Below are 72,089 nucleotides of genomic sequence, written 5' to 3'. Positions count from 1 at the left end.
TTGCTGCCACCCCCTCCCCCCCAAAAAACAAAGAAAGAAAACGCTCTACATATTATTAAGTACACATTATTAAGTTTGTACAATTTTGGGGAAAAACAAAGAACTTGTGGAGCAAATCGATAGTCTAAAATAGAGAATATAACATTAAATGACGAATTTAACTTATGAGCATATTAAATGTAGAACATTCCTTAAGTGCATATGTACTCAATTTTCGTACAGAACAATTTTCCCATTGTTTTTAATTCATTCGTTGAAAATAAATTTAATGATTTAATTCGTATCTGCAAGTGATTATTTTCCGTCTTTTCGATCTCTGATTTGTTTACGCGGGCTACTGGATCAGAGGCTTTTTTCCGAAGAAGTGTTCGGATTTTCAAAAATCTTTTTTATTTTTTAACGTTTCAAAAAGCGGTTCGTCGGAGGGACAGAGGTGTATGCCAGTCCCACGTAGGAAGGTTAGGCGAGCCAAAAGAAAAGTAAAGTGGCTGAGACAGCCGCTGTAGGCTGCTACTCTTATGTATTAAAATCCTACAAATATTTATCAATTTATCTACCTTTGTATGTCTCTCGAAATCCTCGTGAACGGCAGCGAGTTAAGGGTCGAACCAGTTATCAAAAAAATCGAAATTTTTACCAGAATCCTGGATAGCTCGATCTCAACTTTATAGAGCGATAATTATCAGAAATATTAATTAAAAACGCGTGTTCAAGCGCGGCTGGAGCTGGAATTAGGTACCAAAAGATTCAATGCTTTCTGGCGAACCCATTACGCCCATTTTCATGTTTTTGCGACCTCAATTAGTAGGCATATTAATTATTGTGTCAATTGACATTATTTTGATAACTTAAGACGCCAAAGGGGGCAAGAAAGGGCGAAGCCCTCGAAGTACAGTGCCAAGAGAGATGTACTCCTTGGGAACGGCTTGGTAGTACATCAACCCGTCATAGGCAGCAAATCTAGCAGCCTAGCCCCGGATAGTCCTACGAATACAATCCCATACAAGATTTTTAATTGAATAAAAACATTGGACCATAGAAATGATGGTAAATTAAATATATAGAACATAGAATGGAATCAAGAACAAACTTTTTTTTAATAAAATATTTAGAGTCATTTCATGGCTCCTATGTTGCGTCGGCCCCTCGCAGTTGCGACATGGTAAAACCGCCACTGATGCACGCACAAATATCAGAGTGGATTACAGTAAGATATTACTGATTTTGATAGATTAAATACCATTTAAAATATTGGGGAAATGTTTCAGGACTGAATTAGATATGTATTTTATAAGCTTACAAATTCATTTCGGGTGTCACATCCAGAAATATGTCACTTGCTGTACTGGGCACCTTTCTACATCACAGGGATGCTACAAGGTTTGATAGATTACACATAAGTTAAAATTTTGCTTGAAATTTCAAAAATGAAATATTTATGCATTTCATAAACTCTTTTATTCATTTTGAGTGTCAACTCCCCAGAAAGGTATCTCCAGGGGCTGATCAATGCATTCTAGTTCTAAAGGGTACAATTCTAAGAAGTAAGGGAAATAGAAATCCTAACGATTAAAGCGAAAATCCTATTAACAAAATGTGAGATCCTAAAATTTCGAGAATATATTAAAATACCAGAAGGAATCTTTTTTTCTTTTTTAAACCCTTCAAGGACTATAAGCTTTGAGGTAGAGTATGAACATTTCGTATGCATATAACTGTTAAATGGTGACGTAAATAGCGTAAATAGCTCGCACGTCCAGTTTCGTGAAAGTTGGCTCCAAGGGCATATATAAGGAAGAGGCTGAGGGGTCCCAGGCCCCCTCCAAAATCTGGAAAAAAATTAAAGAAAGGTAATTAATTTTAGTTTCTCACAAATAATTTCTAAACTTTTAGGTATCAAAAAGAAAAAATAATTATAATGAATAAATAACTATGATAGTGGTAATAATAATTATGACTATAAGCATGACTATTATTCAAGGACTATAATCTTTGAGGTAGAGTATGAACATTTCGTCTGCATATAACTGTTAAATGGTGATGTAAATAGCGTAAATAGCTCGCACGTCCAGTTTCGTGAAAGTTGGCTCCAAGGGCATATATAAGGAAGAGGCTGAGGGGTCCCAGGCTCCCTCCAAAATCTGGAAAAAAATTAAAGAAAGGTAATTAATTTTAGTTTTAGTTTCTCACAAATAATTTCTAAACTTTTAGGTATCAAAAAGAAAAAATAATTATAATGAATAAATAACTATGATAGTGGTAATAATAATTATGACTATAAGCATGACTATTATTCAAGGACTATAATCTTTGAGGTAGAGTATGAACATTTCGTATGCATATAACTGTTAAATGGTGATGTAAATAGCGTAAATAGCTCGCACGTCCAGTTTCGTGAAAGTTGGCTCCAAGGGCATATATAAGGAAGAGGCTGAGGGGACCCAGGCTCCCTCCAAAATCTGGAAAAAAATTAAAGAAAGGTAATTAATTTTAGTTTTAGTTTCTCACAAATAATTTCTAAACTTTTAGGTATCAAAAAGAAAAAATAATTATAATGAATAAATAACTATGATAGTGGTAATAATAATTATGACTATAAGCATGACTATTATTCAAGGACTATAATCTTTGAGGTAGAGTATGAACATTTCGTATGCATATAACTGTTAAATGGTGATGTAAATAGCGTAAATAGCTCGCACGTCCAGTTTCGTGAAAGTTGGCTCCAAGGGCATATATAAGGAAGAGGCTGAGGGGACCCAGGCTCCCTCCAAAATCTGGAAAAAAATTAAAGAAAGGTAATTAATTTTGGTTTTAGTTTCTCACAAATAATTTCTAAACTTTTAGTAATCAAAAAGAAAAAATAATTATAATGAATAAATAACTATTATAGTGGTAATAATAATTATGATACGCATTAGATCAGAGGTTTCTTAACTGGGTGCCGCAGGAAGAGGTGAGGGGTGCCGCGAAGTATCCTTGGTAACAATGTAATTAGACGAGGATGCCGTGAGAAAATTTCAGTTCTTCAAAGGGTGCCGCGAATCGTTAAAGTTTGGGAACCCTGCATTTGATGGCAGCAGGCAATGGTGTTCAAAAAGGGTCAGGGGATCCGTACCCCTTACTCACGAAAAGAACATGTCTTGGGGAAGTGAAGTTATTTTAATAACAAGTCAGTTTGAAAAGAAGGGTCCTCAAAATGTTTCTCTCGTTAACTCTCGTCCCCTGCAAGAAATTTAAAATAAGTTTTAGTTGGGTTGAGTGACAATGGAAATAGATGTCCTAAAAACGCATTTATTTAGGCCTTTTTGGACATCAATTTCAAAACATTTCTGGAAGAAGGTCCCCGAACCAACACCCTTTAACTAAGGTTACTACCAAAAATAGTCTGAAATTGTGCCTTTAAGATTTCAATTTTGAAAAGTTTTGGAGGAAGATTCCTAAAACCGTTTATTCCGTTTAAACGATTCCAAAGATGACCTGAAATTGCGTTTTACCTTTCAGGGGAGGATTCTTGAACTCCTCCTTTCTGAAAATTGCCTGATGTTGGGAAAAAAATCTGAATAGATTTTTAAAATAACATTAAAATAAAAAAAATCAAAAGGTACTGACTATTGATCTGGTAATTACGTCCAACTACCCCTATTTCTTTCACCGGCCTCCGTCCCATTTTTTTCCCCTTTTTCCCTATCGGTCTAAAAAAATTAGAAAGTCTTTAAAATGCTAGGGTCTGGTGGGGTAAAGTGGTCATAAAATCGTAGTGATTAGTAGTGTAAAATTTTCAACTTAGGTGACTTATAAATACAATAAATTCTTTAAACACTTAAAGTTTTATTATTTTTATTTTACATTGCATTATTAAAGAACACTTTACATTGAGTTTTAGAAAAATAAATATTGATTTAAGTAGTTTTATAACACTTGCTTTTCCCTTTGTATTTATGACCACTTTACCCCATGGGGTGGGGGAAAGTGGTCATAGCACGGGGTAAAGTGGTCATAGTTAAAAATAGATGCAAAACCATTATAAACAACCCTAATAATTGTACATTTCGGTTATTTTTATAGTTACAAGTATATGCACAAGCATATGTGTGTATACTACATGAGTATATACGTGTCGTGTAAACATTAGTAAATATATGAGTAGATACATGTATGCATCAGATACATGCGTGCAGGTGCCTACTCAGATATATACGTGTATACAAGAGTATATAAGCATGTATACGTGATTGCCTATAGGAGTGTATACGAGTCTACACGAATATATACGTGTCACGTGTATATACGTGACACATGTATGTACGGGTATATACGCGTGTAAACGAATATCATATGCGTGTATGCACTTGTATCTCGAGTATATACGTACATACCCGAGTATATACTTGTACAGTAGACGTATACACGCATATATAAGTGTACATACACACATATACGGGTATACACGAATTAATTCGTGGATACACCCAGTGCGTGTTTAATACGTGTCTACTCACACATATATATATATATATTGTGAAGCACGAGTATATACGTAGGTATACGTACAAACACGATTATATACCTGTATAGACGTATATACGTATATTTACGTGTATACACTAGTACATGTATTTATACACGGGTATGTAAGCTTATATGCATGTGTCTACAGAGTGAATTCAAGCTCTTGGGAAAAATCTGAGGGGTGTGAGAGGGGAGGATAAGAAGCAAAAAATTATAAGGAACTTGCGTTCGCTGACGCACTACATGCACACAAAGCCAGAAACTGATGGATGCAAAACAAATAACAAATTTATTACCCAAAGATAATTTTACCCAACCGTTTAGTTTTTAAGAAATATTTAGAGCAGTAGTTAAAAGTTATGGCCTGTAGTAGCTCTAATACAAACATAGCAACAAAGGCGCAGGGACTGATGAAAGTTTTTCAAAAGTCTCGTTATTGCAACAGAAAGTGCTTTGTGATTGCGAAGCACATATATTACAGTTACGGGCCGCACATTTCATCAATCGCTTTAAAACTTTCTTGAGACCTAAAATGTTATGTAAAATTGTCTTTGTGTAATAAAATTGTGACCTGTTTTGTATTTATTAGTTTGTCTTTGCGTGCATGTAGCGCGTCAGCATTGTGTTTGGGACCATATGTTCTTTATGATTCTGGCTTCTTATCCTCCTCTCAAAAACCTTTTAATAATTTGCAAAAAATTTTAAACTCACCCTGTATACTTGTATATCATATGCTTGTATGTAAGTGTGTACTCGAATACGTACGCGTATATACGTGTCTACCTGAGTATATAAGTGTTTATATATATATACGAGTATAAGCGAGTATATACATGTATAGTCGAATGTATATCTGTATAGATTTTAAATGCTTGCAGATACCCATATACGTATTTATTGGTACATTTATGTGAATACGTGTATGTACGTGCCTACGAGTATATGCATATGCATATGCATATACTCGTATATTTAACCCCGTTTACTTTAAAAACAATACATATTAAGTGAAATTAATATTTAGTTTATATCTGACTTATACTTAACGATTAAGTGACATTAGAAGAACAATATTCGTTAAGCCTAATATTATGACCACTTTACCCCATCTTACTTAAATTGTTCTAAAAAATTATCTAAAATAGATTCAGCTAACTGCTAATGAGTAAGAGTTCTTGAGACATGTAGGAAGCTTCCTATGCAGTCAATCTGTTCATAATTCTAACAAACAAAATTTCCCAAGGAAGTTAAAATAGGTGTTTAGATTTTAAAACTTTTCATATTCACACAAAATATTTTTGTTTACCAAATTAAATTTTGCCAGTTGTAAAATTTTGTATTCAAAATGCAGTTTCTAACTGCCCTACTCTATAATAAAATTTTCACATTCATTTGAACATTTATTTCCAAGCTATAGCCATTTGTTCGACGAATGACCACTTTACCCCATTGACCACTTTCCCCCACCAGACCCTATACTTCGAAAGCCCCATCCAACCACTAAAACCATTAAAGAGCTTCTCAAACCTCGTTTTCAGGGTTTCAATGTCGAAAATTTTCTAACGGACAATCTAACGCCTTGCCTTCTGAAAGCATCGAAAATCGTTTAAGATTGCTTTTATGGTGCTTCAATTTTGAAAAACGGCTGAACTCCTAACGTTACCAAATTTGGTCCACAGTCGCGCTTTTAAGATTTCAATTACGAAAAAATTTCGTATTAGGGTCCGACTGCTCCCGTATGAAAACGAAAAAGGAAAAACTACAATTTCGAAAAAAATTTAAGGTGAAAAGCGTTTACATTCCTCCACCTAATATTATTATATATCTCTTTAAAACTGCGGCTTTTAGGACTTTAATTTCAAAAAAGTTTTTGGGGAGAGTCCCAGAACTTCCCTGCCCGTAACATCATCGAAGTTAGTCTGAAACTGCGTTTTTAGAGCTTCAATTTCAAAAAATTGGGCGGAGGGGTGACGGATTTCGCTCTAATTTTTAAAAAAAGCCATCGGGGGCAACTTCAAAAGGCCCTTTCCTTTCATTACACTAACGTCAACAAATATAGCTTATAATGGCGTTTTTAAGATTTAAATTTCTAAACATTTCCGCAGAAGGCCTTCCGTAGTTTTCCCCGTAGGATCACCAGAGACCGCCTAAAACTGCGTTCTTTCGACTACAATTGAAAAAATTTTCGGGGAGAACCCCCGTACCCCTCCCCCTCTTTCACCAACCAGAAGTGAGAACATTTTGAGTGCCCTCCTAAAACTATTTTTTGGTTGGGTCACTGGGTGACAGTATGAAATCCTTGCACCACCTCGAAAAAAAAAAAAATGAAAAGGTCAAGGCACTGTTGCTTCCCCCCCCCCCCAAAAAAAAGCGGCGGGAGGAGGCTAATCTTGGTTATATGGGCCCCATCCAAAATAAAAACATACATACGACACTGGTTGGCTCAGTAGATTTAGTGTAATTTGGTATTACATCATGTATTTATACGACCCATTAGAGATGTAAAACTACAGCTATTTAACACTATTTTTCAAAATTTTTGCTTATTTATTGTTAGACCCAAAAATATTTGAATAATTAATGACATTACTTGCATTTAATCTTCAATTAAAAGGCAATATCGAATAAAAGTAAAGGCACGACATTTTAAATATGATACTTTTAATCACTGTATTTCATTAGCGATGTTTCCAAAATAAAATTACATTCTATTTGTAAATAACAGTTAGTTTCTTTTGCTCATGTTCTGATGTATGGGGTTTTGGACAAAAAATAATTTATGAATTATTTGTATTCGCTAATTTATAATTTAAAAAATCAAACTAAAAGGTATATATGTCCCATCGCCTTTAATGGGTTAATTGAAAAGAAATAAAATCTGAGCGGGAAAAATATAATTTATGAATTATTTGTATTCGCAAATTTATAAAAAAGAAAAATCTAACTTACGGGACATATATGTCCCATGTTGCTCAAAGGGTTAATTGTAAAGAAAAACTTTTGAGCTGGAACGGATGCGGAGCTATTAATGTTAGAAGAAAAAATCCTAAAGACTAATAAGAAATCCCAATGACCTTTAAAAATATGACCCTTCAACAATATATGAATAATGTTGACCCTACAACATATTTTTGATAACGTAAGTTAAAATTCTAATTTTGAGAAAATCTGGAAGAATGTATCAGGAAGAAAATTTGGAAGAAAGCTTATGACTAACGAAAAAGGTAATATCTGAGAAGAACTAACTGATCACCGAATATAAAAGTCTAAAAATTAAGCAAAAGAATTTCATTTGTAACTAAGCAAAACATTAGAATGATTATGGGGAAATTCCAAGAAATAAAGAGGGAAACTTACAGTTCAAGAAATATATCCTATGACTGATGGAAAATTTTAATGACAAATCAAATTCGAGCGAAACGGGGAGATTTTTCAACTGAATGCGAGCCCACACCCAGGGGGCGTTACTTATGAAATGATTGCATCCCCCATGACGGCGCCCACCTGAGGAAATGTTTGATCTTTAATCTGGCAATGAGTGTGGACGCAAAAGCGCAACTGTTTCTGCGTTAGAAATTACTCCCCGTATGCAAAGTAGAGAGCGGCGGCGACAAAAAAGCATTTCATTGTGGAAGCAAAAAAGGCCGCGTGTGAAAGGGTTAGCTCAGTGGACATTCGAAAGTTTTTGTCAATCTCTCCATAACCAAGTTTTATGGCCCAGTTCCCACGTGACGCAGATGTTCCCTCGCGCGGGTTATCAGCTGCTATTGTGCTCCACGCGGACTTTGGAAAAAAAATTTAAATAATTTTTTTCCCTTTTTTTTAAACCCCTACTTCCTGGCGTGGTTGGGAAAACGACGTAACCCTTTCTATCCCCACTTAACCCATTGCTGCCAACTCTCTCTCTCTCTCTCTCTTCCCCCTTCGAAAAGTCCCGGATGGGCATAAGGCTCTACCTATACACTACCGAGTACACGTACTCGAAAAGTAAAACTTTCAGTAAATACTCCGAGAAACACACCCACTGGGGGTTGTAATGATGTTACACTTCTAGGCTTCTCATTGCACTTGATTCCGACCGTGACTCTGCTCCAACGTTCGATTTCGAACCGTCTAGTCACGTTCTGTGACAGCTGTGACATACGCACGCGTCAGAAGAAAAATTGGGAAGTTTGATGTAACAGATAATTTTTGTACTTTTCGATACTTTACATTCTAAGGTGACCTTCAACCGACCATCAATGTCCTAGATCAGCGTTTCTTAAATTGTGTCCCGTGGAACCCCAGGGTTCCACGGAGCACTTTCGGGATTCCATGAGACCTGCGTGTTTTCTTTTCACTCCTTTCAAATTTGTTCTTTAAAAAAATTGATAAAACTGACACTTTTTCAAAATTAAAAATAACTTTACTTCTACTTTCGTATACCGTAAACGCGAGCTATTTTGGCCCTAGCGTCCTTCTTTGGCCCAAATGGAGAAAAAGATACAACGTCTTCTGTCAACCTTCAGGGCGTAATTTTTTCACATATTTTGACAGATTCCACTAGAGAGCATCCTCAAGCACTCTGTTATGTATACCAAGCAGTTCTATAGCTCTGCTGAAGAAGCAACACCATAGTGTTTCAAAGTTCCTTGTGCTAACAGGTGCCTTCATAACCTCTCTAACTTCTCCATGCCGAAGTAGTTGTACATCAGCTAAAAGTTTTTCAAGTACCAATTTAGGAGCCCTATTTAATACTCTATGCCAGCGGTTCCCAATCCATGGGCCGTAGCATATAAGTGAGCCGCGAATAACGTGTTACTGGGCCGTGGATACTGGTCAAGATTCTGAAACATCAAAATATTTTTTAAGAACTTTCCCCTATAATTGGAGAAGAAATCTGATGAATCAGAAACTTCTTTAAAGAAAATTGTCAAAGAAACTACTATTAGCTTCAAGCTTCAAGTTAGAAATGCTCCTCCTTTGGTGAACTGTCATGATCAACCAGAGATTTGAGACTGTTTGAGGGGTATTTTCGACAACCTACCCGTTTGAGTGAGACTTTTCTTTCTTTTTTTTTCAAATAACGTAGAAATACATTGAATGTTGCGAGTTATTTGAGACTAAAACGATCCATTTTCAATCCAGATATCAACTCCCTCGTAGAGAAAAAACAGCGTCAAAAATCCTGTGCAATTTTAACTTTCATGACTTTTACACTTAATGACAGTTATATGAGCAGATACCCCCCCCCTAAAAAAAAAGTAAATTTTGGCTGTGAAAGTAATATAATAGTAGATAGTGGGCCTTAATGGTGTTTTCTACTAAACTGGTGGGCCGCACAACTAAAAAGGTTGGGAACCGCTGTTCTGTGCCTTAGTATAGTTATACTTCTCATTTCTATTAGGATTTTTTTTTAAACAAAGTGACAATGACAACATATCTCTAAAACTAAAAATTACGACCTACTTTGGTCCAGCATAAAAACGTGAAAAAATGCGCCAGAGAGATTTGGAAAAGTAAAGAATAGCTGAAACTAAGGCTCTAAACAGGAAAAACACAAGAAAAAAACCTCGAATTCTTGGCAACGGATGGAGAGAGAGAGAGAGAGAGAGAGAGAGAGAGAGAGAGAGATACTCGACTCAATTCATCAGGGCTCAGTTGCATGGCTTTCATTGTGGAAGATGAAGAAGAATTAAAAATTGCAGGAGTTTAGAAAAAGGTTTACCCAGCTGCATCTACTTTCTACAAATATTTTTTTAATTTGTGGGAAAGTTTACGGAATTTTATTATTGTAGAATAGAATGAGCTCAGGTTTCCAAAGATAGCTGTTCATGCGAGAGAAGGAGTGAATATTGGGAGCATGGAATGCCTCAAAAAGTTTTGGAAGTGACCAAAAATTTAAGATCCTTTGTTTTAAGAATGGTGTTTTATTAATAAAATTATTCAACCTCCAAAACTGATAAAAAAAATGACTTTTCTCCGTTGGTAGTTTCTGAGACAATAACTAGGTATGCACTCACATTTGGAGAAAAAAAAATAATTTTTCTTAAAACAACTATGTGTGACTCAAACTTCTTGCAAAATGTATTTTCCTTTCAAATAAATATGTTTTGCTATGAGCACACTTTTTTCTTTGGCTCTAGTTAGTTCTACGGTGATTTTAAATAGTGGAAACCACTTTGGACGAAAGTAACCCAAACGCAAGTGCAACATTGGCCCAAATAAAAAACAATAATAAAGGGTAAAAATACTTGATCACTATTCAAAAATTTAATTAAGAAATCTCTAGATGTGTAAAATAAGTTTCGACAGCTTGGAAATATGAATAGTTACAAAATTATTGTGTGTGTGAGAAAAGAATGAGAAAAGTTCCAAAATCTGGTCAAAGTAGCCCGTGTTTACGGTACTAATCTCAGTGATATTACTCATTGGAGCTTGTCACTTTAGGAATAGTTTTATTTGTTGCCTAAAATAATGCAAATTTTAGATTGTCAAAAATAGCCAGAGATTGTGCCTTCAAGAATCAATCCCAAACACCTCCTTCTCATCTAATGTCTCCAAAGATAGCCTAAAATTGCGTTTTAAAAACTTCTATTTCGAAACATTCCCAGAAGAAGATTTTAATCCCCTAATATCATCAAAGATATTTTTGAAGTGATTTCGATATTTAAAAAAAAATGGGAGTGCAAATTAAACCCCTTTTCCACAACATTACCAAATATTGCCTAAAATAACGATTTTTGACGTCAATTTCAATAATTCTGCTCTAGTTACAAGTCACTTTCCCTTTATTTATGGCAGCAGTTGAAAGGACAATTTCAACATTTCACGAGTGAGGACCAATTTAAAGAGCAGTACTGGTCAAGGGCATCTAAATATCCTAACTCTGTCTGACGTCAACATATAGTAACATCTAAGTCCATGATTTATAAATAACTAAAAATTTGTCAAAAAAAAGACATTTTAATTTTCAAGGTTTCGAAACTTTTTCTGTGTAAATTTAAGTGAATTATTAATACTATTGCAGGTAAATATTTCTTTTCCTAATTGAAAAAATATTTTCATCATGAAACTCATTCACAAATTGTGAAGTTATTTGCCCCTCATACTTAGAGTTACAAGGAGGAGTGCATTGATATTTTACAACAACAAATAATAACTGGAAGTTATCAATAATGAATGAAATCAATCTAATTAGCGATTTAATGATAAATAGTTAATGTGATAGTCTGTTTCAGGTAAGAAACAGAGTCCCCTCTAAAACAGAATATTGGCTATGCAACTGCAAACTGGTTACAAAAGACCAGGGGTTACACGAAAAACGTGAGCAATAAAAGGATTCCACAAATAAAACAAATTAAGAAACGCTGTCCTAGGTAATAGTTTCTTTTTGATTAGTTCTTAGAAGCCTCATTACTCTCTCGAACAACGGACATGACTTTCTTAACTATTCTGATTCGGTTTTTTACTGTACAGCTTCTGCAGGTTCCGAAGTTCTCAATCTATACAATTGAGAACATAGCGACTCCCTAAATTTTAGCCTTAAAAGATAAAGAAGGGTGAAGGATGTGCGTTTTATGCAATTAAACTTCGACTTAAATCGCAGTTTTTCAATTAATCCTGCCATTTTTCCATTATTTCGTTTCGCAAGCAGTTGCTTATTAGAAATATATTTTGCCTTCAGCCATTAGAAAGAAAAGTCAAAGAAAAGAAAAAGAAAAACAGAAAAAGAGTTGGGTCCGAACCTTGAAACTCTGCTAGAGCATCGTGATTGCGTATAATGAAAAAAAAAAAGAAAGATACAAATTCGAACAAAAAAACATATATCTAACCAAACTCAGTGGCACTACAGCCCATGAGAGTCAAAGCCTACTGTCCCCATCTGTCTTCCTGACCAAGGGCTCTGGGGGTGCTAGGCAGGTGTTCTGGTTAGGTGGTCAGCCTACCACAGAACCCCCAGGGTTGAGTTCCCAAGCACGCATGGTACTCATTTTATCCACCCGCTGAAAGGATGAACGGCTGAGTGGACCATACCGGACCCGGTATTAGAACACGGGCATGCAGCGTGGAAGCGCTACCATTGAGCCACTGGGTTTCAAAATATGTATATATATACTTCCTAAAATCAATAAAAGCAATGCCAATTTTAATAGGTCACAGAATTACCAGAGGCAACTATACAAGCTCACACCCAGAAGGTTTGTTAATAGAGGAGTTATTGACAACTTTCTATGGAAATTTTATGCCATAAATATAGAAATTGATCAACTATTTCGTAGTATAAATTAGTGATGTTCCGGATATCCGTATCCGCGGATATACGAGGGAAAATAAAGATCTGTTTCCGTATCCGTCACTTTTTTGACGGATCTTAAACGGATCATTTCTAGTCTAAAAATTTTTAAATATTTGAATAAAAGACCCTTAAATTTCGTTTAAATTAGGTTTTATTCCGTATTCAAATTATAAGGTATCATTTCAGAAGCCAATTTGTATGCCCCCCCCCCCCGTTGCAAAAGAGAAGGGGAAATAAGTTTTAAAAGTGTGTATCAGTGTGTCTTTTTGTGGCATCGTAGCACCAAAACAGATGAACCGATTTTGATAGCTCATTATTCGTTCAAAAGTTGACTTGATCGAAAGTGTTCTTAGCTTGACCTCGTTTTTGTAGAACTTTAATTACCGGGAGATATTAATTAAAAACCGACTTAACATTTTCACAATTATGGTAGTATAAATTTACCCGTACGTTAAAAATGTTGGCCCTAATTGAAAGAAGAAGTTTTCTGCGTTTGATATTTATTTAAAACTTCTAACTTATATACAGAAGGAGCTATAATCTTGTCAAGTAAATTTTAAATGCAATTCTAAGCCTTTATACGCGTAATTGGTAGCGATTTCATAGTCGGAAGATAAGGAGAAAAAGCTCAATGATTTAAAATTTTTACTTGCTGTCAGTTCATATTTGTTAACAAATGTGTAATCTGCCCCGCGAAATTCATCTTAATATGAGGTCGGCTCTCTGGGACATATTTTGTTTTTTAATTTTTTAATTTAATATTAGTTTTATTGATTTGGGGGTTTCTGTTATTCTTCATTTTTGTTTTTCTCGGCATCCTTCAAAAAAAAAAAAAAAAAAAAAAAAGTGAGACTAAATTCTCTATTTACTGTTTGTAAAGGTGTTCCCGGCTCTGTATTTCGTTGATCGGAGTAAGTTCGGTGGAATGGGTCAGCGCTGCATTTATGCTGAAATAAAATGCGAAAAATTATTTCTAGCCTGTCCAGTAGCAGCTTTACACTCTTGCTCCTGTATCCTACATACTAAAAATAATTTTTCACATTCCATCTAAGCATTAATGCAGCGCTGGCCCATTCCTTACAACTCTGCCTCAATTTTAACGGAGATTTCTTTAAAGAGTAAATCATAGTCTTGATTATATTTTTGCCGCAGTTGACATTTTTTGAAGAAACTGCCATCATTCTAACGGGAATACCTTCCGTAACAAGTTTTACACTTGGATAGTTAATTTGGGTAAAAAAAATGAAATCCGTATCCGTATCCGCGGATCTCGACACTAATGATCCGGATCTGTATCCGTAGATCTACTTTTTTAACGATCCGGCACATCACTAGTATAAATGGAAAATGATCAAAAGCCTTTGGGTTACGATATGAATAAAAAGAAGATCCAGCGTAAATAAGGCACAAAATCTCAAGAAAATACAGAATATAGCTATTTCAAGGCTACAATGGAGTCTTCATAAGTACAAAAAACTCCGAACACAACAAGAAAGTCATGTGAGAACTGAATGTCATCACGTGGACACCGGTATTTTATACCAAATGGGTTAACCAATAGGAATTCACGACGGGATACGACAACTAACCAATCAACGAACACCCAGTCAAGGAGAGGGGCGCAGCAAGTGGGGGGGGGGGGGAGAGTTAATCATAAGTCGGGAAACAAAGAGAGTGGGAGAAAATGAACTACCAGAAGTCCTACAATGCTGAGCTATGGAAGAACGAGCAAGGTTCTTTATGTTTAACATAAGGAACAACATGTTCGTTCTGATTTGATTTTTCGACAGCCAGAATTATTTGTCAGTGTTATTTCGCCTATGATCTCGATTTTTGGGTAGCTTAACATATTTGGAAAAATTCTCATTTTCTAGTCAATGGTTTTTCCAGCAATTAATTTTTTCCTGATATTTGGAAGCAAATTTTATGATTCCTTTTTTCTGGTTGTTCAATTTCTCCCACTCTTTGTTTCCCGGCTTCTGATTGGCTGTCTGCTCCCTCCCCCCCCCCCCGGTTGCTCCCCCCCCCGGGGTTGACTGAGTGTTCATTGATTGGTTGGTTGTCGTCTCCTGTCGTGAATTCCTATTGGTTGACCCAATTTGTCTTAATACCGATGACCACGTGATGACGTTCCGTTCTCGAACGACTTTCTTGTTGTGTGATGAATTTTTTGCTCTGATGAAGAGGCTCCCTTGTTGTAATCCTGAAAAAGCTGTATGCCGTATTTTCTTGAAATGTTGTGCTTTATTTGCGTTGGTTTTTCACTTTATTCATATTAGTAGTATTCCAAGCGTGCTGCGATTTCCAATACAGAATGACCCAAACATGCTCTAGAGAGAGGAGAAAGATCTGCCGAATCGACGGGCAATGTAAAGAAACAATAAATTTGCAAACTTTGTTGCAGGAGTCATGCAGTATGTGACTGCGTCATTTTCCTAGTTAATGGCATCGGAAACCCTTGGTAGCATTGGCAGCACTGCTGCAGAAGTTGGCAAAGTACCTGTGAACCGGCAGAATAACTTGTAGCAATATTTGACATATGCGACTGTCACACCAAATGTTATGGCACTGTACCGTTTAATAACAAATGCTGCATTGAAACGCCAACTTTCCTGCTTGCACTCTGGTACCTGCAGTTGTCATCGTTACTAAGAGAAATGCGAGATTCGTCACTGAAGATCACATTTTTGAAATAAATTTCTGTCCTACTTTTTATCCTAATTCAGAAGACAGTTCTTATTTTGATCAATTGTTTTAATTGACGTGGAGGTCATAGCTCAGAGTAAGCAAGTTGTTTCATATGGTATGGCTTTATTCCAATGGATACATGGCAATTGGAAAATGTCCTTGAGTAGGGCAGTTCTCAAAAGGTGGGAACAAAAAAGTTAACTTTGAGCAATTTCAAAAATTTTCAAATTTGACATCAATTTTGCTTTTATTCTATAGTATGCATACCTAGAACACAATATATGAACATGAAAAGACAGCAGGTATTTGTAAAAATTGTTAATTAGCAAATTAAATCAGCAGTCTGTAGCTTACAGATTTTGGACATTGTTGTCCTGTAGGTAACGGATTTTGGACATCATCTTAATGTAAGTTTCACCATTTTTGACAATTGTTAATCTGATCTGACTAAATATCCTTATTACTTAGGTAAATTCTTATAGTCCAGTCATATTATACAAAAAAAGGGGGCTGAAATTTTAAGACAGGATGTAGTTCTGATTTTTACTTCCTTTTACATAAAAGAAAGTATTGTATTCACGAAAAAAATTTCACTCAAAAATCGACCTTAATTTTCATTTTACTCACCCCCAAATGAATGTTGAGTTTTCTTTTCGACTCGACCACACGTGGATAAGTGCCTAAGAACGTATCGACACGCGAAATATCCATTTTGACTATTCCCAAATTAGTTACAAGGAGTTTTCTCGTGACGTTTGTATGTACGTATGTACAGATGTGCGTATGTGTGTCGCATAACTCAAGAACTGTATGTTTTAGAAAGTTGAAATTTGCTTCGTAGACTCCTAGTGGGGTCTAGTTGTGCACCTCCCCTTTTGGTTGCATTCGGGTGTTTCTAAAGGGTCCTTTTGCCCCTTTTTTGGGGGAAATCATTGTTAATTTCGATGTAAACGCAAGTGGTGTTGTAATTTGGCGGACAGTCTTTTGGTAGTCAAGTTTTAACACCAACTTGGCGACAAATTTGGCGATTAAAATTTTTTTTTAAATCTGGTTTCAATTTGGCCACTGTTGGTGATATTTAGAGAGTAAACTATTGAATCACATTAAAAATGCCAATGATGTCGAAAAGACATTAAATTGGAGTAAAAGGAAATCATGTGATGCACACATCAGCTCGTTTAATATGTGGTTGGGTCAGTTAGTGTAGTGTAAATCTAAGTTTGCAGTTTTCAAAAACCTGTGCTCCCTGCGTAATTCGCGAAAAACTGCGAGCTTTTCGGACTTTTTTTAGTTTTTCCTTTATAAATCCTAAACTATCCACCTTTTGATGTTAAATACGCACACCCATTTTAAAGCACATTAAATTTTGAACAATTTAAGTTCAAGTGGCGTTTTGTACGACCAATAGTTTAGGACATATCGTACTTCGAAAATTCGCCATTTTTGGCAAAAAATAAAAAAAAAATATGCTTACTACTTTACTATTCAACCTCACGGTTCTGAGCTGCGGGGTTGGATAGTACATGTCAGTATTTTCAAAAACTTGTCACCTTTTGAAATACCCGTTTAATGTCAACCAATACTTAGCCTATCACGCAGTTGAAATAAGAAAGTAAATTCTTGCTAATTTGAGAAAAAGCAAATACTCGCTGACTGGTGCGTTACCGACCTCTATAGAAACCTGCAAATTAGTATAATATGTCAACTGCTCCAGCTCTTTTATAACGTAGCAGTTACTGCCCATTCTAATTGCTCATATTGTTCAACTTTTTATATTTACATGGTTTTCAATGTTTCAATTTACATTGTTAATATTTTTTGAGTTTCTTGTTGTTGTTTAGTACACTTGCCATTAAGCTACCTACGAGTGAGACTTTAAATTATATATTTATGTGTATATATATATATATATATATACATATAAATATGGCGGACACTAAGTGGGTCGCGAGATTTTTTAGTTGATGAAAAGGAGGAGCGACGTGAAAAAGTTTGGGAACCACTGTATTAAACAATGCTAATTATTTATTCAATAGTTTATTATTTGTTCTTGGGAATCGATAAAATAAAGTCAATATGTTTGACGACGTACTGGCGGGTCGGGTATGATATGAGAAAGAGGCTTTCAACCTTGGACCCTCCCCATGCGAAATTCCTGTGTGCGTCACTGCTAGAGGCACATGTTAACACCATTAGAAAATGCGGGACACGCGTCATATAGAATTTCAAAAACAAAAAAAAGAAAAACCTTTTTAATATGAAACGTATGCAAATGCACCAATAACATTGAAGGGTTTGTAACTTTTACTGTGTCAGTTTAAATTGTACTGTAATTGTATCATTAGGAAAATTTTGTATAGATTATTCTAGTTGTATATGCTTTTAAACTTCATACAATGTAATAAATGTATAGGTTCAGGCAGCTGGTTGCCAAAGTGTGTTATGCTGAGTTATACATAAAATCAAACTAATAGGCCGTCATTTAAAAAATAAATTGTAAGGAAAGTCAGTAAAAATTTAAAAAAAAAAATGCTTGCAGTTGGCCTCGACTTAATCAGTCCGACTCCAACTCTGACACCGCAGCCATGGCAGATTGCGGACTCTGAGGGAAACTGAGCGTCTCCGACTCTTGGAATCTTAAAGCCTTCCACTCCAAATCTTTTACCACAAAAGACCAACTGCAAATCCGCAGCCCTGGTTGAAACTAAGCATTTTGCTGATAACAGTAGTACTGATCTAAAAATTGGATCTGATAGAGAAAAAATAATTTCATATTTTGATTCAGCACTTCAAATAAAGCAGAAATCATAGCTCTAAAACTCTGGGCACTAAAGAAAAAAAAATGTTGCCCGTGGTAAATCGTAAATAAGTTCTTATTTACCTTCAAACAAAAAATGTTTAACTCAAAAAGCTGTTTTGATGTATATGATACACAGTGTCACTTTAAAACGAGTTGTTAATCTTTCTCCACCCTCCCCCCTTTATCAAGAAAATCTTTGATAGCATATGACGCAGCTACGTTTTTCTTTTACGTTTCTTCCAAACACAATAAAACCCTTATGCATTCATATAAACAACACTTCAACTATCAGTCAAGGATAGCTTCTGTACGAAACGCAACTCTCTTCGAAATAAATCGAACTCTGGGATTCATCTTAACCCAGACCTTGAACGCGTGCACTGAGTGTGAAAACGCACTAAAATATGCGAACGATTTAGAAGAAGAGACAGGAGTAAGTTGTTCTTCACAAAATGTTTAATTGAGGCAGTGAGAAGAGAAGGGATGATGTAAGTGGACAATGCCAAGTTTTGAGCAAACCACGTTTAAAGTTCCAGTCCTAGGTAAACTTTCCTTGAAAAGTTTTCTAAATCATGCTGTATAACAGTACCTATTAACCTATTAAGACTACTAGTTCCATTTCTTGCCCTAAGACAGAGTAGAGGTTTTCTTACCCTTTGTACTGGTTGTCTCCAATTTTTTTAATTTTGTCACTTACATCCCTTATTTCGATGCATATTCACAACGTGCATAAAGAAAACATGAAATAAATTATTTTTATAAAAAAGAGCTGGTAATGAACTTCTTTTGGCAGTCATAATTTTTTTTTCTTCGTAGTTCTTTGTAGGGCATTAACGCATCCATGATCACTCACGTCACTTCCATGACGGGATCTTCCTTCAAAGAAAAAAAATTAAAAAGATCATTTGGCATTGTCAAGGAATGGCTCAAAACTTTCAATCTGAAAGTTTTTGGTTGTGCGAAATCGATGTCGGTATTCTCCTAGGTTTCGTCCTCCTTTGTCACTTCTGAAAGCTCTTCTTCCAGTGAGCTCTGAATTGTGGGAGTTTAATAACTTCCGGAAAGAATTCTGGAATCACGAAAAAATGTCTCCAGTGGCTCAAGCTCGCTTTTGTAAGCCAAAATGCAGTTTATAGCATGCTATCAGCAATGTCAGGAGGTTGAATTTTGAAAGAGGAGAAAAAAAAATATGTTTGCAGTGTCACATTCGCGTAAAACAGATTGAACTTCAAATCTTAAACAGTGTTTTATCAAATCAGCGTAAAATGAGGGTCTATTGTACATAATCACCATTTTTTCGACATATTTTTGTAGACGGTGTTTCAATTTCTGTATCTAATGTCGTAGAGCTCCGCCGCCAGCCCGTTGAGAAAGCACTTCACCTCTGCTTTGACTTTGTCGTCGCTTCGGAAACGTTAGCCTCCCATGTGTTCCTTAAATTTGGAGATCAGGTGACAATTTTTTGGCTAGATGTCCAAACTACAAAGTGGGTGGGGCCCGGATCAATAAATTTTGGGTCCCTTGCAAAATAATTCTGTAGGGCCCCTCCCCAGAGGCCAGCAGTGTATATTTGCAACGTTAATAAGTCTTAGGGCTAGTTTTTTTATTTTTTCTTTCTTTCAATTTCTTAGACCTTTGAGCCTCTTAAAGACGTGCCCCCCCCCCCCCCGCACTGTGGGGTTTACGGGTACGCAGATCCGAACCGGTGACAGTTCACCCAAAGTCTACTAGTCTCCCACTCCGCTCTTCATCGTGAACATCCACTAAATCCCCTACTACAGTAGACGCCGGTTAATTGAATCAACCGTTTTAATGAATCAAATCGTCAAAAACAGAACAAAATCCAGCTTTATTGAGCCAGCCGCTTTATTGAATCAGCCGCTGTATGTAATCAAAACTGTTTAGAAGAAACGTGATTTATACAGGCGGCGGCCACTGTACACTTTTGGATGCATTGCACGAACATACACTTGTCAGTTGACGATATATATCCGGGGGGGGGGGGTCCTTTTGGCGTGCAAAAGCGAATTTTGAACTTTGTGGAATCCGCAACGGGAACCTTTATTTCAGACGGCTGCTGAACCAAGACTGAACTGCTTAGTGAAGTGCGGCGGGGAAAGTTGCGAGTGAGGGAACAGCCGTGTGTGCCGTCATGTTGCCGGATTTTACCTCAGACGTTCCCGTGCAGCTGGAGTTGCTCGGGATCGACCCTAGTATTACGTTCAGAAACTTACAGTTAGAGTTTACTAACTTCTCTTCTCATGCAGTATTGCAGTACTGTGCCGCAGACAGGTAAACGGCAGTACCTGCAGAATGAGTTATCGAGATATTGGAAGAAACGTGTTTTGGATTTGCATTCAATACTAACTATAAGGAAATATTGGAATTAGACGTTCTTTTCGCATTTTTGTTTTCAGCGGAAATCAAATAAGCAAGTTTGTACAAAGCTAACGTACACAAATGCGAAAAGGAAAAAATAAATCAAAAATTTGCAATTACTGCCCTTTACCTGCTCACGGTAGTATATTTTGGCAATTGTAATTCGTATACGAGAAATTTTTATTCGAGTGGTGTATCAGTTTTAGAGTATTATACGTGTTTTTCAAATTTCTTTCGTATGTAGCAACCAATTTATAGCCTTTTCTTAATTTTATCCTCATCCACAATCGTTGTGCTTCGTATTTAAAAAGCTATTCCTTTGCTTGCACAGTAACTATTTTCAAGAACTCGATTAAACTAAATAATAATTCTACCACGGTATTTCCTAGTCTCTATCGGTAAGGAATAATAATTGCATACAAAAATTTGCTTAGAGTAGGAAAAACTTGTTGTAAGCAGGTCTTCAGATGCGAAAGATTTTTACTTTCTGTGTTGAGACAAAGACTTGATTTCACATCTGCTAAGTTTACTTCTTAGTTCCTCCTGCCAGTCAGCGTAAACCTGATAAATATATTTTCCCTGTAGAAAGTTTTCTCGGAATACAACTATACATATTTCACCGGACATGTTACAGCTAATCTGTTCAATTCTGCAGTTTGACTTCCATACAACTCTAGTAATATCAGGCTTAGTAGGCTGGAGTAACAAACCATTATACTTTATACTCGCAGAGGATACACGCTACACCATATTATGATATGCTGGCAGGCCCGTCATTTTGGGAGGAGGGAGGTGGTTAGGGGGTCAACGGCACATCCTGACTTGAAAAACTTACACATGTGTGGGCGTGGTTTTTTGTTGCTTTCTGATAAAATTTGCATCGAGTATACATCTTTTTGGTCTGGAAAAATTCGAAATGACAGCACTGCATACTGTAAAGTTCTTTAGCACTAAGTTACCACCCTTAAACTAGGGCTAGACAGAAGTACATGCAATACACCAGACAGCCCGGTTACCACATCCAGAGACCTGAAGTCTCGTTTTTATTAGAACCCCTAACTCTGGAATATGGTTATGTGATAACCGGGCTGTCGCGTATATTGTATGTCTTGGTTTAGGGGCGGTAACTTAATGCTAAATACCCAAGCTTTGCCTTCAATTCACGAGTCGAACCACACCATGCTGCGAACACTTGCTGGTGAGATAACTTGATTTTATCTACCAGTTAGGGGCCTCCGTGGCTCTATGGTAGACGCTTCGTCTTCTAAGTCGGAGGTCGTGGGTTCGTTGCCTTGGTTGGGGCTTGGCACGCAGTTCTCTATGTATATGAAACTGTTTATCTTCTTAATAAATAAAAATAAAATAAATCTACCAGTTTGTTGTCATCTCATTGGCTTCAATGAGATGATATCTGCCTCCAGTTCAGTTATTCACTATTTCAGACTGAGGAGTTCTAATAAAAACGAAACTGCAGTCTCTGGATGTTATAACCGGATTGCCTGGTATTTGCAACGTTCTTATTGTTATTTTCCACTATTTGTGGCAAAGTACTTCACCGTAAATCTTTGAAATCAAACTTTTAAATTCAACTAATTTAAAGTACTAAATCATACAAGATGGTGGAAATGCATCGACAATATTTTTTCCAAAGAGTCTAGATGCTCACATAACAATTTTCTTTTTGAAACCAGAAAAAAAAAAAATCTCCGATTGTCAATTCGATCTTCCACGGCAATCTGAAAAGAATGTGAACTCTTCAGCGCATCGCCAAAGGACAGAGATAATCTTGAAAGTGAAGGAGCTCTCACTCGTTTGTGTAGGTCGCGCACTTGACTCGTTAGCCTACTCAGAGAGGCTCGCCGAGGGAGAACTCGTCGGGACGAAAAGTGAAATCCTGTAGGATTCCGCGCAGCCCGTTACCACTCGTCATTCATTCTCAAGCAGTATGTGACAAGACGAGTCGTAAGAATTCGCTGGATGAGAATGCAGCTGTTCAGATTCTTATACATTGTATTGAAACACAACAGAGCAAAAGTTTGCTGTAGGTGTTTTGTATCACGATAAAAATACTTACTGCTCTTTAGTTAGTTGGATCCTCTTTATTCATTTATTCTTGCAATTTATACATGCTGTCCGTTCTCGAAAGCAAAGACTAGCACTCAGAATTGATTCCATTTTAAAAAGGGGCGATAGGTTAAGGATGGTCACTTTCCTCTCGCACTTGCTATCTCTGTCTTTTTTCGGAGCGAATAAAGAAGAACTTCTGAACACATTATTTTGCACCTTTTACTTCATATTTTGATAAAATCAGAGGAAACCTGACGCATGTGCAAGTTGGCGGAAGGTCTCAGCTAAGGAAAATAGACAATTTTTTTTTTTTCAATATGATCATTGCTGTCTTACAGCGGGAACTTTATTCACTTTATTCTTTCCGGGGGTACCCACCCCTTAAGGGCAAAGGCGGCCACCCCTCCCCTAAATATTGCGGAGACACCCCCTAAAATGAATAAAATACCCCTCAAAGCAACCCTTTCTAAAAATTTCAATGGCGCAGTTTGTACCATGACCATCCCTAGGCGGGCTCTCCTGCTCTTGCAATTTATATATTAATTCCAGTTAATCAATAACGAGTCAGAGGCTGTAAAACAGATTTTATTCGACATTCTTCAAAAATACTGACCAAAATTGTTTAAACATTTATCCCACTGGGAAATTAGTCTCATAATTCCGTGCTCATAAAAGTCCTTTGGCTGCTGCAGGAACCAATTACGCACGCATTCCTTTACTTCATCGTCCGAAGGAAATTGTCATTCTGTTGCAAGACAACGCTAGACCACAGAGAGCCAATGCAACAGATAAACTTTTGCGGAAATTTAAATGGGAAGTCTTGAACCATACTCCTTATAGTCCAGATCTATCACCGTGTGACTTTCACATCTTTGGGAAACTCGAGAAATCACTTCGGGGGCAACAATATCTTTCGAACGATGAAGTAAAAGAGTGCATGCGTAGTTGGTTTCAGATTAATTTCTGACCAATTTCCCAGTGGGATATGTGTTTTAACAGTTTCGGTCAGTATTTTTGAAGAATGTGGAATAAAACCTGTTTTACAGCCTCTGACTCGTTATTTGTTGACTGACCGTAACTGGAAACATTACGGACGAGGTTTAACTGATCCTTACTTGTACTTGTCGCCGGTCATTTAAAATAGGATCCTTTAGAGCTAAAAAAGAGATAGATCAGAAGGTTGCGTATTCAGATCACGTCCGGGTCACCAATACGTTGAATAGAGATGTGCACGCGGGATGAGCTCGGTGTGTGCCCGTGACGGGGTTTGAATTATGGACCTTTGTTATGCTTACCCAGTACTTTAACCGCTGAGCCAAAAGTACATCAAGGCTCAAGGACAAAGTTCGGTTACGTGCTCTCTGGGTGGTATGCCACATTACTAAGGTACAAAACCCGGTGATTTTCGAGACCGATTAGATGGGGAAAAAAGAATCACGGGGTTTCTCGTGACCAGTTTACTATACTGCCGTGGACAGGTAAACGTCAGTATCTGCAAAAATGAGTTTTCGAGGTATTTGAAGAAATGTGCGTTGAACTCAATGCTAACAATAGGAAAATGTTGGAATTAGATTTTTTTCGAGCCTTTTTTCAGCGGAAAACAAATAAGCAAGCTTGTGCAATAAAGCTAACGAACAATAGATGACAAAAATGGAAAAAAAAAATTGCAATTACTGCCTTTTACCTGTCCACGGCAATATGCTCACCCTTAGTAGTACTGGGCAAGCTACAAAAATCAATTATTTTATAACAGGCCGCTTGTGCGAAGAAAACTTGTTCCCACAATGTTTGCTTGTAGAAACCCCGTTTTCTCTTGTTTGCAATCGGTTTCGAAGTAAATTCGTCCTAGGATGAATGCCAACAACCGTGAGGTGGACATTAAAACGATTACCGCTGCCTTAAAATAGGATCTGCAGGAGAAGGATTCTAGGAGAAGATCGTCCAAGAGAAGGCACAAAGATGCAAAGAGAGGAAATTCTTCTGTGCCGGTTACTTTTAGATAGTTTGCGATACTGTAGTTTAGTTTTTCTTTTGATACTCGAGTTTCCTGTTCATTTCTCATTTGGGCATTAGAATGGCTTGATCTGTTTTTTTTTTTTTCTGTTTGATGTTCAACATGAATACCTTACTCAGTGCTTTTCAAAATTCAGCGTAATATGCCATACATTTCAAATATAAAAATAAATGCTCCTTGTCTTGATTGATACTATCACTACTCTAATATTTACGTCTCTTGCCAAGGTGTGCCACATTTAGTGTTCGAGCAACTTGCTATTGTTTTATTGAAAAGAAAATTAATTTAAATTTGCACTCCCTCTATTGCACGATTTCTATGCTGAAAATGTTACTACAAACCGAGATTTACAGTTTATCATTGCTTCTGCATTTGTTTATAATTTCTTTTTACTACAGCATTTGATAAAATCGTTACATTTTCCTCTTCTTGCGTAAAAAGTGAAATTTATTGTATCTATACATAAATAAATATTTTATTTTACTGGTCAAATAATTTTTATCCGACACAGGTTGTAAATCGGTTGTTAAAGCCAGACGTTTTTTCTACATTAATAGTTAAAAGAAAGAAAAATTAGCTAGCTCTTTAGAATTATTTTTAATGCTATAAAAAAAGAAGGTCATGAATTAATGTAATCTGAGAAGCCATTTTCCATTAAGACGGTATTACAAGACAGCAAATATTCAAGAGTAAATGTGTTTGGAGTTCTGTCTCTTTTCCTGACAGAAAGAACTTTTCTAATAGCTCTTCAACCCTACATTTTATATTAATGAAAAAAAAAAATGTGCAGGGCAAAAATAAATAAATAATAATAATAAAAATAAATACATACATAAAGCAACCATTAACCGTCATTTGCCAACGCATGAATAATATTTGCAGAAATTAATTCTGTAGGATTGGGTAACGATAAGGCCTTTCTACTCAGCAGTACAGATATCTTATTGAAATCTTATCTTTATTGAAATTCTCTGTACCTCAATAAAAATGAGACGCATCATCATAACAGTTTCATTTGCTTGTTTCATAAGGCATCGTTTGAACAGTTGGCCCCGAATACATGATTTATATTACCAATCAAAACATCATATCTTGTTTTCATAAAAATAAGATAATAATCAAGAGCAGAAAAAATCTTTTCGTGTGGTAAAATATTTTGGATCTAAAAATCAAAATACATTCTTAAAAAATCTTGAGTTTATAAGGCTATTCTAATTGGCGTTTCGTTTTATTACACGAGGAAACATTTCTAAGGTGATTGAGAAGAACTAAGGCACATGAAAACTCTCGGCTTGAGCCAGGCGCGAGCCGAGAGCCAATTGCATAGGGGCCCGGGGCTGCAAGGGGCTTGAACTTGTTTAATAGCAAAACAGATTTGGTGAAATTTTATGAAAAGAATTGAAAAATAGAGTTTGATTGTTTTAATCGTATCATAAATATATTTTAGGTGCTTATAAACATTCATATTTCTTACTACTGTAAGAGTTTTTTTTTTTTTTTTTTTTTACTAAAGGTATAAGTACTAAATTTCGGGTAGGGGCCAGGAAGAATAGGTGCATAGAGGTCTGGAATTTCTGTCTCAGGTCCAATTGAAAACCGTATTAAAACATTCGAATGGTTTCGAACATTAGGAGCTATCCTTTCATTTACGATACCGGAGAAACAAAACAGTCGCGTGCCATTTCAGAAGCATATGTTTCGGCAAATATTTTAAAATCCTTACTTTCGAAAATATTCGCTAATAAAAAAAAGAAGAAAAAAGGAATGCCACCCTCGTTTCCCTCAGTGGGCGAAGAGGGGAGAGAAAAAGTGGCCTGCTCCATCATAAAATATCGCAAAAGCAGCGAAGCATCCCCTTCTCGATTTCTCCCGCCGTCTTTTCCAGCTCCGAAACTTTGTCTCACGACTGGATAACATTTCGGGCGCGATGAATGGAATCGAAATGATAATAACAATAATGTTTCCGAATCGGAGAAGATTTAAAAAGCTAGAAAGGGGAAAAGGAGGAGAGAGAGAGGGAGAGAAAAAAGCGCCATAAAAAAAGCGCTCCCCACGTGCTCCGGCTCACTTGTTACGCCCTGCGAGCCAATCAGCGCGCGACAAAACGTGCAAGCAACCCGAGGCTACGGGCAGGTGATCGACGTATCCAAGGTAACCGCTATAAAACCGCCTCGGCCCGCGAAGAGAAGAAAGAGATCGTGCGCTCCGACGGATGACGAAGAGTCTTTCCCGCAACATGAGTTCTCGCTTACCACGGATGCTAAAGTCGGCGGTTCAGCGCCGGGCCAACAGCAGTACCACCGCCGCGACCTCGGCATGCCCCTTCCACAAAACGCGGGAAGAGCCGGGGCTCAAGGGCTCACCCCGCCCTCTCAAGCCTTTCAAGTCGGTGCCGGCGCCCCGGGGGTTACCGTTGGTCGGCACCGCTCTCTCGCTGATCATGAGCGGTGGGGCGGCCAAAATTCATGAGTACTGTGACCGGCGACACCGAGAGCTCGGCCCCATCTTCCGCGAGCGCCTGGGCGCCGTGGATGCGGTCATAGTCTCCAAAAAAGACTATATCCAACGTATCTACTTGGGCGAGGGAAAGCACCCGGTGCATATGGTCCCGGAACCTTGGCTCATATACAATCAGCAGAAAGGCATCAAGAGGGGACTCTTCTTCATGTAAGTACCTGTTCTAGACCTTTATATTTAGCCGGACTCGAACAATAGCAAAAACGCTGTTTTCTAAAGTTTTCCATAAGATTTTTTTTTTTTTTTTTTTGCTCTCTACCCTTGTTTTCATGTTTCTCCTTTGAAATTAACAAATATCTAAAATGAAATTACGGTATTGCAAATGTGTTAACACATTATGAAACGTCGTGATGATAAAAATTTCTCTACATACCCGTTGTTTATGTCTTCTATTCTAAGGTTCAGGAGGAAAGCAATCTTGGAAAAGTAGATTTCAAAGTTTTCGCCGATTTTTAAGGGAATAGAGAAATTTTTTTCTCCCATCTCTAGAATGGAAAAGCAGTTTAGTTACATCTTTTCTTACTAAACTCCTTATATCCATCTTCTACAACATTTTAGCCGGAATTCCTATTCAAAATGGATAGTTTACCCAGGGCACGCTGCTTCCTAAGTTACTGCATTTTTATGTGAGAAAACCTTCAAATTTTGTCATTGTTCGTACGTAAGGTTTTTCGACAGTGATAGTAGAAAGATTTTAAGACCGAATATTTTATTATATTTATAAGTAAGAATCTTATATAAATTATGCAGAAAACTTCCTTAATTTACTTCATCAAGAATTATTTTAATCAAATTATTTCTTCGGTAATGTAATAAATAAATACATATACAGAATTAAACTTGAAAGTTTTATAAATAGATGTTTTTAACACAATGTTTGCAAATTCACTAAATTTTCCTTTTTAATACAATGGCTAAAAATTTGCGCAATATTGATATAGATAAAGAAAGAGAATAAAATAGTGTTTAATACATTAGTTCCATAACATTAGGTCAAAATTTTTATAAAAGAGCTCCAGAAATTGTTCATTGGTTTATCACAACTATTACATGCATAGTTACTTCTATATGCAGTTGTTTGGCAATCACAAAAATTGCATTTCACTTGCTCGTTATGGTAACACGCCTTTAACAAATTTATTCAACATATACCTTTTTTCTTTATTATTTACAAACATTAAACGATAATGAACACAAAAATGGATCTCTTTTTATAAAAAGATTTCGAGGCAATATTGTGACGACAAAAGCTTAGCAAAGTACCGAGATTTTGTTCTTCTCTGAAAGATTGTAAAACCTCTGATTCTTGAATCTCAATTTAAAGTTTCCAATAGTTTTGTTCTTTGATGTAGATAAAACAAATACAATTGAGGCTTTTTATTTCTTGTAGAACTCTTACCAATGCTTTGTGAAACCCTGCTTTAACCATTAGTTTAATGTTTTACTACACCATTTTTTCATGTTTGATGAGTCCCATATGGTCTTATTAGTTAGGACCGCTGTCTTTCACCCAGACGACCTGGACGCGATCCCCGGCATGTTTCATTGGAAGAATCTATGGCAATCCCAAGGCTTTATGTTAAAAGATAGGGGTGTTGTAGAAGATAAGTTTAAAAAATCTGTTAAGTTACAAGGGTCAAGTGATGGTTTGACTACATCAGTGAGACGGTCAAGTTCCACTTCAACAACAACAAAAAGCACACAAATCGAATTCCGCAATCGATTAGTTTTATTGCGAAAATAAATACTAATCAGAGTCTACATAATGTTTGGATGATTAAGTTTGGATTATCATGACCAAATATAATTTTCTATTTTGTCTAAGAAAAAGGCTGTTATTGAATTACGTGTTTATCAGTCGTATTCTACTTCAACTTCGACTCATTTTGTAGTTTTATTCACGGATTTATTTTATAAATATTCTCCTAATTCTCTCTCGCTTGCTTTTGGGATAACAATTTATTCACAAAATGGGTAAGTGACAATTGAGACATGTAAAAATTGAAGAGTCAATAGATAAAATTGTATTAAGAGATGGTTACATTTTGTTTTTTCAAAAGTGAGTAGTTGTATGCATGATGCTTATTCAAATGAGGCATTTTTAGGTTTCTCATTTGTTTCTACAGTGCTGAAGGTTTGTTTCTACGGGCCTTGAAATGTATTTAATCACTAAAAATTTAAATACGAATTCAAGACCAATTTTTCATTGCATTTTCATTGAAACAATTTTTAGTGAACAATTATTTGAATATTTCCTAAATAAAAAAGTGACAATTGACTTTAATTTACTTTCTTCATTCAATGATTTTGTTCACCTGATAGTTGTTGTGCACAGTGATGCACGACTGAAGAAGTTATTTTCACTTTCAAACTGAAGTCATTAATACTTAACAATTTTGTTACAAAATCAGACGCAAGTGTATTGCACAATATAACTTTTATTAACCTGTTCTAAAACTTAAAAACATTTAGCGCGATTCGATAGCATTATCATTGAATAAGAAAAAAATTGTAAATCAGTTTTAGTACAGAACGTTTAGAACAATTAGTTTTGTACTCAACTCAAACTATCCAAATCGCTTTCAGAATTTGAGCAAAAAAAGTAAGGCGATTGCTCTTGCTGCGGTTCGCAAAATAATGGTTCTGTAGACGAACACTATTATCCATCCCTCCGCAAAGCTAGTCAAACAGCTTACTTTGCCCGAGATGTTCAGATAGCAATGACTTTCATTCACCGTACGAAATTCAGAGTTCATACTAAACTAATGTACAGCACTTGTTAATACGTTTAGCATGAAAAGCGTTACCTATCTGTTTAATTAAAAGCTCTTTCCTTAAAAATAGTCTTTTGACTCAATTTCAACATACGCACGTTTGATTGATTGAAAAAAAAAAAAAAAAAAAAAAAAAACAGCCCTCTTCCCTATTTTTCAAAAAAATCCAATTTTTGACTATCCAAATGAAGTATGGTCCCAGTTGATTCGGATAATTGAAGTTCTATGTGAATTTCTACACATTATTTGGGGTTTAGACTTTTACGTACAAAAAAAAGTTCTGGAGATTTCGAGGCTCCCGTATTTTGTTTTGTTTGAAAGTTAGCCCTGTATATGTATAATAGCTTTCTTTTCTCAAAATGACCACTAAAATAATTTTTAAAAAATATAAAATTTATGGTTTCTTTTTGCATGCAACAATTCAACGTCTAACTGAGTAATGTAATTTATTTTCTGAAGCTGAACTCAGCTGAATACTTTGTAAAAGTATTAATCTCCTATATAATATATTTGTTGTTAATAGACATACAGTTAATAAAAATGGATAATATTTATTTACTTCATATGAATAACGAAGAGCTTTAGCATATGGCTAAGTTTCTGTGAACTTGAAAAAAATTTCTGACTTATGAGTTCAGAGAGCTATAGAATGTTTTGCTTAACCCTCGTGAAACTCGCTTTAAAATGAGCAACTGAGAACTCGCGTGTGGGAATTTTTCTCACCCTATTCACCTGATTCCCTATGAAAAAAAGAGAGCGATATTATCAAGATATTTCATTTTCTATTTTTCTAAACACCAAGCGTAAAACAAAATAGTAATATATAATAAAACAAATGAAATATTTGTTGAAACAACATTTTAAAAAAAAATCATTTTTTCTTGGTATGAGCATTTTGCTCACGGTGTGAGTTCTGAAGGGTTCAAAATACATTTTTTAGTCACATCAGCATTGGTCAAAAATTGCTTTTTATAATGACCGCTTTAAATTTTTCTGTTCTACCGTTAAAAAGGAATGAATTTCAATTGAAAGTTTCAGAATTTCAAAATAAAGTCTTGAGATAAGGAAGAAAACTTGAATTAATATGTGTTTGGAGTGCAGAATGCCTAAAAGCAGTAATAGGAGCTATGTCGCGCGTGATTCTATTTTGTAATGCTATTTTCTCTATATATTAAAAAAACAAGAAGTTCTGTCTAGAACTAGACGAGCCTACTTTCCCGTATACCCATACTACTTTCTAGTACCTGATCAATATTCTCAAAAATAGCTAAAATTGCAAATTTTTTCAAACATACTTTTAAAATACTTTAAGCTGATTTCTAAGAATAAAATATTCCTCACTCATAAAAAAAAAAAAAAAAAAAAAAAAAAAAAAAACACGAACAAATAAAATAGCAGCAACTTTTAAACAAAGCAGTTAATACACTTTTTTAGATTAAAAAAAACTTTAATAGCTTTCAAAATGAAAAATTAATAAGTAAAATTAATAAGCTCATTAAAATAAATACATCATATCAAAAAAAAAAAATCGTTTCTTTTTGCCCTGTTGCCAAAAACATTTTTTAAAATGAATTAATGCAATTACTAAAACAAAAAAAAAAAAAAAACAATAAAATGTCAACTTAAAGAAATAATTTTCTTTGTCAAAAAAAAAAAAAAAAAATCGTCTGCGCATATCTTATGTAGCTATAAATGACTTCGAGTTGATTCGCCGGTAACTGAATACCTAAATTTAAACTTTAGCGTGAAAATAAAAACAAGTCATATCAACAATAAGTATTTCACAGTTAAAACCATAGCTGAGGAGTCGGAGTCGGAGTCAATCTCATTTTGAGATAAAGGAGTCGGAGTCGAATATCCAAGAATCGGAGTTAGTCATTTGTCCATAAATTTTTGCCAAAGCTCCGAAGTCAGAGTTGAAGTCGGGGAGTCGGAGTCCAATTAATTGTCGGGCACAGGAATCGGAGTCGGAGTCAGGTGCCTCTAAATTCTCGGAGTCGGAGTCTGGAATTTGTGGCGTCAAGAGCTATTTCTAACAAAATTTGTTTGAAGTAAATCCGCCTTCAAGTACGGAATCTACATTGACTTTCAGTTTCCCCGTAGGCGCTAATGTTAAGGGATTTGAACAGTTCAAAATTGAACGGAAAATTGTTCAAATCAAAAAGATATTTTATATACAAGTTTTTCATCAAAAGCTTTTTCCTACAAAGTTTGTTTGAAGCAAATTCACAGTTCGGAATTGCCTTGAATTTCCCCGTAGGCGCTAATGTTAAGTTTTTTTGAACTGTTCAAAATTGGACAAAAAATAGTTCAAACCAAAAAGTGAAATATGGGAATGAGGTGTCCTCGCCGAGATTTTCGAACAAAAAAAAGTTTGTTCGAATCGGACTATTCATTCAAAAGTTATTAGGGGGGGACAGACAGACAGACAGACCGACAGACAGACCGACAGACAGACCGACAGACATTTTTCCCCATCTCAATACCCTACTTTCCAATTTTTAATTTTTCGATATTTATTTAATTATTTTATTTATTTTTGAGTTTTTTTTTTGTTTTTCGGGATATTTTTAAGATGCATTAAGCCTTCTTTCATGCTTTTTTCTTCTTTTTCTGACTTTTACTGGGAAAGTAGGCTAAAAAAAAGGTCAAAAAAAATTGCGAAAGGGGCAACTGTGGCGGGCCTGCGTCCAGGGGACCCCATAGCGCCTACAGCCTTGAAATTTCGTACAAAATTACTTCAAGCCTAGTGGTCTGTACCTGGGGTTTTGTTTTTTAAATTTCGGAATAGTTTTTTTTTATTAATTTTTTGAGCTCAAATTTCACGTAAATTGTCTATTAAAGAGAAGAAAGATTTTCCACATCCCTTAACATTCTACGTCGTACGAAAGAGATTTTGTTTCTGCATCAAAACAAAAGCTTGTTTCAATTTTATCAATTAATTAAAACAGCACAGATATAAGGGTTTTTATTCTTACGAAAAGTCCTAGACTGAACTCAATTCACTCCCGGAGATAAAGCGCAAAATTTATTATTAGAGACCAGGAATTTGAAAACGACTTTTCAAACATACAAAACGGTCTTTTTGCTAAGTCCACGAGGCTCTTAAGCTGCGATTAGTTAAAAGACTGGGATGGGGGGGGGGAGGCTCTTTAAAGAGTTTCTTTAAAAAGAATTTTGTTATACGTATTTTTATAAGGTTCTTTTTGTCTACGGGTTACAGTGGAATTTTGATGTTTTTCTATGTTTAATGCGTGTTTAACTAAAACACTATTTTCTACGGGAAGGGGAGCGTAACTTTTATTTTGTTCTAAGGGGAGCGTAACTTTTATTTTGTTCTAATCGTAACGCATATTGTAACTGATTCTTCTTTACAGGCACTTTAAATTTGCGCGAACCAAATAAGATTGCAAAGCAATCTTTGGGGGGTTAGTGAGCGGCAGCGAACAAGGGGCGGAGCCCCCTAGTTACGTAAAAAGAAACAAAACTCTCTCACCGGATGATTTTACCACGCAGTCCTTATTTCATAGAATATTTATCAAAATAATTTCCATTAATTTCAGAACTATTACAGACATCAACAAAATGTGGTTGAATACAAATGATTAGGCATGCTTTCATACATATGGATAGTTCCCAAGAGCCGAATTGGGAACAGAATATCATAGGGTTTCTCACAAAATAAGTGAACAAAGTGGGTTCAATTTGAAGTTTTTCTCATGTCGTTATCTTATGCGTAGATATAAGCACAAACGCACTTGAAGACATTTAATTTGTGCCCACATCGGGTCGTTGACAAGGAACAAAATTGATCGGAATCTGAGTAAAATCATTTAAATGTAATTTAGAAATTAAGATATGAATATTGTCGGTCCGCCTCCAAAACCAGCTCGTACAAACTGTTCAAGAAGTAAAAGAAAAAAGTTATCACCGTGAATTTTCTTAATTTGAAACTTTGGTTCCAATTTTAAGTTCATAGCACTTTCCATAGTAATATTAAGTTACTTAAACATTTATTTTCACACACTATTTTAGTCATTTATTTTCACATAACGGGTTTATTTTAAGTCGAAGTTTTCTTTGCCAAAGATTTAGCGCAATTTGATTCTTTTGGTCACAGGATTAATGCACACGTAACGGGACCAAACCACAATGAAAGAGTAGAAAGTGGGGTTTACTGCCCATAGCGAGTTTTGGAGGAACATATATGAAGTTTCATACACCCAAATACGTACTCATTTTATACTTTCGTTCCCGATTTACACACATTTCATTTTAGCATCATCTGACACGCTTTACATACAGGAATGCCCCGATGGGAGGTCACCGAATTCGGAAATTAATATTGTCTGACGATTCGGGAAAATGATCATAATTCGGCAAATTTTTTCTGACGATTCGGCGAAGTTATCATTCGACAAAATTTATCTGACGATTCGGAAAAATTTGGAGCTCCGTTCGGTAAAGTGAGAGTTTTCACCCTCGCAAAAATTTAACTTCGGGGTGCTTCTGTCCTCACAGCTGAATTTATAAAAAGAAATTTTTAAAAGCTAATAAATGGCATCAAATCCTAGGGGCACAAAGAAAAAAAAAATTAAATTGCAGCTACCAAGAACATTAAATTTCCGAGAGGCTAACAATGCAGACGTAATACTAAGCACGAAAAACTGCATTTCGTAGCCGTTTTTCGTATTTCCAGGTGTATGGTGTGGTGTTGTTATGACAGCTGCTGTTCCTACACCTTTTTTCTCACAGTTCTTGGATGTGACTCCTTCTGTTTGCGCGGTTTTTTTCCTCAAATTTCAGCTTTTCTTGATTCAGTATGAAGTCAATATATGTGATTTAACGTCAAACATTTTTACATGAGTCATGCTTCAGGGTTGGAACACATTTCATAATCACATTATTTATTATATTCTCGTGCTAAGTATATAGAGGTTTATCGAGGAATTTCCGCCAGGTAAACGTTTTATAAACTTTTAAAAATTCAACAAGATGCTATTCATTTTATAAAATTACTGTTTCTTCTTTCCGACATAGTTAATAGCTGCATTGACATAAAATTAGAAATTTGGAGAAAAAAAATAGCCAAGGATTAGCGACAGAATTATAAAAGTCACAATGGTTATTTTTCTTCAATGAAAATGAAAGTCCATAATTTTGTGAAGGATCATGCTTTGCAAGCGTTCATCTTAAGAACGACAAATTTTTCGGTTGAGTTTTGTGAACAGTTTGGAATACGAAGTAAGACATTCATTTTTCTGAGCCATAGATACATACATAACAATTGAAACTACAAAATAAAGGTGACATTATCGCAATCAAACGGTGATTCTGACCTTAAACTTATAGCAGCTACGGTACCAGAGTGGCAATTGGGCCATTCCACAAAAAAGCAGACATTTTGTCCCGCACGTGACTGTTCATATATTTCATTAAAAAGTAATAATTTTTAAAGATAATGACAAAATTTTTTTGGCTGAGAAATCACACGTACATTTGTAATTTGTTAAGCAACAAAATTTTGTACATTGCCATTTTAAAGTATTGTTTTTATGAAATTTTATAAAATATACGTTACGAGCGGGACAAACTTGCCGTTTTCCATGGAATGGCCCAATTGCCAAAATTTCTCTTTATCCGAAATGAGTCTTGATCATTGGAACGTCTGAAAAGTAACAGATAGTGTAACTTAAGGTAAATTGTAAGCATTTCCATACAATATTTCAAATGGCGACTTTTTCAGGGCAGGATAGATTTGGCTGGCGATGAGTCCTTATAACGCTTCGAGCGTCATTAAATTCTCGAAGAAATTCTCTTCCAAAATGTCTAGGAAAAACTCATGTGAAAACTTAAAGAGGCTCGGAATTTTACATTCCTTATCATTAGTTTCTCAACTGAAGGATTACTTCGAGGCTATATGTCCAGTTGAACAAATTCCATTTAAAAATAACTTATACGATGAAAATTCTAAATTTTTGCCCAATTTCTTCAGTTTGTTCAAGCGAACGCTATAACAAATGTTAGATAATGTATTTTTAAAACTCGTAGATCAAAGCTGGAGTTATTAATTTTTATAGCAGCTTGTATAAAAATAATTTACAGTGGAGTTTAAAATCTATCTTTACTAATAATAAAGCTGAAAGTCTCTGTCTGGAGGATGCCTGGAGCATGTCTGGATCTCTGTGGGGACGCGCATAGCGCCTAGACCATTTCACGAAGTTAGTTTGTAGCATGGGGGTGTGCACCTCGAAGCGATTTTTCGAAAATTCGATTTTGTTCTTTTTCTATTCCAATTTTAAGAACATTTTTACGAGCAAAATTATCATAAGATGTACGAGTAAATTACCAAGTTATCATAACGTGGAACCGTAACCTGGGCAAGCCAATTGGCGATAAATTCACCGTACATTATTTGTAAATATACAGACGAACCAAAAGACTTTAATTTTTCTACTACGGGCAAAGGCGTGCGGGTACTACTAGTATTAAATAAAATGTAATCGAAAACTGCAGTTTATCGCAATTAATGTTCCAAAATTTTAATGCCCTCTATTGTTGTTTCTCCTTGAATGATTTGGACTTGTTTATATCATTTTTTAAAAATTGGATTATTGTTTCAGATTGCATTTAGATTTGCATAATTTTATCGAGAATTCGAGAAAGGTCTGGAAGAGCAAAGTCGTGGCACACTTTTACACGCTCTATTTCTTTTGAGCTGGGTCAGACGTAAATCAGACGACATAACAGTTTAAATTTTAATAAAGTGGGAAATACTTCAAAACGCACGAGTTAGATAAATAGTTACACCATGATACAATTTTCAAAAAATAGGTGATGATCAGTGAAGCTAAAATAATTTTTCATTCTTAATATCTGTACCTCAGATGTAGACTAGCATAAATCCAAAAATTGAGGCTTTCCGTCTATTAGTGCATTGTTTGTAGAATCCTATTCCGCATCGAGCCATGTGAATGTAATGCTAAAAAAAAGGAAAAAAAAATCCTTTGTAATTTTTTGCCAATGTTAACAGAGTGCGCGACCCATCCTTTGCATGCGCCTGACAAATGTTTTTCCTCTCTTGCAAAGTAGCGATTATGTGACTTATGTTGCTCTGGCTCTGAGGTACAAATTAAATTATTACATGGTTTCACATCAGCATGTAAAACTCGCTTTTCGTGTCCCTGTACTCGTAAAAACGCCAGTATCATGACCACGGGTAGATTCCATTAGACTTGGGATAAAAATGTTATTGAGTTCGACTTTTGCTTTGCAGCGAAAAATTATATGAAGAGGCATTTGTATAAACCATACCTAGTTCCTTAAAAATTCTACCACGAGAAATATTTTTAGTGCAACTTCGCTTAAACAACTTGTTACTGCTCTATCTTTACATTTTCAATGTGTTACTCGAAGAGTAAGTTGGTGAAATTCCGACAATATTGTAACTGCAAACCCTATTTTAAGACGTTTACCGCTGAAGTTCCGATGATCCTCCAGGGTACCAAACTTAAATAAATTAACTGAGTCTTTAAGTACGTTCGTAAGTTTACTTCGAAGTAACGGATTTTAGAAACAGTAAATGCTTGAGAAATGAATGGAAAAAGTAATTTTATTTCTTTTCGTAAAAACCGTCCTTTTTTGCTTAAAAATGAAAAGTAATATCTACCCCACGCGTTGCTGAAAATGCAAGAAATTACATTTTCAGAAATAAATGCTCAGCTGAGTCGTTAATAATTGCGCCAAATATTCACGTTTTAATTTTTTGAAGAACGATCATTCCTTCAAAAATTTAAGTATTGCTACCGAAACGTTTTATAAAAATGATCCGGAAACTCATGACGGACGGGCGATGCTCGCGACACAGGATAAAGAATTTTCGAGACTCACGGAACGATGCTAGTGGTAAAAAACGAGTTACGGATTCTCTCTCCGACTCGATTCGCAAATGATGATTATTTATTCTGTTATGGTTGATTCTCACCAACTGAGGTAGCGACAAAAAGTTAATCTTGGATTTTCTGCTCATGTGGTATTGGTTTTTCATAACTGAATCACCATGCCCTCGTGTTGTTAATAGCTTGCCGATTGGCATTTTTTATTTTATCATTAAAAATTTATTTTCTCCAGAGAACCATACTTTGTTGATTGCCCTATGCGACGTCATTTGCACTGATAAATTCATGCGAATTTATCTGTGTTTCTGTGTGTGCGAATTTATTTGTATCTCTAGCTGTGTGAAACACAGCTAGAGTCTAAGGCGACAGGCATATTTTGTCGTTGTCGCAGTTGGAGAGTATTCAGCATTAGAAATCTACTGTAGGAAGGAATCAACCCCTATCAAAATTATATAACTATATAAAAGTTCTAAATTATGTCAAAGAAAGACAAAGCACATAGTTTGAAACTTTAATCATTCAGCGTGCCTCAAAGGCTGTAAAGATGAATGAAAGCATAATTTTTGAGCAGTTAAATCTTTTCGAACTCATTTGCTTATTTTGATTCATAATTTAGTTCAAAGTTAAGCAAATCGAAAGTAAATGAACAACGCAAGCTCTAAGTTGAAACTTGAAAACAAATATGCAATAGATACTTTTAATTTTGAAATTTAGCAATTTTCTTTCACGTTCTACAAGCTGGAAGCATCTCTTTTTGTAAAATGTTATCTTTTAGGAGCAACGTGGTATTTAAAAAGTAATTCGTCTGAGGTAAACTCGAAGAGAAAAAGAATGGACCCCAAATAATTTTTCATTACGATTATTTTTAAAAAATAATTTCTTTGTTTCACGTCAATTTCGAGTCATGATCTTGGAATATGGTACATATCACATGTGAGCTATACTTATTCATCATCACTAACGGTATCCTAAAGCATTTGCTCCTTAACAATTCTCTTTTGATTCGATAAGGCGTTGGTAGAAAAAACAATGCTCTGCATTTAATTTTTGAAGTGATATCGATAAAAAATATCAAAGTTCCAGTTCAATAGTACAAATAGTTTCCTTTATAATGTGGCTACTTATTTGTCCCATCAGTACCAGGAATGATAACGATCATGTCCACTTCAAGGGTTAATTAGTTAAAAGGTACCGACAAAGTGTTATACAAGTCACCAGCAACCTGTAACAAATATACCGTGAAATCCCGTTATAACGAACTTCAAAGACCGCAAATTTTGTTCTTTGTAATGGAATTCAAGTAACGCGCGTAATGGAAATTTAATCGAAACTAACAATTTATTTCGTTGAAACGGATATTTAGTTGTATTGGTATTCGTTGTAACTGGACTTCACTGTAGTTTACCATACTCTCCCGATTTCAAATACGACACGATTTTCCATGGTGACTGCCGAGGTTACGTTAAAGACCTATTCATTGATTAGTCTGGCAGTATTAGCTCTCTTTAATTGGAAAACTAAACCGAACCTTCAGTTTATCCAATTTCAGAGACGAAAGATTAGTTATCGAATAAACTAAGTATTTCAATAAATCCTATTCTGCGTTTCTCTTTCGCTAATGTTCTAACTTTTTGTTACAGGGACGGCTCGCAGTGGCTTGACAGAAGGAGGACCCTCAACCAAGCGCTGATGAATCAGAGAGAAGTAGCCAAACACGGTCCAGCTTTCAATGAAATTGTAACAGATTTAACTCACCGGTGGGAAAAGCTCTCACGGAGAAGTCCCGATGGCGTCATACCAAACTTGGAGAGAGAGCTTTACAACTGGTCCATCGAAAGTAAGCAACTTACAATAACTATCGCAGTATTTATTTCTTGCATTTTACGCTCTTAAATACAAAATCTTGGCGGAAACTTTTTTTTTTTTTTTTGACACTGGGACTGATTGTTGTATTGTTAGTTAGATTTTCCTCGCAAATATTTTGACTGCATGCAGCTCTGACACTTGTGGCGTCAGCAACCATCAGACGCGTCGGAAATATCTATGGTCGATGCATGATCTGTAAACATATAAGCAAAGTCCTTCGTTTAATTTTAGTCACGTTCGATTTTTAATCATACTTGTTCGTAAATGTTGATATTTCTGTGATCAAATATTATTCAAAACCTCAAAAAGCAGAAAGAGCTTTTTTTTTTATATAAGAATGTGAAAAAATATTAAGAAATTTGTTTTACCAAATTTACACAAGATTGTTGACAGTTATGCATTGATACTAGACTATTTGGCATATAAAATAAACCTTTTTACTTTGCAATGAAAATATTTCAATGTCTGGCAGGAAATTTGCATATTAAACAGCCGTTCTGAGTGAGATGTTGGTGTGGTACTTTTGAGAATTACGCTAAAGGATTAGGTTTCTGAAAACATTCAAGGGAGAAAAGGGGAGAAAAGTAAAAGGTGGTAGAGTTCCACTCCAAAACTAACAAACGAACGTAAAGCACCCTCGATCAAGAAAAGATGACTTAAAGTTAAGTAACAAGACTGTTGCAAGAGCATGTTCGCAGGAATGCCCTTCTGATCGCTATCCCCAAGGTTAACGATTCAGGCACTCTTTCGAAACTGAAAGGAGCGCTTCACCCTTGGAAGAAAGGGCCTCAGTATACGATGTGGCAAATAAATAGATCCCCGAAGGGGAATGTTTAGCTATGGTTCATGAGGTAAAATGCACATCTCATGCGAGAGACATTGATGTCGGGGAGTGGATGCAAGGATGAGATTCCGTAAAATGGGTCTGAACTGATTATTATTACCTATTCATTTGCAGTAGAACATAGGTTCCCCAATCTTTTTTAACTCAAGGACCACGTCATCAACTTTTGGAGGTCAAACAGGCCAACCATCCAACCATATTTCAGTTCTGATAGCCTAGTTAGCGCTGGTCCTCCCCTCCGCCTCACTCGCACACTTTGTTTCGAGGGCTCAGTGGTAATTTTTGAGCTTTTCTGGGCTTAGTTTTCTTTAAAAAATGGTTAAAGGAATTTATTATCAAAATTTTCAAAACATTTCTTTTAGTTTGTAATCTTTCCGTGGGACAGACAAAATCTGTTCGTGGGCCGTAGGTTGGAAACCTTTGCAGTAGAATATCAAAAATCCAAACGCACTTTGAACGAATTTCAGAATTCGCTCAGCCGAAAATCAGGACTTTTTTTTAATGGAGTTTCACTCGGTTTTTCCTTGCAGAAATTCATTCCACTTTCCTTGTATGGGAAGTCGGTGTGTTTTTCAGCAGTTCCCATTCCCCCCCCCCCCCCCCCGTTTAGTTAGTTTTATAGTTCCTCACAAAGTACATACGTACTGTAAATATTTATTTTCCCTCTACATTCAGTAAACAAAGAGTTATATTTTGCTAAAAAATATAAATACATATTGTTCAGTTTTGTACTGTATTCTATGTTACGTACGTACATATTGTATAATCACTTCATTTGATTTAGTGGCATACTATTTTCCAAAACGGAATTTTCTTGCTTGTTTTCGGAAATTCGAACAGCCTATGTTCCCTATCAGTACGGATTTTCAACGACTATTTCTACTCTATTTTTAAGTTATTAAATTTTTAAAGACCCTCTCTCGTTAAATTTTACCGTCAATCTCCGCCATAAAATAGAAGGATAAAAGTTAATTGAAATTTCAAGTTATATCGCCGTCTGATAAGATGAATATACATACACGCATTCACATACGCACACGCAAACACTAATCGGACTTCCTCCTAGAAATAGGCGCTCGATTAAACGAAAGGCGTACCCCTCTGCCTTAAAATCAAGTAGCATTGCTACCTGGGTCGAGATCCCAAGAGGCACAACAACACACAGATGAACATATAGCATTGGCGTGCTTTCCAGTCAAATCAGGCCACCTGTAAAGGTCGACGAATACTAATTGCATAAAAGTAAGAAGCAACACAAAGACGTTCATCGTCCATTTAAAATATTTCAATGAACGAACAAGTTCTATTCCATTAGGGGTGGGACGTCACTGTGATTTCTCTGTATTTTCTTATTCGGCAATTTTTTTTCTGACGATTCGGTTGATTTGGAAATGTTATTTTAATATTGTAATGTCCATTCTCAATGTATGTAGCTGTGTGTGCATACTCTATTTTTATTATTCGGCAAAAGTCGAAGTTTCAATTGGTAAAAATTGAAATTTTCCCCTCCCAAAAAAACTTAAGTTCGGAGCCTCACTCTATTCGAGAACTTACGTCCTCTGAAGTAAAATCCATTCCATTTCGAAAAGCATCGCGAAAATGCGGGGTAAACCTTGTTGATGGTCTTGCTATGGTAACGATGAATGTTATTGTTGTTGCACGCCCCCGTTGGCCAGCAGTACTAGACCCGGTCCATGATATTATACACCCTCAAAAAATCCAACAACGTTAAAGGATTGTTCGTTAAATCCCAAGCACGCGGTAATATGTTCTGGTGAAGTCTGCTCAGAGGATCAGTTGGAACAAATTTCAAAGTTTTTGGAGCCCTCGGAAAGTTTTATTGATACGATGAATGCTTTGCGTAAAGCAGGGGTTCTAAAACTGGTTGCCGCAAGAATTGACGAGGGGCGTTGCGTTTGTTTTGCGGTAATTCCCTCCAGGGACATGGAAAGTTTATTAAAGAAACATATTACCAATATATCTACAATTTTGATTTTACTGGAGAAAGGAACTACAAGTTTTGTTTCCCAAATGTTCAAATGTGAACCTTTCGTAATGCGGCAGATATCAAGTCTTAAGACTAATTCCTCTGTCACTGAGGTTCTGATGACGACAATCGCCTTCTTCCGTGGCCATCATGTTCTCCGGACCTAATTCCAAGCAATTGTTTTTTTGGTGTTATACCCAAGGTCGTGAATTCATGTCCCATGGGCCACGTGGTTGTCATTATTTACGCAGAAACATCACAACTGCATTTTCTAAGATTGATCATGACATGTTACAGCGACTGAAACAAAAAATAGACTTTAGACTTCATGTCTTCAGCTATACGAAAGGTCCATGCATAGAACATTTCGGAAACAAAACTTGTTCTATAATAATGAAGACTTTTACGGCCGGTGTCGATAATATGGTGATATTCCGGGCTGTTGTGTCGAGATCTGAATGACCACGACATAACAAACTAAACTTGTTCTGTTCCATTTTCCGGTTAAGTGAGCGTTGTTGCTGTATTGGAAATATATTTCTTACAACAAGACTTCCAAACCCCGGGAATTTTGATTTGTATATACTAGAGATAGGCTAGGGTGCTGTTAAAAAATTCTAATTTTTAAAGGGGTGCCACGAGTCGGAAAAGTTTGAGAACCCCTGACGTAAAAGAACATGACGTAACCTCAGCATTCGAGCTGTGTTTAACATACATTCGAGAATATTTCAGCTTTATCTTTAAGGGCATGTTCTACTGATGCGTATGCGTTGCGAATACGTTACGTTAGAATTATCTATGGTTAGAGCTAACTCACGTTAGTGAAATACTTATCGACCTATGAGAGCGTTCACGTGCAACGTGCGTTGTACGTGATGCTTCACGTTGCAAGTTGCAACTTTAACGCAATAGTTCGGAAAGCTTACTAACGTAGCGCACGCGCGGTAGCTTTGCGATTGCACTGTGTTAAAATCATCAACGGTTATAGTGAAGGTTGTGGTGCAGCGCTGCCGCGCTGTATTGATGTTCATTACGCGTCCGCGTGTAAATTGCCCTAAAATTTAGTTATTTATAATTGTGATTCTTTCTAATTTTTCGTTTACCAATATCTTGTGTTACTGTAGTGAAACTGATCAAAAAAGAACTTTGAACTACGTTTCTCATATTTTTAAATTATTCAGTGCTTTATTTAATTTAATGCTATTTATGTACATTTTTAAGTGTGTCAAATTGTCTGGCAGGTTTCGCTGAAATAAGTTATACGTAAGTACTTTCTTGTGTAATGACGTGGTAGTCCACTTTGAAACCAGTTTCTGATATATGTTAATGTCTCCGTCCCGTATTGTAACATGCAGTGTACTGAAAATGGTTGGGCCAAAGTCCCGTATCAATATGATTTTGCTACTAAGATTTTATGCAGTGAAATGTATCTTTGTGCGAAAATATATTTTCGACGAAGTTCTAATTGAAGTGTTTGTTATTCAGTACAAACCAACAGGAGTTTATTCTAAGTAATGTTTATCAAGACAAACTCAACATGCATAGGTGAGTTAAGTCTTCCTTTTTTTTTCTTGGATTACTCTTTGCCGGGAACAAGTAAAAGATATTAAAGTAGTAGATGTATATAGTCGAATCTGCGTGAATGTCTGGTAGACATCTGAAGTTTCTAAGTGTTGGCAATTTAAGCTTCTGATTTTACGCAGTCATATTTGGTATTTAAGTTAAATTCAGAGTAAGTTATTCGAATGAGTTTCCTAACACTTAGTGGCGTCCGCTAACAGGATCTAGTGGAATTTCGAAGTATTCTTAGAAGTTTTCCGATACTTTTTGTATTTTGATAAACGTTTGGAATTTAAGTTTCTTGAAATAAATGTTTAATTTTTGTAACAGCTAGTAATTGTGTATCATCGGAACTGCTTTGTAAATTGCTCAATGTAACTTTGAATGCTAAATATGGAATCTTTACAGTTGAAAGCATTGAGAATTAAATGTACTGGTTTAAGAACTTCTTTTACGAAAACTGCGAATGTCGTAAGAATAAAACTAGTTCGGGAAGAATTTTCTACAGGTTTAGTGCGAGATAAAATTAGTAAGTTGAAAAGTTACATACCAACAACAAATTAAATAAATCAATGAATAATTTAAAATGTAAGAAAAACAGTTCAAAGTTATTTTTTGATCAGTTCCACAACACTCCCACCTTTTTGATTTGCTTAGATCGAAAGTTAAATAATGGCATTTTTAAAGCAGGAGTACACTTCTCTAAAGGGTACAATTTTCGCATTAGGCGAGTCAGTGTAACATTTTGAGTTTTTATATGCCTAACAATAAATTTAATAAAGCACTGAATAATTTAAAAATATAAGAAAAACAGCTTAAAGTTCTTCTTTGATCTGTTTCACAACAGTTACCATCGTCCTGAATTGTGGCGGTTGTTCACGGCATGGTACCAGGAATTTTCTCGCGGTCACAGCAAGTAAAAGTCTCCATTATTTGTTTCTTGTCGATTTGTGTCATTATAATGTGTCACCTCTTTCTTTTTTTCTTTTTTTTGTATACTTTGGACAACTAATCACAGCTGTTGTTGTTGGATCATATTTTGGGGTGTCTTGGGAGCATAATACACGCAAGGCCAATCCGCATACGGCGCAATCTTAAGGAGTTTCCAAGAAAAGACCGAAGAATGACCTGAGCGTCATTTTTGTGAAGATGTCCCTTCTTTATTTTGATGGAAGATCCTTAAACTGTTAACGCTGACCAAGCACATACTAAATTTTTTCGGTTTTAAGTCAAAAGATCCTTTTTCAATAGGAATGAATTTACTTAGGATAAAAGAAAATTTTATTTCCCCGCAATATAGACTATTTCTGAAAACACTAAGCAATTTCTCCCTTTTTTCCCTTTCTTCTTGCTATTGATTATATCTTCTTGCACTAAGTTTCGTGTGATAGTTTCGCTCACGTTTAGGGGAAACTTTTTATCAGAATATGTAAGTTGCTTTCTAAATTCCGCTAGGCTGTACAAACAACTTGAATACTGATTAAATTTTATTTTTCAGAATATTAGGTAAAACGGGAAAATCTGAACTCTGGTTTCTATTTTAAGAACCCGAAAAGTTGTCCTTCTCATGTCTACACAAAGCCGCATTCTAATATTAAGAATTGCATACATTTTCAATTAAAATAATTACAAAATACCAACCTATTGCCCCACGCGCTCTTCGCTTATCTATATTAAAAAGGAAAAAAGATTGAAATTTTATTTCAGATCTGATGTATTTAGATTCAATTGATACTAGTCAAGCAAGGGCGCCCATATAGGGGCGGGGGGTAAGTGGGAGCTCAAGCCCCCCCCCCCCCTTTAAACTTAGAGCTTCCTTGCTTTTAGTACTTTTTTCTCGGCAAAAATGTAAAAATATTTCTCCAGCCTATAGTGAATTATTTATTAAAAATATCAAATTTTAATAATTTTAATCTGTACTGAAATCAGTTTCTATAAGGAAAATATCCTGCTAAACCTTGGAGGAAATATCTGAGTCCCCCCCTCCCTTTAAATTTTGCATATGGGCGACCATGAAGTCAAGTCTTTTATTTGGTGCAGTATGGCCTATTAAAGCTCTTGCGCCAAAAAAAAAAAAAAAAAATTAACCAGTCTTTCAAATGTGTCTTCTCGAAAAAGTTTTTAAAAGGAAGGAAAGAAAAAAAAAAAGAAACATGCAATGTTAAAGATGGAAAAAGAAAAAAGAAAAAAGCTCAGCATAATAGTTTTTGAATCTTCTGGAGGAATAAACTAAAGTTTTCAGCAGCTTTTAATGCACTCTTTTTCTTTCTGTCGCAAATGATAAATGAAAAAGTAATTTCACTTTGTGGAAAATAAACTACATAATTCAATTTCAATGTTTACAACCCTTACATTTTTAGAGGGAGATTGTTTGGTCTCCGCAAATGTGCCCTTGAAATAAAATGAGCTAAATAAACTTCCTTTCGTATTCACTAGATGTCGCTACCGTGAAAACGAAACTTCGCGGAGGAAAAAACTTCCGTAACCATCTGAAGCTGGAGTAATCTCTCCTCCGCCTCCCTTCTCTTCTCCTCCCTAATACCGTTAATGGAGCGTATAACAGGTCATTTTGATGGAGAAAAGAAAGCTTCGCCAGTGAGTGTTTTAAAAGCCTTTGCTTCCGGATGCGTTGACGATGGTTTAGTTACAGCTTTCTTTCCTTATTGCGCAACAGACTGCTGAAGGAAAACCAGTAGCCGTTCCCTTCGAAAGCCGAGATGATACATTTTAATATTTTTCTCCTAATATTTATTATTTTCACGACTTAGTGGGTAGAAAGTAAGTCTAAGGGAATGCGGAAAGTGCGTTTCAAAATTGAAAACGGTTTTGATTTTCTGATAACTGCAAATGTAGTACATTTTTATCGGAGCAAAGAAGCGAAAACCACTGACAAAGCGAAGGCTTAATAAATGTTAAATGCGTAAGCGATGTACCCATTAACGAAATGTATGAAACATAGGTTTTCCAATAGTCGATTTCATAAATGACGTTCCATGAATGGGTGCTCGAAAATATTTAGATTGTTATTAGACTGAAACGGAATCGTATTTGTTTTCCGCTCCCCCGTGCTCCAAAAATATAACTTTAATCATCTCAGTCCCACGATTCTCCGATTAAAAAAAAAATAAATAAATTGTCAGATGGTCGAGGTGAAGGAATTTACAACAGGGAATGATTTTTATATATGAAAATAAAGCCTTGAAATTTATTTCTCATTTAATTATAAAAGCTTCATGTTTTTAATGCTTCCTATTTGCATAAACATGATTCTATACGGTTTTTTCTAATGATTTTCTTTATTTTAGTTTGATAACATTTGCAGTTGCAAAAGAAGAGAAGGGGGGAAAACCGTGATATAATTACTTTTATACAGTTTTGGATAAATTAATTTTGTGATTAATAAAAGTCAAATCCAGCTTTGGGAAACACGATTTGAAAATATTAGCGAACTTTTCACAAAATGCGTGCAATTCATAGACTTTCTGTTCAAAATGATTGTAAAAGTTGATCATCCGAACTACCGATAGTAAAGTAGATTGTAACGAATTGCGCAAATTTAACACTATGAGTCCCTTTTTGCGTTTGGCAAACAAAAACCGTCGGTATGGATTTGAGTAGCGAATATGTGCGTTAGACGAAAGCCGTCGCTGTAGACTGAAGACGCAATTGCGCGCTCGGCGAAGGTATTCAGTCCCTGGCGAACGATTGCAAGCTGCTCACACGAAGTGTGTCGAAAGGGTCAAGAAAGGAAGTAACGATTATACAGTTTTTATTGAAAAACTATTATATTTTAATGGAAAACAGTTTTGGAGCTGAAACTAGTTTGTGCCCGGCGTCTACTGTGATACTCGAATCTGACATATTTTAGTGTCAAGACAAAAGTTTTAAATTTCCTTATCATTTGATTCTTTCAATGCAAGTATGATTTTTTTTATTTTCAGAAAATACATAATACCTGTTTTTAAAGGTTTTCTTAAAATGCTTGATAATTGGATTGGTAGATAACTATTTACAAGTTATTTCCTTTCTTCTTAATTAACTTCCCAAAGTGTTCATGAATTGATAGATTACTTGCGAATTCACACTCTAGATAGACAACTGCTGTTTGAACATGCTCCATCATTGATAACGAGCTCTGAGAAAATGGGGCACTGCTTGGTAATAATTTCCATAGTAAGCTTCTTTATTCGACTCCGGGGCGTAAAAAGTAATTATACTAGAAGACTTTAGTTATTCAGAAAACACTGAACTGATTTCGAAGTGAAAAATGAATCCTAATCTGCTCTCGGAATCGCTAGAAATCGGGAACGGAGTATCTCGCACGTCGTAAAACACGGAATGAGAAAAAAAAAAAAACTTCTGCTAATTTCGCTCGTAGGAGCAGCGGGCCGAAAGGTGAATCCCTTCCGAACAGAGAGACAGAGGAAAAGAGAGGGGTGTTTTCACCCGTGACATAGATTTCTTGTTGTGGGAAGATGGGGCCGAGAATGGTGTCATTGTCAGCCGGGGCGGGAAGGCCGTGGCCTTGAAGGTCGAAGTCTCTTCGAGATGAACTAGTTTCTAGGCTTCTGTTCCACTTCGAAACGCGAGGTCGACATTGACATTAGTGTGCGGAAGTGGAAAATATTATACCATACATACGGACGTTACAGGTAGGGGGGCGGGGATTTTTCATTCGTCTGCATGTATTCATAATGAACCAGCTTATTCACATTTATGCGTGGGAGATAGTGGCGTGCACAGAAATTTTGGGGCCCGTCACAGATGACTTTTCCGGACTCTGCTCCATATTGTTTACCCCTATATTTCACGCCTAGTTTAAAAAATATTGAGCCCCTTTTAGGCTCGGGCCCGGGCCAGCAGGTGTCACTTCTCCCCCCCCCCCCGTGCACGCCCCTTTTGGGAGGATAATCCACGAATTTTCACAATCGCTATCTTCAATCTTCATAACGATAATATACGGAGTATAGAAAAATAAATGAACATTTTTCTTAGAACTTCTGTACCTCAGAGCCAGAGGAACGTAAGTCAGATAATGATAATTTTAGAGTAGAGAGGAAAAACCTTTTTCTGGCGCATGCAAAGGATGGGACGCGCTTTTAAATCTGGAAAAAAATTCAAATGGATTTTTTCTTACGAATTACGTTCACATGGCTCGATACGGAATAGGCTTCAACATACAATGCACTAATAAACAGAAAATCCCAATTTTTGGACTTAGTTCCTTCTGGTTCTGAGGTACAGACTTGTTGAATGAGTACACGTACTTTGTTATTGGCAAATGCAAAATATATTTTTAGCTTTTTTTTTTCTTTTTTTTAAATAATGAAGAATGGTAATGGGGTGAAATCATAACTTAATGCTTTATTTTTGTGTTGATTTTTGTTTTTTTTTGTCATCTAATTTGTTAATTTTTTAATCCTGTATAAATCCTCAAATAATAAAAGGATTTTCTTTGAAAAAGACTTTAGCAGAAAAACCTTTTCACGTTGGAAATTTTCAAAAGATATTTTATTTTATTTTTTAAATTTTATTTTTAATTCAAATAAAAATAATTCCTTTCGTGAGTATATGGAAGGAATATGCAACCTTTTTTCTCAAAATTGTGGGTGAAATAAATTATTTTTGACTCAAAACTTTCTAAATTAATTCAATTATCCCCTACAGTCATCAGCCCCAGAAAAGCCCCTGAGTTGAGTCTTTTGCAGTCAGTCATCAGGTGTTAAATTTTACCTAGTTTGCAAGTTAGTTTAATATACTTTAGAGTTCATATGAGATGGCGGGATCGTGGAACTATTTCTCGACAAGAACAGGACAGAGTTCTTTTTTAAGGTCACGCAATAGACGAAACAATGACAACATGTTCAATCGATGATTTCTATTTTGAAATGACGACAATCAACTTCTCTAAAAATAGTTGTAACTTCGTTCTGTCTCGCTCGGGGCAACATGTCAACGCACACATTCATACATCTGTGACCGTCACACTTCAGCCTCCTGTAAACAAATTAGAATGTGGGAAAAACAACAAACAAGGTTAATAATCAAAGAGGGACGGCGAGCGATTTATTGCTTTGTTACGAGATATGAAAATTATTTCAAATGTTTTGCAAGTGTTTTGAGGATTCATGAAAAACGATTTTTTTTCTTTTTGTGTGTGCTCTTTTTATCTTCCCTTTTGTACTTAAATACCGAAAACGATTTAAAAAAAAACATTTGTAGACTTTTGGAGGACTGACTTAGTCACACTCGCAACACAAAAATAATTATTCTTTTAAGTAAAAACATTTTATAGTTTTTTCCTACTGTTGATACTTTATATTACGATTCATAATCGTTTCTTATGTTCAAATATCTGCAATTTAGAAGTCAAAATTTAAAAATTTCCAAAATAAAAGGCTGCTAGATGCGTAAAAAAGTCACACCTCATCAAATGGATTAAGCTATGTTATAAATATTTTATTCGAAACACATTTCGTAGTGTTCCTAAACTTTTCTCAGTGTCTCACGTGATATATTCTTATTTACATATGATTTTACACTGTTACTGAAAATTAATTTCTTATCTTGAGTTTCTTATATCTTCTAATTTTGTTTGATTTTGATTTAAGTTGTTGATTATTTTAGATCTATTTATTTTTTAATGTTTCTTTATAATTTTTGCCGTTGCTTCATTATTTGTAGCATAGAAAATGCATCATGTTTCCTAATAAAATATTCGTCTTCACTTAACTCCTTCCTGACCCTTTTTCATAGTATTAAAGCAAAAATACATTGTATGTTATAAAAGAGTTTTATGCAAATTAATACTTTTCCAATGTATGCATAGTGAGTAGATAAAAAAGGTTTGTTTTGAAAGAAGATGTGAAAGTCAAATGAACATTGTAATCATTCAAACGAAATGAATTATTTGACACTTTCTGACAATGCAACCCAATGTGATGAAAAAAAAACCTTAAATTTTTGAAATTATTAAATCCTTCTCTTTATGAAATCCTGGTCACGAGCATCTAGAGATATCTTCTCTACATAGTATAAAATGAAGTCTCCAAAAAGCGTCTGTGTGTTTGAACTCGCAAAACTCGTTAACTACCTAGCCGATTTCGTTGAATTTTTTAGATTGTTTCTTTAAGACAGGAAAAGGTTTGCGGACTAGTTCGAAAAAATTTCGGTAATTAGTTCTTTTTTGTATCTAATTTAAGATGACACTTTCATATGAATTCCCGCATATGGAGGTGAAAATTACCGCACATATCGATATTATATATCGTTGGAAAGGGCAGATATTTATGCGTTTTGTGCATTTTTTTACAATTCTCTAACTTAATTATGGCGGGAGTTATTCGCGTTAAAAGCTCGAGTTTTTCAAGGCTTTGCTGCACTTCAGCAAAACTATCAATGAACGAATTGTCCGACAGTTTTTTTTTTTTTTTTTTTAGAAGACTCCAGATCTAACTCTACTCGAGGTTGAAGATTCAACCTTCTATCTCAATTCGAAAAAAAAAGTTACAAGCGAATTAATTGAAGTTCAAAAATTTTTTCTCCATTCAAGTTATAACCGTTTTATTTTGTGTAGCGGGGGGGGGGGGGGGGGTTAAGCTTTTTAAACCCTTCGTTTCTTTCTTTCTTATTTTAATCTCTTAATTTTATTTTGTAGCGATCCACAACCCTTCAGTATTAATAATGATAGGTAAAATATCTTAAGGGAGAGGAGATCGTTAATAGGGAGAAAAGAATCTTTCAGTTGCTCTAAGTGCTTTTAATTTATTTTTATAGCACGAGCAAAGCCGTGCAAGTACAATCAGTCTGTAATAAAATGAACTGATGGATAAACGCAATTTTTAGTTTCACTGCAAACACTAACCAAAATTAATCTTCTGTTGCAGCACTCGGCACCATGGTGTTCGGCCGCCGTCTGGGATGCGTCCTTCAACCCTCCGAGGGTGATCACACCATGCACAAGTTCGTTGATTACGTGCAACAGATCTTCGTCGAATCCTCTAAGTTGAGCATTATTCCACCCAAGCTAGCCGTGTCCATGAACTTGCCCGTATGGCAAAGATTTGTTTACGCAGCAGATAATGCTCTCAGTTTGGGTAAGTGTCTCATTTTAAACTAAGGTTAAAAATATTCATGAAGAAAAATGTTCTTCTCACTAATTAATCGTCAACATCTTGCAATTGAATGTCGTTGCATTATTTTCACGAGTTCAAAAATTTTCTCAGGTTTCTCCAGATAAAGTTGGACACCTGTTTCCAAGAAGCTGGAATTTTTTTGAAAAATTTTTTAATTTATGGTACAAGCTAATTTGTACATAAACGTGGACGAAATTTAAAAAAAAAAAAGCCAATTGTTACTTTTTCCTTGCAGCCTCTGAGCCAACATGCAGGCTGACGTTTTTTAAACGGCTCAACAATGTTTTGTTGCTAATAGGTAATGTTATTTCACATCTAAAAGGAAATTAAACAGGCTGCAGTCATACATAAATTATTTTCCTACCTCTGTATCACAACCTCTTGGCCAAGATATAAATCAAAACTTCGAGGTACATTATAAACAATTCGTTCTCTGACATTCTAACAAAATAAGTAAAATGCCTGACGAAGACGATATCGGTAGTTTTTCCTTTTTATTAGGGGAGCAAGCAAGCCATCGGAGCAAAAAACAATTGCAGTTTTTCCAAGCGTTTTAAAACAGATTGATTTGAAGAGAAAACTAAGTTCAAGTAGGCGTATAAATGTAAAAATCTTAATGGCGATAAATCAACAAACTTCATAGAGATTCTCAGTTTCAGTAACGATTGATCGAACTACAATAGTGTAGCCGAAATTTAATGACATAATGTAAGTCCGGAGAAATCCCATATTTTATATAATTTTGGAACGAGGAAGTCAATGCAGATGACGATTGCTCTGATATCTTCAAGTAATTATCTTCAAGTAATTGAAGATAAAAGTTGCAGTTTGAAAAGTTACTAGAAATACTTCAAAATACGGAAAAACCGGAGGAAAACGCACCAGTTATGAAAACTAGCTTTGCGCTTGTCCAATTTTTATGGATGGCTAGTACTTTGGCAAGAAAGAGCAATTAAATGCAGATTTTAACTCTGTTAATACGGTTTTTTTTCCTCCAAATTTTTGAGATGTGCTGATTTTCTTGACATGCGTTATCCGTAACCAATAGCAGTATATCTAAAAAATTTTTAAAAAAAGGATAATTTTGGGTTTGATTTTACGCATTACTACTTTTTTCTATTTCTTCTCAAATACTACAATACGCAAAAGCTTCTTGTTATGTTTGCCGATTGGTTTGTGTAGTCTAAATTAACAATGTAATATAGTTAAAGACGGAAAATTTTCCTTTTTATTTGAAATTTCAGAACGATGCCACTACTGGGTCAACCGTTCATACCTCACCACGCACGGGTTGTATACAAACCTACTTTCTGCCGGTACCCTGGAAAGAGCATTAAATTCAGATTTTAATCAATAATTATTACCTTTTTTGCGTCGCTATTCATGCGGGAGAGCGATATAATTATACTCAGTACCAAGGTAACACGGACTAAGCTCCCACGCAGAATCACAGAAACATAAAGGGGTTTTAATGTACGACTTCATCGCTTGTCACATGAAATACTGCATTTTTTTTTTTATAATACAGAATTTTGCTACAGATTATCTTAATCTATAGCTGGGGTGAACCTAACATGTCAGCATTGTGAAGGCAAACAGGTCCTAACCGATTACTTCGCTGCTAAGTTAGGTTTGCCCGAACTATATATTTTTGAAAAACCTTCTGCACATGTCCAAGAGTAGTTCAATGTAATGTTTCGATGCCGTTTCGCAGGTAGAAATGAACTAATAGCATTTTTTTCTCTCTCTTCAGCCAGAAAGTATGCCGAAACTCGGATTTCAGAAGTACAGAAATCCCGGGAAAGTGGCATCATCGTGCCTGGCGTCCTGAATAGCCTGTTGGCGGAAAAGGATGTCACTCACGATGAAATAGTCAACATAGTTGCTGACTTGATCCTGGCTGCTGCTGATACTGTAAGTAATAGCCGATACTATTCTCATGATGGCTTTCTTTAAACGAAACTAATAGTAAGATAAATAAATACCTTTCTGCTGAAAATTAAAGAAATAACTACGTCAAAAAGCACAAATTGCAGATTACTGCAGACAATTGTTTCGGTGCTATAGGGAAGGCCTTTTTGAATGCAAAAAGAAATGAGCTTATGGATTCTTTTTGCATTGAAAAAGGCGTTCCCTGTAAGGCCGAAACACGTGTCTGCAGTAATCTGCAATTTGTGCTTTTTCATGTTGTTATTTCGTACAAAACTAATAGTAGTTGAGATTAAACGTAATTAAAATAGCGTATGGGATTGATTTGATTTAGTCGGGTACCCTATCTCGTAAAAAAAACTGTCATAACGAGATTTCAAGAAGATAGATACCCGAACTTCAATTTCTGTAGACGACCTGGAAAACGGCTGGTCCGTAGGACATGATTTTAGGAATTGTTTTGCTGGTCAGGCATTGAAAAGAGATAACTTGGCTGTCTGTTTTCAGTTCAAGCCAGTATGACAAAACAAATAGCATGTTTCATTATGCTAAACGTTTTGCATAAAATAAACTTTAACTATTATAAATAAATTACATAATGCAAGCTAACTATCTATAACATATAACTGGGATTTGGCGAATAAGTATTCATGTGACTGTTATGACTGGTGATTTTCTAGCTTAGGTAATACGAGGTATACGCATAAAAAGGAAATGGTTATTAGAATGCGGATATAAAGTGATGGTTTTGGGGAACAATTTACATCCATACGCTTAATATAAAGATTCTATTTACAGGGTACACCGCTATGGTGTTTTTATTTGTTACTCATATCTAGTCTCGATTATAAAAGTATATAACCAAATAAAGAACTATTTTAACGATGCGTAAATAAATATACCATCTTGCTAAACCAACAGAGAATAAAAAAAAAAAAATGTCCTTCGATGTTAAATTTTTCTCTCTTATCTCTTTTTGAATACTTTAAATTTTACGGAAGTATTTCCAATTAAAGCAGCAATATGCTCCCGTCATGACGGGTGATTTTCTAGTTTGATAAGAAAACTCAAAAACATCACTTGTCTTTTTCAGACATCACATGCAACACAGTGGGCTCTACATTTGCTGGCCAAAAATCCCCAAAGCCAGGAGCAGTTTCACCAACAGATAAGGAGTGTAGTGAAACCAAATGAAACGCTAACGGATGAGCATTTGGACAAAATACCTTACGCGAAGTGGATCATCAAGGAGACACTCAGGTAAAGGACACAGTTCAGGACTGTTACATAATCAAATTTAACTATAATTTATCGGAATTTCAGCACACAAATTGAATGTCATTCTTAGTTTTTCAACCGTGAAACTGTTTCTTTTTTTTAGATTGTATCCAATTGCCACGTTTCTCACCCGAGTTTTACCCCAAAGGATCGTCCTAGAAGATTATGAAATCCCTGCTGGGGTAAGTTGAGTTTTGTACTAATTAAGTGAAATTGGTCCACTAAATTCTGCGCAATATCTTAGAATAAGAAAATGATATTAAAGTATTAGAAAATAATATGCAAGTTAGGAGAAGCATAATAGCTTCAGTTACAAAAAGGGTAATTTTCTACGCAAACTTTGAATCGTATTTTTTAAAAAGCTTTTAAATGCTTAAAATTAAGAAATATAGAAAAAAGTAACTTCTTCAGTAATAGCAACTCCTGATCCAACCATAGAATTACATCTACAGAGAGAAACTTAAAATAACTCGCAGCTTCAAGGTTGGTAACCAAATGAAAACTAAATATGTACAAGTTCTGCTATTTCTTAGCAACCAATAGTGGGGCCCAATGAACTAAGAAGCTCTCCTTCAAAATGTTTGAAGGTTCCTTTTTCAAAAAGCAATCTTACTAGGTAACCCACTCACTCTTTAGATACTTTGCGTCCGATATCGCAGCTAATTGTTCTATATGAGTCTATTCTTGGGATGTACGGATTAAGCTGAAGTAAAAAAAAAACTTTGGTACACATCTGCCATTCAATCAAAGCTTGATGGAAAATTTGCTACTCGGTACGAAGGTGGGTGGATCGAGGAGTAAGGAATTAATTTTGCTGATGAGATCTAGTCTTGAAGGTGGTTGAAATTGAGGCAGAAAAAAAAATCAATAAATGGACTAACCTTGTTCAAAAACAAAGTTAAGTACATGAAGGTAAAGTAAATCGGTACAAATGTTCATTGACTCTGACTTCAAAGAGTCCAATCTCCAATATAACATGTTTCAACCAGTGCTCACATTCGAGAAGAAATAATGTTGTAACAATCTCTTTTAGATACTGATACGTATTCAAAGTTCGACTGAATTTAAGAAATATACAACCTAAACTTTTATTTTAGCTAAACTTTTTGGTTTCGGAGTATAAAACGTGTTACTACTGCATTATTTTAAAATATACTTTAATGGTCAGTTATGAATGGTTCTCGTTTATATGCAATCTAAATGCAATATTTTTTGATATTCCAGAAATTGTTTGTTATGTCCCAGTACACGGCAGGAAGAGACGAGGAGACGTTCCCAAACCCTCACTCGTTCGTTCCTGAAAGGTGGGAAAGGGACTCGGCGCTGAAGGACGGGGCCACAAACGCATGCTTGCCGTTTGGACTCGGGGCTCGCGCGTGCATTGGGCGAAGGGTTGCTGAGCTCAAGATGAGGTTGCTGTTGGCGAGGGTAAGTAAAGACTCGGCTATTCAAGAGACTGCTTTGATTCTTTTTTGACTTCATATAATTGCTTTGTTTAACTGATCTGTGGTGAGAAACGGTTTAAAAGGACGGCAATTGAATTTTTAAATGGCAATCGGAACATTTAGCATAAATCGCGTGTCGAGAAATTCCCCAATCGACAACCAATCTGACCAAGTCGACCCAATCTGACAGTTTGTTGATTTGATGATTCGCATGTCAATAAACACTGATTTTAAAAGACATGCTAATAAACTTTTTTCCAATCAAACTGATTTTTATTCCAGATTGGTAGATGCTTTTTTGAGTTAAATCTTGCAAAAGAAAAGTCCTACTTTTAGTTACGTGTGGATTTAAATTTATGCAAGAAGACGCGGTTTAGAAGGCTGTGTGTAATAATAAACACATAAATAATGGAGATTTATCTTGCGAAACGCGATTTCATTCCTGAAGATGGCAATGATAAAGTTTCTAGTTTTTTGTTTAGTCTCGACGATTTAGTTATGTTTTAAAATAATTTTTATTTTATTTAGGTTGAAATGGTAACTTTCATTTGTACTAAACATTGTTTTTTCTTTCATGCAGGTGGTTCAGAAATTCCATCTGGAGTCTGCGAACGAGAAAGAAGTAGAAATTGCATTGAGACTAATCACAACTCCTGACCAACCCATAAAGTTAAGGTTAAAGAAAAGAACAACTTGAAATGGCCAGCTCTCAGCTTAGAGTTGTAAAATTTTCTATTCCTGGAAGGTACTAAATTTAAACCAGCGCTGTACAAATTTCGCAATTAAATTAGCAGCCCGCAGTGGCATTAAAGGAAAGGCAGCGCTGTGTTCTATTTGCATCTAGTCTTATGAGGTTTGTGCTCAGCTGAGTGGATCTTCTTAAAAGACACTGGAATACCATCTGCAATTCTGTTCAAATTTGGTGCCAATTCCGTTGAGAAGATGTGTGAATTGAAGGAAAAAAAAAAAAAGAGCTTATGTCTGTGATGAATGAGATCTCCGTATAGAGGGTTATTATAAATAATATCAAATCTCGAGTTCAAATTTAGTGATATTAAGAAGAGAAACTACTGAGAGTAACACTGCATGTTCAAGTGAGTTCAAAAGTTTCGCCGTTTACGACATACGAGGCGATTAGGGATTCCGAGGGTTGAAGGGAAAAAAAAATCGACGCGGTCAGCGGGAGGAAAAATAAGCTGACATTACACGGAGATAATCGAGAAAGAAATATGAAATACAGGTTGCGTGTGATTGATATGTATGATTCGACTGTTTGTGAACTCCACTCGACAAGTATAGCAATAGTGCATGTCCTTGTTTAGAGTGGGGTTATTATTTAATATTTATGGATTTGCGTCGCTAGCGTTTCAAATAGAAGAGATTTTGGTATGTGATGAAATGGTGTTAGAATATTGTTTTAAATTAGATACATATATATTTGCAAAAATATACGAAAAATTATTGTAGTTATAGAGATCAATATTATATTTTTAAAGAAAATATGAAGTGCTTAGGCTTAAATGTGGTATAGATAGTTTAGGCAAATATTTAGAGGTGTTAATACGCACTCATATTGTTATTTGCTTTGGCAATAATGAATGTGCATATAAACTCAGGCATAAAAATAATATAGTAAATTGTTTTTTCTCTCAAATGTTTTCAAGATCGCGATGTCAAATTTATTTCCATTTATAAAAAAAAAATTCTGAACCGTATATAACTGTACATAAAAACATTGTTTATTAAGGTAACCCGTATTTATGCATTAGCATTTTGCACTTGTTTTACAATCACTTTTTAATTTTTTTTTTTTAACAAAGGCGTATTTTGATGTGCATTGAACAGAGAACATTCTTTTAGTGAAATCAATATAACAGCAAAATAACATTTGCAGAAACAGTAACATTCGAAGAAGGTAAGTGATTAAAGTAACATCGTTCTGTCTTGGATAATTTCATATTCAAATTTTGAAGTTAAATTCATCTTTACAAGAAATATAAAAAAATTTAAGATTTCACACTCAAATAGCGTTATTTCAAACTTTGTAAACCACAATGACTTTGTAAAAGGAAATAAAACTAGGTAAAAAGGAACAAAATTGAAGGAAACTGCACATACGTACGTGTTTCGAGGTTACAAGAAACCCCTTTTTCAATGCAAAAGAAGTGAACTAATGGATGATTGGTTTTTGTTGGATGTCTTTTAATCCATAAGTTTACTTCGGTTGTACAGTAGCCCCTCGTTAGCTCGCGCTTGTCGAGAGGTAATAAAAACGGCCGTTAAAGCTACAGATTGAACTAACATTCAAGCAACTCATATGTGCTTTTACAAATAACTTATTTTTATATTCGGAAGAACTTTTGAATCAAAGCAACAAAAGAAAATTCTTACCAATTTCTTTTTTTGATAGTATTAAAAAAATTGAAATATCCCAATGGTTCTTCGGTGAAATATGAATTTGAACCATTAATAACTAAAATTATAGCGAAGACGGAACGAAATACATCCCTGTTTTATGTATGAGCTAAAAAGACTTTTCCTGAAAAATAAAAGGTTTTTACTATTTAAGTAATTTCAAATTTAGAACAAAATTTGGTTTCGTTTAATTATTTAGGGGACAGAGGAAAAGTGTGATATAATAAGGCGTGATATAACGGGGGTTACTGTATTGAAAAAGAGGCTCCTTGTAACCTCGAAACACATATGTAGTTTTCTGCAAATTTGAGCCTTTTTTTAAAACTTTTTAAGTTCTAAGATATTTATTCAATTGTCAGAATAAAATGGCTTTAGTAACGTACATTGATGCAACTGCGGTGTTCTTATCAAATTAGTTGGCATTGATAATTTCTTGACAAAATAGAAATTACTTTAAATGCTGAACGAAATTATAATAAAATCTAAAATAAACTGGAATAATTAAGCAACGCGCTTAGTACATCCAATTAAGCGCATGTATTTTGCATGCTTGAAACAATAGTCGAAAAAAATTTTACATAAGGTCTGAATATATTTGCGAAATTTTTACAGTAACATTAACAAATCTTGTTCACCGGCGTCGAAAGCGGTGTATAGCAAACACAACAATAATTGCAGAAAATCAAATTTTTCCGTAACATCACTTTTATCTGATTCATCCTCAAATGCTACAACATAGGCAAAACATTTTTGATGTTATGTTTATTGATAGCTTTGTAGTTCAAGTTCATAGTGTACTATAGTCGAAGTATGAAAAAAAATTCTTTTACATTATTCAAATTTTAATGATGTGTCAATACTGGTTTTTTGATTTAAAACCCCCCAAACTGGTATCGTGCAAGTATTGTGGAAAGAAAGCATTATATTCAGCTTTTAAATCACTATTACTTTTTTTTTTCCAAATGTTTGAGATTAGACTTTGAAATATCATTCAGTAACCAAGAAAAAAAAAGATTGACACAAAGTTTCTCGTAAACGGGAATAGGTGCCTTAAGCAAAGAAAGAAAAGTTTACTGTTTTTATCTCCTAAATAAGTGCAGAACTAATGCTCAGAAATACGGTTACATATTTTCTCTCGTTTGAGGAATGATTTGAATTTTTAACCAATTTTTGCTTGGCTCAAAAATTTGTGGGTATAGTAGTGCTAATATTCCAATTACCGGTAATGTATCTCAGGATGATTTCGAATCAATAAAGCTATGTTTTGCATTGTTAAACTTGTTAAATTTGTACATAAGTGAAAGACAGTTCTATGTAGAAATATTTTCTTAGCGACAATTTAGAATTTTAAAATATGTTTTCATGTTATAATATTTAGGGGGGACGTTTTTACTGGTGTAAGTTTTAACATAAGATGTAAATACAGAGGTTCATGTACAGATGCTAGAAATTTTATATTTATGTATTTTCTAAAAAAAATGTCTCCCTATGTGCATTTTCAACATTGAAGTTTTGATACGGTTTAATGAACAATCATTTGCGGGAAATTTATAAATATAAATACAAATACAAATGTGACGACCAGCAACAGGCTCTGGGCCCAGCTAGGCTGGTCCTAGTCAATTAATTAGACCCCAATAAAGATCAATGGCCCTCTTAAAGCTATCCACCCCCTTGCTCATTACCGTCTCTTCCGGTAAGCTATTCCAAGTGCCCACGACCCTGCTAAAGTAGTAGTTTTTCCTGATTTCCAAGTTAGCCTGAGATTTAAATAGCTTAAAACAATGACCCCTTGTCCTGCTTTCCCCACAAAAATTTAATCCATTTACATCTTTCATTTTGATAAATTTAAATAACTGAATCATGTCCCCTCTGACTCTCCTTTGCTCCAGGCTATACATGTTAAGCCTATTAAGTCTGGTATCATAATCTAAATCTGAGAGTCCCCTTACTAATTTAGTTACCCTTCTTTGAACCCTTTCCAATACAAAAATATCTTTCTTCAGATAAGGCGACCAAAACTGAACAGCGTACTCCAAATGAGGTCTTACTAAACTCCTATATAAAGGCAGAAGAACTTTCTTAGATTTGTTTGAAATAGATCTATTGATAAACCCAAGCATTCTGTTGGCTTTGTTACTAGCAATACTGCACTGTTGACTAAACTTGAAGTCCTGATTTATTAAGATACCCAGATCCATAACATTTTCTGCCTGATTTATGACTGAACCCTGTAAATGATATCTCATACGCTTATTTCCATGACCTAAGTGTAGCACTTGACATTTCCCTACATTAACTGCCATACCCCATTTATCTGCCCACTTCGTAATATGATTTAAATCCTCTTGAAGCTGATTTACTTGTTCTTCATTTTCGAAAATCCCCATAACTTTTACATCATCAGCAAAACAATTCATGCTTCCAGAAATATTTTCATTGATGTCATTCATAAATATAATAAACAAAAGAGGCCCTAAAACTGATCCCTGAGGAACCCCACTTAAAACATCACTCCAATTAGAATGATTTCCTCTCACAACTACTCTTTGCTTCCTACCAGTGAGCCAATTTCTAACCCAAAGTAAAGTTTTTCCTCCTATTCCTATGTCAGCTAAAGCTTTTTGAAAATCAATATAAACAACATCAACACATTTTTTGTTATCTAAAGCTGAGGTAACCTTGTCGTAGAAATGCAATAAATTCCCTTATGATAATTATAGCACATTTAAAGATGCAAGTTTTTATACAATTTTAACGAAAGTAAAGCTAATTAAAATTAGGAAAAAAATCGGGACTCAATGAAAAAAACGCAAAGTAAATTCTAAAATAGGGAAAGTTTGAAGTTTAAATGTATTCGAAGCATTTGGTTTTCATTCTAGTACAGAAAATATCTAGCTATACAGAAATTGTCTTTTGAAATTGAAAAAATATATTAATATTAATGTTATTGAGTTGATTGTCAGTAGTATGAAAAATTCAATCAAATAAAGAAGACAAAAAATGGTACATTGACGTAAAGCAAAATGATTGTTTAAAATTATTTTTGAAAATCAAAGTCATAAGAAGTGAACTAAAAAAAAAAAAATACTTGCATTGGATGAAAATGCACCAGCACTTTTTTGAAAAATTTCATTTGTTTGTGTAAACATATTTTAAATGTCTTAACTGTGTTTGATAAAATATGCGCTTTCTCAGTTTTTTAACAATTTGTTTTTTTAGCATTTATATAAATGACAGTTGCATTTTCAAACATGCTATTTTAGTTTATTCACATAATTATGTATTGCGTGATAAATTATATACGGGTATATTTTCCAAAATGAGTCTGCATAGTTTGGAGGCCATCTAAATTTGTAGTATATTGAAATTGAATGTAAAAATATTATTTCGTTTTCCCAATAGCAACTAAATGTCGAAAACCACATTTTTGTTACCTTAAATCCACTAAGGAAATCCAATTACAATAAAAAGCAAATTTTGTAAATAAAGCAGCAAAAAGCACATCTGAAACTCCTCTCAGTCAACCTTTGTAAACATTTTTTTCAAAACCTAATCAAAATTTGCTACTTGGGAGCAAAAACAAACAATGCTTTAACACTAATAGCTTCCAATCGTATATTAGTACAGTCTGACCACCGATAATATGGAAAGGCAATCATCCGGTTTATAGGCGGAAATGGACGCATCTATTAGTTTACAGGGGTGGTAGTTTGTTCGTTAACAGATGTGCGCTTTTGCTTCTTAATTATTCAGACGCAGTTTTGAAAAAATGACAATTAGTTCATGACAATATTTTTTTTCATCTAAACTATATTCGATCTATACTCACTACAAAAATTGGTTGAGTTTTTAACAACATAATTTTGATCTTACCATTCTGCTTTTACATTTCTGGACGGAATGAAAAAAAAAAAAATATTTTCTTTTTGTCTCCGTAGAAACTTTTTGTTTCCCCTCATTTAATTTTAGAGAACACAAAAATTAAGACTCTAGTTACATTAAAAATCGCGTGCATCAAAATCGCATCGCTATTTTCCTTTCTCCCCTGCTAGATTCATTCTGATGGAATCGTCTAAACTTAGCTGATTGCCAATTTACATATGTTTCGAGGTCAAACTGTAACTAAATTATTAACTTTTCCCAAACTAACCAGTGACATGTGTTGCTAGATCAAAAATCATTCAAATTAATTATGTGATACCTGTATACTAAGGCGCTTTTGAGTTTTTTTTCTTATTTATATGTTTCGTTGCTTATTAAGGCGCTTGCAAAATTTACATGTATAATCGAAAAATATATTTTTACATTTATACAAAACGACATACCACCGTTCTGGGCTTATTATATTTGGGCTTGTGTGCAACGTTTGAGTTTCGTTGATATTTTGTAAAGTATTTATTTTTAGTTATATTATTTTATGATCATTAGTGTTTTGATTATTTGTGGTGGCAGTAGATCGAGGTACCAAAGGGATACTTAATCGCAACTGTCTTTTATCAAACAGTTAACGAGTAATTTATTAACATATAGTTTTAACGTTTCAATAGCAACGAAAATCTTTGTTTATAAATTTTATTTAAAATATTTCTTACAGTGAACCAAAAGTTTTTTTTTTTTTTTTTTTTTTAATCACTTGCATTCAACATTGATCAATGCTCTTTTAGTATTGGATTTGTTTTCAAGCATTTATCAACAAAATTTATGTGATGTGTATTCTTTGTTCGTTTTTCTATTTATATTTTACAAATGTTATGAAACAATGTAATTCTAATGTTTGTTATGTTCTAGTATTTATGTCAAAAATTCCAAAAGCTTTTGTTGGTTTTATCAATTTTACTCCCTTTGTAATACTGCTATACATTAAAACGATTTTTTTCTAAATCTATTTGTATTTTATACTGTAAACCTTCATCATATGCAAAATAAATTAAATTACAAATTTTTGTCTTAATCAGTTTGTATTAATCTGTTATTGGTACACTTTTTTTTTCTTTTTACTGAAAGCATCATGTTTGCAAAAAAGGTAATATAAGGATGAGTAAAAAGGTAACATTTAAACTTGATTCCACGTGCATTAACTAAGGTGAGAAACCAGTTTAAACGAGTCAAAAAGAAACTTTTTTTTTAATTTCATAAAATGTTCGTAAAACTATTCAAGAATATGTTGCCAAAATTTCAGTGAAAACTTCCGATTAGTTCCGATGCTATGAGCACTTAAAATTTCAGATTCGAAAACGTTCACAGCATTTCTTTTTTCAAGCGCGTTTTCTCGAAACAACTTTTTTCCAACTGGTGGGCATTCCAGCTCAAAGAGTTATTGACCAATCGTTCTGAAAACTTATCTGAATATTTTTTATTCAATTATACTCTATTCGAACCTAACTCTTATTATATATATAAAATGATATTAGTAATAAAAATATTTTTTTAACGCAAGAAATGTGAAAAAAAAGGTAGAATAATATAAACTCCTAATCAAACTCCTTGAAAAGGCGCAATTTTCAACTTTTTTGATCAGAATTAGGTTCATATTCTAAGAAAATGTTGTTTATGTGGAAAAAAAAATGTAATGATTACAGACAAAAATTGTGTCTTTGGTAATGCCCACCAGCAACCAGCTCTGATGGAGACTACCCAATGACCAGAAGCTTCTAACTCCACTAATTCTGGTAGAAATGACTTCAAGAAAAAAAAAGGGTACTTCAAAAAATAAATACAATATCCTTCCAATTTAAAGAAATTCTGATTTTTTTCTTTCTTGTTAAAAAATTCACGAAAAACACTAAAATTTCAGGCACTTAAACTGGTTCCTCCCCTTAAGAAATAGGGTTGGTTGGGAAAAGTGGGACCCCTTTTGAGAATAGTTCTTTTTTGAAACTTTATAAAAGTTTTAAAACAACAAAAAAAGAAATTTATTGTCTTATTTTATCTTGGACATTAAGAATAAACAAAAGTTCATCATTATTTTCCAAAATAATGCATTAAAAATTCTTAACGATTATATTTTTGAAAAAATCGGATTAGCGTTCCACTTATCCCATAGTAAGGGGAAAGTGGGTCACCCTCCTTTTATTTAAATTTAAGCATATCTAAAAGAGGAATAAGGGCGTCTTACATGATACAGTATGTACATTTTTAGTGTGAATTATTATTATTATTATTTTGTAAATGCATTCATTTATGAGATACTAGCAAAAATACCCAGCGTTGTATGGGTCTTTAAGGATTATGAGAAACAATCGCTACTTTTATTCGTTTTCCGCTTTAACTGAAATAACTCAAAACACACCGCTTTGACGCGGTTAAAAATCGAGCTTCTTCCTTACCCATAAAAACAAAACGACAATAAGTATGAAGAACAAAATAGTACTACTTTTTTAGAAACGAAAAAACAACATTTAAGCAAATACAAATTTGTAGAATTTCCAAAATATGAAATTAAACTTCACCTTCTTTAAAAAGATTTATTTTTATTTTTTTGAACATAGTCTAAAAATTTCTCTATATAGCTATTGAAGTACAAACGGTTTTAAAAAGTTTTAAAACTGGTTTAAACGCCCATAACTTCTTACTGCGATTAAAAATGTTACCAAATTTGCGGTAATCGCTTTGAGATACAGTAAAACCTGTAAAGTTGACCACGCTTGTAAGTTGACCACCTGCCCATGTTGACCGCTTTTGTCTGGAACGTATTTAGTCCTATCTTATATAATGAAGGAAAACCTCTGTAACTTGACCACCTCTCTATCTAGACCACCTGTCTATCTTCTATCTTGACCACTAATGTACAACAAATTTGGTTTGGAGTATTGTAAAAAACCCTTTATAAGTTGACCACTTTTTTTTTTTCACGAAGCAAATTATTTCATTTTATTATTATTTTTGTAGCTTTCCAAGAGTAATTTTAACGCATTGATGCCAGACCAACATTTTACCAACTAGATAAAACAGCAGCATAAATCTTATGCTGCTCTTAATTCTTCAAACTTGTTTTTCTTTTGTTGTTCTATTTGAGATAGCCTTTTGTAGTCTCTGTTCCAGGAAAACAGGTATCAGTAGAAAATTACAAAGTTTTTTCTTCCAGTTGCAATATATTGTGGCAACACTAGAATTGTGCTAAAGAGAAAAGTTACTTATTTCTGGTGCAAGGAATTAAGAAATAAGACATTTTCATTTTCAACTGTCTTTATGAACTAGGGGAGTGCAGCTTGTTGCTCTTTGTGTTATAAGTTTTACATAAAATGGCTTCAAAAAGAAAGTTATTGAACATGAGATTGACAAAAAATATGAAATATTAAATTTATTTGAAAAGGGAAAAATCCAGAGAAAATTAGCTGACACATATGGAATTTCTGAAACTACAGTGTCTAGTATAGTAAAAAACGAGGGGGGGATATTTGAACAACATTTTTAATTATTGTTGCAAAGTAATATGTTAAACAATAAAAGTGAGTTGAACAGAAAGAGTAAGTGTCAATTAGTCAAAAAATGAATACATGGTGTAAGAAATGACAAAAAATAAAATAAAAAAAAAAGCATTACTACCCTTTATAAGTTGACCACTTGTCTAAGTTGACCACCAAAGTATTGCAACGCAAGTGGTCAACTTACACAAGTTTCACTGTATCTTGTATAAGGCTCCCGCTCCCGCCCTTTGTAAAACTGTGTGTTACTAATTTCCATCGAACAGATATTGTCGCCAAATACTGAGATACTTCTGGTGACTATAAACTGATGCTACCCGAAATGTTTCCAAAATAAGTTGTAAAATTTGGCAATTGTTTGAAATTGTGAGCAAAGACAAAATAATGGACGTTTTGGTGCTGTTTATGGGTTTGCTTAATTTATTTGGCGGAATATTTTACACTAGCATATATATGTAATATATATATATATATTATATATATATATATATATATATATTTTTTGAACATAGTTTCAAACCATCTTTATATGACTATTACAGTACAAATGTTTAAAAAAAGTAGCAGCACATAATCCCCCTATACTTGCTTTTGTTATTTCGGGATATTGTAATTATTGTGGGTTCTTGGTGCGATTTAAAATGTTACCAAATTTGCGGTAATCGCTTTGGAATGCTACCTTGAACAATGCTCTCCAACTTTGTAAAACTGTCTGTTACTAATTTACGTTGAAGAGATATTGTCTCCAGACATACTTTTGGTGGCCATAAAATGATGCTAAATATTTTAATACGAAATGTTTCCAAGTAAAATTTGGCTATTGTTTGACATTCTGCATGTGCACTAAGACAAAATAGTGGAAGTTTTTGTGCTGTTTATGGATTTGTCTAATTTAGTTGGTGAATTCCTTTATATTTCAACAAAAATTTTAAAGATTCTTTTAATGGTGGTAATTTGGTTACATGGTGAAAACCGAAAAACCAGTATTACGTAGCTTCAGAAATAGCGTCGCTTAGGAAAAATTGCTAAATGCCTCAGATATTGAAATCTTTGCGAAAAAAAGTTAGGCAAAATTCATGCTGGTCGATTGGATAACAGGTAAGTGTCCAATCAGCACAAATAATTTAAAAAAAGACACATTAATTTCATTAAACTTACATCAAAATGGAAAATAATCAGCCAAATACATTTATTTTTCGCCAATCTTGTGGTAAAACGTAACTTTAAAATTTAACTTGAGAAAAGCCTTGAACAGTCGGACGAAAAGCAAAAATAGTCAACAATAAACAATCCTAGCTATCGACAGAGTTGAGATGATGCACTAAATACTGAATTGAGTTGATGAAAGCCTTCGAACATGGAACTAAAATGCTTATAATTCGTTTTTTATTTTACTTAGAAATTTCGAACAGGTGCCATCTTCAGAAGAAAAATCAGTGCTTTCCATGGACATATAATGTTAATATGTGCAAGTATTTTTTCACCCTCATATTAGAGAATTTATATAAAATTTATATAAAAATTGCCCCCTATTACGGGGTTTTGCCTCCTATAACGGGAAGAAAAGTACCCTATATGTTATTCTGATGCATAAGCTATATTATTGTAAAGTTTCATTAAAATCCATTCAATAGTTTTTGCGTGAAAGAATAACAAACATATTCACAAACTTTCACATACAGTGGCTAACAAAAGTGTTCGTACACTTTGAAATTTTTTAGTAAAACTAAAATAACGCGAAACTGAATTCGAATATGAAGTCCAATATTTTTTCACATAATTCCTGTGTCATTCTAAATAAAACCCTGTAGTATTTTCAAAATATTGACGGATCTTCTTTTTGAAATGGGTCAAAATACGAAGGGACAGAGAAATAATACGCCTCAAAAGTCATCGTACACTCAACTATTTTCAAATAAACTCGTGAATAAAATTATCATACGTCGTTTTTTTTATTATTTTTGCATAGTGTTGACCCTTAAAAGTCATTTGGATTTAATTTTTTGTTTATTTATTCCTTAATATTGTGCTTATTACTTTAAAATGGCTGGTATTCGTAAAAAACCACAAACACCATATAAAATTCGGATTTTTTCCTCACAGTACCGTTAAATTGGTTTAAAATGTCTCTAAATTAGTTAATTGAGTTCATTCTATAGTACAGTGCTTGATAAAATGCTTTAAATAAAAGGCTCGAACTGAAAACAAGGTCATGAAAATTTTATTAATTCCATAAACTCCTTAAGTTCATAGCAACTCTCTCAATATACACATGATTTTCACAACAAACTGATCTGTGACACTGCAACAGAAGATTGCTGGCTCAAAAAATGTAATCAGTGCAATTTTGAAAAAGCTTTCCTCGAGAAGTTTTGTTTATTACATGACAAGGATGCTGTTTCTTGGTATGCATGAAAGACTGATGGAAAAGAAAGAATGGACAAAGTTCTTCAAGAGGGAACTACAAAAGATTTGCATAATTATGTGTACTCGCAACTTCCAAACTTTATGGACCAGTGCTACATAAAAAGAAACCAAGCTGAAAATTACGATGCTGCAAGAGAGACGGTCTTGTCTGAAGAATTTGACAGGAAACAGGCACTCATACAAATTGATTTTTCCGAAAACTACAAGTGTATGTTTCAAGACGAAATTCAAGCTGCACACTGGGACCAGTCACAAATTAGCCTTTTTACACCAGCTCTTTATTATGATGGCAATATACATCCACTAGTCCTAGTGTCAGATGACTTGACACATAGTAAAGAAACTGTGATTGCCTATGTAGATTGTATCTTGGAAAAACTTCCAAGCCATATTGAAGTTGTAGATTTGTGGTCTGATGGGCCTGCATCTCAATTCAAAAAATAGGAAGTAATGTCCTCTTTAAAATATTTGCTAGAAAAACAATGTTATTATTGCATGAAACTTTTTCGCCACATCACATGGCAAGGGCCCAGTAGATGGAATAGGAGCTGCTGCAAAACGAGGTGTTTGGCTTAACACTAAAAATTGACGTTATATAGTAAGCAATGCTTCGGATTTTATCAAAGCAAGTCTGTCAACAAAAATTGACATGATAAACCTGGAGCCCAAACAAATTATTGAAAGGAATAACCTTTTAGATTTAAAATCAATTTTTGCTGATAGTTTTCCGATAAAGGGGATAAAAAAAGCACTATTTTTCAGTAGTGAATGGAAAACCTGAGGGTCAAATAGTGACTCCTCATTATGATCTAAAGGCAAAAGAAGATGATGATTACAAGATAGGAGAATGGGTATTGGCTGAATATGAAAACAAATTTTCCCCAGGTGAAATAACCAGCAAAAGTCAAGGACTCATACTCAGTAAATGTGATGATTCCAGCAGGGAACAACTGGAAATGGCCTAAAGTCCCCGATCAAATTCTGTACAAAAGGGAGAAAATTGTAAAAAAAAAAAAAAAACCAAGTTATCCCACTGTTGTTAATTCAAGAAATTCTTTTTGTTTTCAAGAAATTAAATAAATATGCCAGTAAAAGCATATTATTTGTACTTATATGCTTTAAAACTACTAATCAAATTTTATAATGTATATGTAACAAGAGTAACCAATAATTTGTAACATGAGTAACTGAGAATTTTTCTCCTATTAAATTTTAAATAAAAATTTAAATGTTTGAAATGACTGTCATTTAATAAATAATCCTTCCTCTCTTGAAAAAGCAGAAAATTTCATAATTTTGTTACATAGTTTAGATTAAAAAAACATTTTCGTACGACATTACAAACTTCACTTTCTTTTCAGAAGAGTAACCATACTTCAGATGAATTATTTAAAAAAAAAAAAAAAAACCACGAAGCATTTAATCATGTTTTTTTTTTTTTTTTTTTTTTTTTTTTGCATAGAAAGGAAAAGCAGGTCCTTTTCTTTATTATTTAGCAAAAAAGTTGATGATTTTACGTAAAGGATGTTAAAAATGAATGTAAAACTAAAAAAAATTATAAATGTAACAAGAGTCACCGTGGAATTGCCCTTATGGTTTTTTGTGAAAGGGAAATAGTTTTCAAAACATTCTAAAAAAGTAAAATCTGAATCAAATATATGGAGGCGTAAAACTTTAAAGAGGAGTTTCTCAATTTCAGCTCAGCTGCAGATACGACTTTTGTGCTCAGCACGGCAGTATAGTCACTCTTAATTCAAAAGAGCGAAAAAATAACTCTTAAAAAGAGTGAAATCTATTGCGGGTGCATTCATTCTTTCTGAGTGCTAGCTTTATCGAAAAAAGACGCTTTACGAAAAAACCAAGACTAAAACTTTTCTTTATTCGCGTGAAATTCGAAAACACTCCGTTGATGAGCGAAATATAAAAACATTCTTTAAAAGAAGGACTCAAAAACATTTTCATTGGTTCGATTCTGTCACGTGATTTTATTTAGGGAGAATCTTCTATACCTCCAAGTTAGGTTTACCCAACGTTGGTCGCGAGTAACAAGTGGATGTCGCATTCTAAATGTCTTCATTTAATGATTGTTGCCGAATGAGGTTTCTGAAGGAAGTGCACAAAAACTGCATGGTAAGTGCGAAGAATTTTCTTTTTTATTAAAACTTGTAACTGTTAATATTTCTTGAACTGCTCGTATATCATTGCAAATCATCCACGTGCAATGTTACGGCGAACTTTTTGTAACTTTTTCTTCCAAATGAATGAAACTTTCATCAACAATTTTATTTCGATCATCGAATCAAAAATATGACATTTGAAACAGTCGTTACCATCTTTGGTGAGTGTGTACTGTATATATATTTTAGGCAGGTGTTACTGACCCGACCATGCGCAAATCTATAGGTCGGATACCGAATCCGCTCCCGATGGTCGGAGCTCCAACCACTGCGTATATTTTAAATTAATCAAACATTGTTTTTGTGTATATTAAACTTTAAAGAATATCATAAACTTTGTATAATACACTCATTCATATGTGTAACGGGCCATTCATTAATTCAGGGTCCTGAGGGGGAGGGGGTGGAAAATTCTCTACATACCCTTGCTTGGAGAGGGAGAGGGGGGGGGGTAGATCCATTCTTACGTAATATTTTCCAAGCCGATATTTTATATTAGAAATCCGCGGTCAAGTGGTTTGGCAAATATTATATTTCATTTGCTTCAGGAAGGTAAAAGTATGTATTATAGGATGAGCTGTTCTTTACTTTTGTTTCAAAGAATGAAACGTGTAAAATATAATAAAAGAATCGCACTGTGTTTTGCATGTCTTATTTTTAATTATTATCGCA

The 72,089-nt window shown here is 34.7% G+C and overlaps 1 protein-coding gene across 1 annotated transcript; it reads left to right on the top strand.

Moving 5' to 3' along the window:
* Nucleotides 1–26,974: 26,974 nt before the first annotated feature.
* On the top strand, nucleotides 26,975–57,851 carry LOC129219811 (cytochrome P450 315a1, mitochondrial-like). The gene is made up of 8 exons (XM_054854116.1): nucleotides 26,975–27,405; nucleotides 39,568–39,764; nucleotides 52,071–52,280; nucleotides 54,073–54,233; nucleotides 55,342–55,508; nucleotides 55,630–55,708; nucleotides 56,751–56,954; nucleotides 57,552–57,851. Exons 1-8 carry the CDS (start codon nucleotides 26,975–26,977, stop codon nucleotides 57,666–57,668), a joined length of 1,566 nt encoding a protein of 521 aa, XP_054710091.1. The 3' UTR covers nucleotides 57,669–57,851.
* Nucleotides 57,852–72,089: the final 14,238 nt, after the last annotated feature.

Source organism: Uloborus diversus, chromosome 4 (genome assembly GCF_026930045.1).
Source record: "Uloborus diversus isolate 005 chromosome 4, Udiv.v.3.1, whole genome shotgun sequence".
NCBI lineage: Eukaryota > Metazoa > Arthropoda > Arachnida > Araneae > Uloboridae > Uloborus > Uloborus diversus.
Note: the sequence above shows the minus strand (reverse complement) of the source record. Positions and strands in the feature narration are given on the sequence as shown.

What these genes read in the sequence shown, in the direction of transcription:
- LOC129219811 (XM_054854116.1), top strand. Translation starts at nt 26,975, where the DNA reads ATGAGTTCTCGCTTACCACGGATGCTAAAGTCGGCGGTTCAGCGCCGG. An exon ending in TTACAACTGGTCCATCGAAA is followed by an intron (nt 39,765 to 52,070) that starts GTAAGCAACTTA and finishes CTTCTGTTGCAG; the next exon opens with CACTCGGCACCATGGTGTTC. An exon ending in AGATAATGCTCTCAGTTTGG is followed by an intron (nt 52,281 to 54,072) that starts GTAAGTGTCTCA and finishes CTCTCTCTTCAG; the next exon opens with CCAGAAAGTATGCCGAAACT.